Raw genomic sequence first — 60,948 nt, 5'->3', positions numbered from 1 at the left:
AAAGTTTTCATTGCTCACTGATGAGGTCCATAACTGTTTTTACACCTTCTTCTCTAAATAAGGAAGCCGCCTGTGAGGCCTCCAACTGCCCAACCAATTTGACTCCTTTGCTTTCAAGAGCCAATGAAACCCCACTCCTGCCTCCGGTCTTGGGTGACAGCATTCATCAAACCTCAGCCAGCCCGGGAGGACGGCAGGTTAGTGTTACAGCCGTGGCAGGCTTACCTTTGGCAAGCTGTTGATGTCAGAGTGATGATGTGGGGAGGGACAGCCTCTGCAGTATAAAGATGGGTCAATCAAATATAACTGAGGATGCCCACCGGAGAGCAGGATCTACAAAACATGGTCCCCACCAGTTTGAGTCCTGCTGGCCTGTCTCTGCTTCTAACCCAACTGCTATCAGGCTTTAGTTTCATGTCAGCAATCTCTATTTGCTTTCCAAAAATAAGCCTCTGCCACCATGCTGAAGGGAGAAAAACAAGAAGGGCGGTATTTTTAGGGCCATTAATTCTGACCACGTGCCCAGGAGGTGAACCGGATGGCCACTGCACAAAGACTTCTCATCACTATGTCCTGCGAAGCCAGCATTCACCGGACGTTGCCTGCTTTCGTTCTCCTGGGTTTTCTAGCTGGGATTTCTTCAACACATCCAGTTGTAAGCAGAACTAATGGCACATTGCTGGAAAGAGGATGGCAATCTCTGTTGTCCAGGTCCATTGCTGGGATGTCAGGGGAGAAGTCAGATGTGAACTGGGAGAGTGACTATTTGCTAGGAATCAAGAGGCAGCGGAGGCTTTACTGCAACGTGGGCATCGGGTTTCACCTTCAAATCCTCCCAGACGGAAGGATAAGCGGAGTTCACAATGAAAACCAATACAGTGAGTTGCATCCAGAAATGAAATAGAATAGATGTCACTTAATTGCTGTGAACTCTCGTAATTACCCTTCATAGAATGCAAATGTTATTACTTGATATTATTAATCTGTGCTACATCTGTTGCCTTTTAAAAGTCTCTGGGATCAATAAACATTAGAACCCTCCAGGCTGAAACATGTTAGAAATGCTTAGACAAAATTAGATACAACTTATTTTTACTCTGCTTTACTGCACAGATGAGAAAAGACAAACCAGGTTGAAAACTGTCTCTCTGCTGCATTTGCTCACTCCTCATTTGCCTTTTGAATTCTGGAGGTTGTCGCTGAGCTTAGAGTGCCAAAGCATGGTTTTTGAATCCTAGCCGACTACTACTTTTGGGACACTCAGTCACGGAAGGGGCTTGCTGTTCCTGGTTTGCTTGTTCTTATGGGTGCTGTTCTGTTACCATAAGATTAAAGAAAAGCATTAGCCCTATGGTTCTGAATTTCCTGCAGAGGGCAGTTGCTAAAATCTTTTGCAGCTAAGATATCGTGGGGGACTTCAAAATGCAAGCCATACTTCTCTAAAGCTCAATAACAACACTCTGTAATTATAGCATTTTAGATAAAAATAATTTACTTATTAGAAAGCCCAAGAGTTTGACAGATCAAGAGAGTTTGATAGAGTGAAAGGATTATACAGCATGTGACTACAATTCCAGAATAATTATTTTAAAATCCTACAGCATGTAGGAAAAAACAAGATCTTCTCTCTGTATTTCTATCTTGCTGGACTAGGGAGGTAACTCTAATAAAGCAAATATGACAAGTTCATTAGGGTTTTAAAATAAATAAATTGTACCTGAATTGCTTTTGATTAGCTCTAAATTCTGTGATAACACTTCTATTGAACTTCTTATTTTTTAGGTCTCTTTGAAATATCCACTGTAGAGAGAGGTGTTGTTAGCCTGTTTGGTGTGAAAAGTGCTCTCTTCATTGCAATGAACAACAAGGGGAAGTTATATGGAACAGTGAGTACAAGTGCAAATAGTTTTTCAAGGCTTAAACAAAGGCTGCAAAGGTTTGTTTTTTTTTTTTTCCTCCTGGAAATCTCTGATTACAAGCAGAGAAAATAGCCTTTCAATTACAGGGATCCTGCCCAGGCTGGTGTCATCAGTGTTATTTAACGCAACAAGCAGCATGGCTGTTAGAGGTCTGTTATTTTAAAGCTTTCCAATAAGATTGTACCAGGAGCACCCTAGGAAAATGAATGTATTCTGCAAATAGTACAGATTAATTAGATGGCTTCTTCTAAGGCCTCAGCACTGCAAACACGTTCTAGTAGGGCTGAACCCAGTTGACTCCCTTTTGCATTGCATTGTATGTAAAGCAAAAGGGTGTGCTCTACAAAACCCCCTAGGAGGGAAAGCATGTGTGTGTGTGTGTATGTGATTGCATGCGTATGTATGTGAGTACAGGTGTGTGTAGGAGAGGTACAATTAGAGCTATCTATACTAGCTACCATTAGTAACATCATGACCACATGCCTCCCCCTACCGAAACCAACCACACCATGAAGAATAAATAGGAAGTCTACCCTACAGAGTCAACATATGCGCCGGGGGTTATTTTAATGACCAATTTTGTGAGATCAGTCCCAGAGGGTGAGAAAACAGTAAGAGCTATTAACAATGGTATGCAAGTCATACTGAAACACCATCACCATCATCCTCACCTAAAAAGTGCTAGCTATGCCATCTAAATGCAATTTAATCTCTGAGGTTTGAGCAAGGCATGTCCAGTCTCAACATTCAGCAGAAAAAGTGCTTGTTAGGAAGCGTGTTTGAAAGAGGCTGGCTCTGGGCAATAGGCAAAAGCAGTCCCTCTCGAAGTAATGAATGGCACTGATTGCATTCATCTCTGTTGTCAAGAAACAACAAAGTCATTTTCTTTGAAACAGCTGTAATTTCAACAAAGCCTTTCAGCTGCTTAATAAAATACCAAATGTTGTGAAGGACCCATAGCCATTACTAATCTGACTGATTCCTTCTCACACAGATAATGACAGTGGGACATTTTAAGGTTCCACTCCAGGAATATTCTTACAATCATGTCTGATTTCAAGCACCTAAACAGTGCTGCAAGCCCAACTGCTTTGCTTGACTAGGTCTTTCTAAAGAAATGCAGGGTCTGACTTCAGAGCTCCCTTTGATTTTTTCCCCCAGTTTCAATCCACTCTTGTTTATTTTCAAAAGTATTTTTAAAAGCTGTAAGAGATGTGCATTTTCCCTCGCACAGTGCAGTGCCCGAAGTTAAAGTCTTACAAGATTTGAATGGTGTTATTACACAGATGTCCAAATAGAACAGCACTGGTCATGTCTCATGTGCCAGACATTTGATGTTGGGGAATCGTTCTGTTTTCTCTTTTAATTTCCTTGCTGCTCTTCATTTGTCTCCTGCTTGTCCTTGCACCTCTTCTCCCAGATAACTCCCTCTCCTTGGATTTACGTGATGTGACATAAATTAAAATAAAACTGTTTTCCCAGCTTAGAACCTTCTGCATATCTCACTAGCAGTCAAATATAATATCACTAATGATTTAACAACAGAAAAGATTTAGTGCTAATCTGAGGTCTTATTCAAATGCCTTATTCCAGCAAATACTTGTCCCTGGACATTGTTGTTTGTAAGAGAACTGAAGGTTTTGACAGCCAGCATATCATTCTTTTATAAATTACAGGGCCTCTTGCAGAAGGGAGGTGTGAAATAAAGCTACATCATTTGGGCGAAAGGGCATGACGCTGACAGAAATTATTGCTTGCAAATAAAATGAAGAAATCCATGATTTATGACAAATTAACTTGATCTGTCACAGGAAGTACACAGTCCATTATCTGGACAGGTGGCATCTGAGTTCATCTGACACCAAATTAGCACTGAGGAGGGAGATTTATTGTTGGATGCCGTCACTGCGGCACCACCTGTTGTGCACTACAACAAGTTCTTCTGTAAAAATGCTAGTAAGAAAAATGACTTGAGTCTTCATGAAATATTTATTTTACCTGCTTTGTTCTTCCCCCACCCCTTCCTATTCTTTAGGCTGTTTTCCAAGATGAGTGCAAATTCAAAGAAACCTTGCTGCCCAATAACTACAATGCATATGAATCAAATGCTTACAGTGGTGCTTACATAGCACTCAGCAAACATGGGAGAGTGAAGAGAGGAAACAAGGTTTCTCCTGCTATGACTGTGACCCACTTCTTACCGAGAATATGAACATGAGCAAAGCAGAAGATTAAATCCCAGGAAAAACTGTTTCATTTTGCACACGGGAATAATCTCCCAGGTAAAGTATTTATACTGTTCATTGAAAAAAAATCTATATATGTATGTGTATATTTGGATAAAAATATTTGTACTAGATTCATCACATAGCATATGTACTACGATGCTGCTTCTCTTCTACTCTGTACAAATTTTACATGGCTGTGTGCCTCCTTTGGTGCTGAACAGAGAAAAGTGCAAGCTGGAGTGCAAAGGAAGTATTTGGAAGACATAGAATGGCTGTGGGTAATCATCTAATCAATCACAGTTTATTTACTAAATAATATCAATTACCTCAGATAATAACCTTTTATAGTGAGCCGTTTACATATCATGGGCCAAATCATCAGATGACTTTGCTTCACCACAGCTACAGGCAGTTCACTCCATCTGAATATCTGCCTGCACCTCCCTTTCTACACACCGTGTCCTGTCTTGCAAAGTCCTCAATCTATTTTGATCATTAGGGTGCCAATTCCACAACTGTTTCTACACACGCAAACTGTCTACCCTCAGAGCCCCTCTGTCTCTGAAGGGATTCTCCAGGGTCTCCTCACATGGACTTGTTGGCAAAATGAAGACCTACAATCAATTTCCCTTAGGAAGGGCCACAGGATAAATCACAGATGGGTCCCAAATGCAAAATATATTTGGAGCTGAGGATTTTGAATGGCATTTTGTGAGCTTAGTTTAGACTCACCTCAAATATAGATGTGTACATCTTTAATATAAATACGTGTCTATATATAGACATGGGATGTGTGAGTGTGTATCTGTGTAATTACATACATCTAATGAATCAATCATCCCAGTCTCTAGATGCCCAGGTGCCTTTATATGCATACACACATAAAAGAACATAAATACTTAAAGGCACTGTATTTCATTTAGGCTGAACCTTGTTAATCTCTAAGAACTAGAACTGGTCTGCAGGATGCATTTTATAAAATGTAAGAAATTCATGAAAGCTTCCAGCAAAGGGTGATTTTAGAAAACTTCTCTGTTTTGAATTTTCTTCTATTTACTCCTTTACATATATTTTGTTCTTCTCTATCATACCTCACTGAGGTATGAAGGACAGAGGAAGAAGGAGGTTATATAAGCATGCCTTCCTGGGTTGGGACAGAGAAATTTGTGCCATAATTCCAATTTCTGTCACTTGCAAAACATCAGTTTCAAAGACAACACGGCAAGCTGTATGAAATACTCTCCAAAGCTCTCCTAGAAGCCATACAAATGGCGCATAACTTTGCCTTACTATTTTGACAACCTTTTTCCAGATCACCAATGAAGCTACATTCTCTGTGCCTCTGAAAAAGTATTTTAAGAGGCCCTAAGTCAATAGTCACTATAAACGTCAGTTACCAGAAGCCTTGGGATTCCAGCATTGATGGCGTGCTCCTAAATTTGAAACTAGATTCAATGCAATGTCAGAGCATGAGCATTTTCAGCATAGATGGACCATGCTGCTGCAGAAGTGAACATCTGAGTGCAAGATAATCTCCCACGTCCAGCCAAAATGTGGCTATGTACAGCCTTGACATGCCATTCTATTTGCAGGGGGTGTCTATTCATGATGAATTTGAGCCTTCTGACATGCATGAAAAACACTGTCAGGGCCAGATCCTCAGTTGGAGTAAACCAGCCTAGTAAGACTACCAGTTTATAGCTGCAGAAGATTTGGCCCAAAGACCTCACCTACAAGGATGTATCTACAGCCACGCTTTCTGAAAAATTGTCAAGACAATTGTTTTGTGAACAAGATACAGTTTTCCAGCTCCTTTTGTGTGACTTATACTTGAATTTATTTTGCTCAAATGTAAGTGGTGATCACAGTGTAAATGAAGACTAAAAAGAATAGAATACTGCTTCCAGTACATGAACAGGACGCTTTGGATATGGTGAAGGAAAGGAGTTACTCTTCATTTTCTGATCTTGCAGTATGTAGAGAGAAGCCAAGTTGGCACGCTTTGTTCATCCACAATGTGTGCAGCAGTTTGCTTTGGACAAATGTGCATTTTAAGAGAAAAAGCAGGATGCTTTGAGTGGGGAGAGTGGGTCAGAGAAAAGTTTGGAGGATATCAGACAGTTACGTTGACCTAGGGTCCCTAGAGGTACAGATAGAAAGACTACAGCTGTGCTGAAATACATAGCTGGCAACCTGTATCCTTGTGTTATATTCCTAATTGTCTTTGAAATTAAGTTTGAAGAAGGATGGAAGAGTACGTGGATGTAGAAGAAATCATAGTTTGAATGCTGACACACAAGTTTGTTTCTGATTACAGCTTAAACCAGTGTCCTTAGGATAGGATGAAGTCTGTTCCCTCTTAAACCAGTGCATTCTAGAGTAATTTGCGGTTGCCAGTACTGATAAATAATGGGATAGCTGGCATAAAAGGTGAGAATCAGACTCACTGACTCCATTTTGCACATACTGGTCAACAGCAAGAACAAATGGTAGACCGGGTCACAAGAAGTCTGTTTGGACGTAGCCTGCTGGGCTGAGCTTGTTCTTAAGAACTGCAGACCCTTGCGGATGCGGTTTTGGTGGGTGTTTGGAAAGCCCCACCAGTCACTCTGCTGAGTTACTCCTTACACCACTGCTTTTTCCTTGTTACATATCAGTGTCAGCCAGATCAACATTGAAGTCAACCCTGAAATCAAAAAAGGTCTCCCAGTGCCAGGAATCCTGACTAATATGAGGGTGAATCACGTCATTGTCAGATGTGACAATGAAAGATGCCATTGTCAGGAGTGATAACTGTGGCAGGAAACCCCTCCAGCACAAATAGTGCAGTACTGAACTGTTGTGGAAGTTTAGACTAGTTGGATATGATACTTTGGCTGAGGTGCTTCTTAAGTGAATGCATGGCTACTTTCAAGAGAGGAGTTAAGGCACGTGTTGACGCATTGCTGCGGGTATGCAAGCAGTCTAGGGGCAGCTCACGGTAGCAGAATGCACTGTGGCAGTGTTCAAGAAGTTATGCAACTTGCCTGGGAAATGGCCTGATCCTGTTCTGCCTCATGCTTGATCAGCTAAATTCCACCTGCTCCTGCTCAGGCCCTTATTACCTGCAGGGGAGGGGGATTTAGGAAGACCACCACTCATTTTACACAACCCAGGATAAATTTGTTGAGTTGGCACAGAGGTAAAAAAAACCCAAAACAAACCACTTGTAAGCTGAATGTACATGATACAGAGGCTATGGAGAGAATATGGGCATAGTCTGGCAAACTCTCAAACAACGCTTTCTTCAAAAGAATAGTCCCATGGATATGTGACTACATAAAGAAAACTCATGACAGTAAAGGAGTTTCCCAAATCAGGGCCAAATCAGGAACCTATTATTAACAATTCTTGCAGTGGTCCTTTTCAAGGCATATTTCATCTCAGTGTGCATTAACACAGAGTCATGAAATGGGCTACAAGCTTTGAAAGCATTGCTGTGAATGCCCCACACCAGCCTGTCTTACCCATATTTTCCACATGGGATTCTCCTGTGGAGTTGATACCTATTTTCAAGGTTTCTTCTTCCATAGGCAAATCCCATAATAATTTAAGACCTAATCCACCTCTGTTAGAAAACAGTCTTGACTGGAACTGAATCATGTTCTTAAATAATCTGATTTTCCCCAAACATGCAGAGATGCAGACACACACACAGTGGAAAAGCAGAGTAATTTTTGTATACCTCACTAACTATTTCAATTCCAAGATTTTATTTTGCACAGTAAAATGGTGCCAAAGTTCTCACGTTATTTTTTTTTTCACTAAAATATACCTCATATTCTGACTCCATATGGACTCACAATTGAGACTGTAAATTTGCAAGAAACACAAAACTGTCCAATCGTTTGTGAAATTGCTTCTATTTTTATATGTATGTGCTGCGCACAATAGTTTAATGTATTCATAAAATAAACTTTTATACATTTTTGGTAGTGTTTTGACTCCAAATCCCTCTTAACATTTGTTTTTTTCCTTGCTTCAGAGCTGCTCTATTACCCCCCCCCCCAAGTTTTTATTCATCTCTAGAACCAGAGGATGTATTGGTGCACTTAAAATTGTGGTAGACTTTTGTGTTCTTCAGACTTCTTGCCTGGGAAGTCCTAAGAGAGTTGTGCTTGTTGTAGAGAACCTGGGAGTTTCACAGAAGAGAAGGAAAATAAAAGTGCAATGTGGTTAAAGATGAGCTGTCATAGTTACCTGTCTGAATTCCAATGCTTTTTATCTGGGGAGGTTCTAGTGCCGCTCTCCTGTTGCTAAGTGCTCTTCAGTGTGTAACTGGCCATGCATATCCCTTACTTCATTAAATAAGAAAGGCTTTTTTTTTTTAAATGGCATTTTCTTCTTGCCTGGGACTTGGGACAGCAGCTTCCTGCAGCCATCTCTGAAGGGTTTTGCCTTACTATGCCTCAAATTTGGGTATTTTGGAAACACTGCTACATTTCAGTGATTTGGTAAGTTTTGCTCTCCCTTTCTCCACTCCCACGTTGTCATTTAATTAGTCCTTCAGTTAGTTAAATGATTACAGACCTCTCCCAGCCTGGGGACACGGACTAAGGTATTAGAAACCAATAGCTGGGAGTGTGCCACCTGCTTTTTGGTTCAAGTGCACTGTTTAATCCATACCAGCATGGTATCGCAGAGCAGACAAGTCTCCAAAGCCCTGATTGCTGGCAGCCCTTCTCAGGAGCGTAAGAACATCAGCAGCACCATGCTGGCTAAATGCCATTCTCTGCATTTGTGTTTCAGCTGCCTATGTTCCCCCATAATAACTCCCTTTGCTTACAAGTCATAGTAAACCCTTGCATGTCATTGCCTTGCGTATGTGCCACATTTCCTCTGAGAGAGGACTACGTTTCACTGGTGGGTTAAGAAATGCTTCTCTCTGCTATAGAAGTGCCTTGTTTACAGCTTCGAAGGCCAGTCACTGGAGGTGGAATTGGGAACGGGAGAAGAGACACAGCCCACAGGCAGTGACTGGAAACAACAGGACAAACTGGCAGCTGATGTAAACCAACCTAGCCCCAGCAAAACTGAAACAGAAATGATCTGGTGAGGAGTCATCTGCAGAGGCTAGGAAAAGGCTACACATGGCCAGCTCACAAGACACCCCCTCAGACACAGGCTAGTTTCTTCTCCCTGTATCACTGTTTGCACTTTGAAAGGTGATGCTGGCCAGACACACCTCAGTGGGTGCCCAGGTGCCCTGGGAGGCACAGATGGTTCCCATGCTCCCTTCCCACTCTGTGCTCTCAGCTCAAGGGATGAAAAATCTTCAGGTAATTTGGGGGACAAGAGATGGTGGCTAAGCCCCATACCTCTATGAAGAGCAGGAAAAAATTTTGGCTGAACTTTGCTCGGTTTACATAATTTTCTCCTTCCTCCCAGGTAATTTGAAACTTAATGATGTACCTGTTCCTACAGGTACACCTGCAACACTGTAACCTTATCCTTCTCCTCACCACTTCAGCTTGGGTTCCTGCCTCAGCAACTCTCCACTGCTCGCCCTGGACAAGCTGTAGGATGCTTGTCAGGGAAGGAGAAGCTTTAACAGACAAGGGCAAATGCAGTTTAAACAAAAAAATTAGTCAAATGGATTAAAAAGGCACCTGTCCTAGCTCCCTGCACTAATCCTATTCCTCTAGTCTCTTCTTTCCTCCCAAGTCTTTTTGTCTGACCTGTCACTGAAAATATAACCGCTCCTCTGAAAAGTCTCTCCCTGCACCCAGAGCAGAGCAGGAGTATCCCAGCATGTCCCTTCTCTCCCCCCTCCCCCCCAGTCATGCTGCCTTCTGTGTCCCCTGGCCTGAAGCCATTGGCAGAGACCCATAATCTGTCCACTTACTCAGGCTCTGGCTTCTCTGATGACCCACCATCTATATGAGGCAGCAGGTGGTGTTTTCATTAGCTTGATGAGGCTGGGTTGTCAATAGCTCCTGATAGACATGCCAGCCCTGAGCTGGCTGGAGGTTACAGCGTGAGGAGCACAGGTGAAAGCGGGCAGCACTACACCTTCCTGAAGCCAGCAAAAACTGTCCAGAAATGGTAGAAAGATGGAGGGGGTGGGGGGGAAGTAAATATGAAAGAGCAGGAAACACTTTCTGCTCAAAGAAAGTTAAGGGCTAAACAGGTATTGCCCTGGGAACATCCTGGTCATGGAATCAGATATTTGGATGGGAAAGGACTGCTGGAGGGCTTGAATCTAACCTCTGTCTCAATGCAGGATCAACTTCAAAGCTAGGGGAGGTCATATCAGGAAGAATCCCCTCTACCCACGCCCTCCAACAGCCCCTGTGATGGCCTCATGATTCATTAAGCTCTGGATGAAACTCTGGATAGCAACTTAAAAGGGGTCAATCACAGACAGATGTCTCAAGGGGCCACCAGCGCAGCTCGTGCTTTGCTGGAAGGCAGTCTAAGAGCTGATGGCATCTTCCTGTCAGGCCTCAATACAAGTCACATCTGTCCTGCACACTGAGCGGAAAATGTTTTTCCTACTGGAACACACCCCTACCAACACAAATGGCTGCAGAAATCATCTGAAGGATTCAATCTCCTGAAGGGAAAGGAAAATAAGAAAAAAAAAAAAAGGCTTTCAGACAATTCACAGATGCAAGGCTACCTTAGTTATAGGTACACGAGATTTGGGGGAAGACCCAACTACATGAATTGCGTGGCTTCAGTGCAACGCCAGATCACTTTCATGGAAAAGGGCGGCAGCAGTGCTATTCCGAAATCTGAATGCCACCTAATGCTTGCGGTACTAGGGACAGGTAGAAAGAGTCTGACCTCCTGAGGCTGATTACTGCAATTTTTTATTGGCTGTTATTATTATTGCCCTCTGGTGGCTATTTTGTTATTTAGCAACTAGATGTCAGAGACCAGGCATGGGTTCTGTACCACGGGCCTGGGCACAAGGGGGAAAGGAGGCTACTACCTCATGGCTGTGATTGGATATAGGCTTCAGGTCCCCCAGCGTGTTAGTGTCTGTTGCACCCTTATACAGGAAAGTCACAATTTGAACTGGGAAGCCACAGAACACGGTATTTGTGTTTCAGGTGTCTTCTTGATGAGCAACTTTTCATAACACTAGGCAGGTAAATGGATCATGAAAACTACTTTGCTTTTACTCCAAATTTTCCAACTTGAAGATTTGTCAAGGTTTTTGCAAACATAAAACCTGAGCCTAGGCATCAAAGGCAGTGCCACACAGAACGCCTTAAAGGACACAGATATGGACCTGTTGGAGCAGGTCCAGAGGAGGGCCACAAAAATAATCAGAGGGCTGGAACACCTCTTCTATGAGGAAAGACTGAGAGATATGGGGTTTTTCAGCCTTGAGAAGAAAAGGCGCCAGGGAGGCCTTGTTGCAACCTTCCAGTACTTAAAGGGGACTTACAAGAAAGATGGGGACAGACTTTTTAGTAGGGCCTGTAGCAATAGGACAAAGGGTAATGGTTTTAAACTAAAGACTAGATACAAAGAAGAAGGTTTTTTTACAATGAAGGTGGTGAAACACTGGCACAGGTTGCCCAGAGAGGTGGTAGATGCCCCATCCCTGGAAACATTCAAGGCCAGGCTGGACGGGGCTCTGAGCAACCTGATCTAGTTGAAGATGTTCCTGCTCATTGCAGGGGGGTTGGACTAGGTGACCTTTAAAGGTCCCTTCCAACCCAAACCATTCTGTGATTCTGTGACATAAAATGGCAAGGCTCATTGAATCTCCCTGCTATTCCTCATGACACCTGTGGCAGGAAATACTGTTCAGCCGCATGGAGCACCTTGAGTGGGAAAGCAGGAAGCAGCAGCATTTTCCAAATTACACTGAAGACAGCAATTTTAAAGCATGCTAAGGAATCCCTTTTTTTTCCCTGTTACCTCACTGAGCCCATTATTACAAATAGTGCTGTGGGACCGTAAGTGATCACAAATGATACAGTCTCCAGTTCATCAACTACCGGAGATGCTCTTTGCAGGCCCAGGAGCCCCGGGGAAGGTGCTGGTGCTGTGACTGCCAGGGGGCTGTGTGCCACCTGCACAAACAATAACTCGGGGGAAAAAGAAATACAGAAAAAGAAAAAAAATTACAAAAAACAGGAGGGGTCACTCACACTTAGAAACAAGCATATTGTTAAGAAATTCGCTGAACAGAGATTTACCTCACCAGCAAAAGCTAGAGCATCATACAAATGCTATAGCCGCTTCTCCATTGACTACTGAGCCAGCACAGTTTTTCTAGAAGTGCAGCAGGTACTGTAGTACAGTTCCATGAAAAAATGTAGCCAGAGGTTTCCTGAAAGGAAAAAAATAGGCTTTCAATTCAGTAAAAAAAAACCCAAAAACTTTCAGATAAGTTGTTTACTTTCCTTAGAACATGCAAACAGGTACATCAGAAAAGTGAATAACTGAAAACATTTTGATTTTCAGAAGTTTTCACCCATTTCTTTTAGATCAAGAAAGTTTATGGCAGAAAATATCAAATTTTATTTAACAGGTCCTTATTGTCTGTGTTGTAGGAAAAGAAAAGTACCCTCCCTAGTTCAAACGATAGATATGTGAGACATCCTAGTGTTAATACATTTTTCTTTCTTTTAAAAGTGAATCTACTGGGAAGTAACTGGTTGACACAGTCTGGGACCAAAGGGCTGGCCTGTACATTATGTAGGTAAATGTGACCTGACATTTATGCTGCTATAAGGAAGGTAGGAAGCAGGTTCAGGCTTGCCCAGTGTATTTAAGCCCCCAGTCCAGTCTCTATGATTTTCTGCGCAGGATCCCAGCGCTGATCCTAGGAGTGGGAGAAGGGGTTGGGGTGCAATGCTGAAATCTCACGGGGACCTGAAGACCTAGTTACCTCCTGGTCCTTTTCTCCTTACTGAAACTTGGTGTTGCACGGCAGAGACCGGATCGGGGACTTCACAGGGTCTCCAGCAGCTCTGGAAAGCCTGTCTTTTAGGAACCGTGAGGAGAAGCCACAGCAAAGGTGAGAGCTGGGCCCAGTTTCTCACAGGTCAGGAAAATGCCGCACAAGCAAAGGGATTGCCTGACCCTGTTGTAATTCAGCCAGCTAATCTCAGCCTTGCAGAACGCCAGGCCAACAGCCTGACCAAGGGTGCTTCTGGGCCCCCGTCTTGTTTAAACCAGCCTGGATGGGGCCAGAGCCACATGAGGACATCGGGTGCCGTGACCCTCCTCGTCGAGCTGTGGGCCTGCCCCTCTGCCCCCTGCCCGGCCATCGCGGGAGAGCTGCTGGCCACAGGAACCCCCGGCCCCCCGAGAGCGAGCTCAGGCCTTCCCAAGCCCCGAGGCAAGCGCCATGGAGCTGCTCTCTGACCGCAGGGGACCTGGGCCCTCCGGGCCCTCCCAAGGGACCAGCCTGCCCCGGGGCTCTGGCATCCCCACAGCGCCAAGCCCTCAAGCGGCGCCATTTTCTCCCTCAGGCCCAGCCAGCCCCTGGGGCCGATCGGGGGCAGGCAGCCCAAACCCCACCACCAGCCCCCAGCCCTAAGTCGCTCCTGCCACCTCCCTTTCCACTTTGCTATTTCTGTCCTGGGTCTGCACCCCATAAAATCCCACTAGTGCCCCACAGCAATGTGTTCCCTCGAGGGGTCCCAGACCAGTGCGAGGACATGCCTGGCTGGGCAGAGAGGCTGCTGCCAGAGCCCTGAGGGCACTAATTGGCCTTAATGGCCCTGACCAGCCTCACCTGGGACCTCCTAGACTGCGATACATCATCATCATCATCACTCTGGAGATGAACAGCACGTTTGTCCGGAAATTGGCAGTATTAGGGAGAGGTTAACATGAATTTTCATAATTCTGTACAATCTTTCTGGTTCTGGAACTGGAGGAGAAAGACAGCTCTGGGAAAAGGTTCGCGCTGGGGTTCTGTAACTGGGGAGGCAGCAGGGAACATTGTACAAGGTGCTGGACTAGCATTTGGGAGTCCCAGGCTCAGTTCTTAGCTCTGCCACAGGATTCCTGTGTGACCGTGGACAAAATGCACTGAAGTTCTCTGCGCTGTCTCTTGTATGCAGGGGACACTGCAAAACCGATGATGTAGAAAACTGTTAACCATACCTGCTGGATTGGGACAATTCTGATAAATGGGGAGTGGACAAATACCTCAGCAATGTATTTTCTGTATCCTAATAATAATCACTACTTTTTGTTGTCCTTTATGTAGAGACACTGCAGCCAGATTTGCCCCCTCCTCTTCTCCAGGCTGAACGAACCCTGCTCCAACAGCCTTTCCTTGTATATCCCGTGCTGCAGTCTGCACACATCTTAGTGACCCTTCTCTGGACTTGCTCCAGCTTGTTAACAACTCTCTTGCAACGTGGAGCTCAAAACTAGACATGGTGTCAGATGTGGCCTCACAAAAGGGAGATAAAGACTTCCTTCCATCTGTTGGCTGTGCTTTTGCTAATGCAACCCAATATGCCATTGTTTTTTTAATGGTTGCATTGATAGTCTTTCTTACACTAAGGAGTCTCAGAGGGCAAGGAGTGGCAAAGGCAGAGAGTCTATAACCCGGGGATTCCCCCTCCAGCCTCTCAAGGGAACTGCCAGACATTCATTTAAGACAGTTTTGTGTAAGTGCATGACAATGGGGTGAGGCTGTTGTCTGGATTTCATGAAGTGATTTGCAAACAAATTAAAATGTTGTGAAACAATCCGGTCCCTATGGAGCTCAGCAATGCTTAATTCTATTCCCACTGTTGCTAAGGAAAGCAGAGGATATTCAGCATCTTTGACAGACATTTGCAGGCCATGATCTAAAGGTGTCTCTGTGACTTCAGAGTGCTGGTCAGTATTGGCCGTGTAACTTAAGATATGTTCATAAAAGGAAAAAAACAGCCCCAAATCTCTTTTGCATTCTGATTTTTTTGGTTTTACTTTTGGCATTTGCTGAAGCCACCCTGCTCTGCATCAGTTTAAGTAATGGAGGACAGAATTAGGTCCTGGACATTTAACTAGAGATAACTTTGTTCCTTGGAAAAATGACCCAACTGCAAGCTCTTGTGCCTCACATTTGGAATCACAAGTGACGCAGCAGAAGCCAAGAGGACATTTGGTTTCTTTGTCAGAATGCAAGAGGAAAGGAGGAAGTAAGAATCTCTTCCAGCTGTCGGGTAACTGAGAGGGAGACTGAGGCTAAGGCAAACAATGTGGGAATCTTTAGGTTTAATATATATAATGCAAATTGGAATTACAGTTAACTGCAGTGACCAATCCTGGCTGATGAAATAGCTGTCACTGGACAAAAATCCTAAAACCAAACAACCAAGTATGCAGCCACAAGCGGAGATTTCTTTTTTCTCTCCAGCCAAGCTCTGCATCCAGCTCAACCCAAAAGCATGTTTATTTTGGAAGCTGTAGTCTGCTGAAAAGTGTTTGGCCAAAATCCAAGGGGCCAATAAGTCCAAATGAGCTGAACAAGCTGTGTCCTTGGATCATGAAATGTGAACATATTATTCAATCCTAGATTGCGTGCATTCATATTATTGTTGGTAATTTTTTGTTACAGGGTGTGGACCAAAATGCCTTGATCAGACTAAATTTCTGTCCCCTAAATTAACTGTTTACAATTCACAATTTTATTGTGTGCTTATGATTTCATGGACCAGAGCTCACAGCACTAGAATAGCTCCTCCAAGGACAATGTGACCATACCAACTTATATCAAATGAGCAATTAGTAGCGATAGCGCATAAACCAACAGAGTTGTTTGCAATTATATTTGTTTCAGGGCTGTCCAGAGAAGAGCATCTATTTTTTTCTTAAATATTTCTTATGAGAACTGATCCATCCTGAGTCATTCAAGGTGATTGGAGCCTGTTTTTTTTTTCTTGGAGTTACTTTTTCTGTGACCTGGGCCCAGGGCTCACCGGGCCAACACAAATCTTCCACTTTACTGAAGAGGCAATAGATCTGCTGCAAAAACATAAGGAAGGTAGTTATGATAACTAGCATAGGTGCCATTCAGTGAGATCATCATCTTTTTCAATAGCACTTTAACTACCTCATTATCCAGTGAGGGACAAGCCAGCTTACGTTTACCACAGGGTCAAAACACAAGCAGTTACTGCAAAGTAGTGGACACATGACAAATCCTTACCCTGCCTTGACTCTTGGCAATGCTTACACACAGCAAGGCTTTCAGATCTCAGGCTGAGCTGATGAGAACAGCAAGCAGCACAAGCAACTTCTTTGACTCTAACTTCATGATCTTGCCTAGTTTGATCCACAGTCCCTTAGTGAAAATGTTAAGTACTTTAATATAATCATGTAGTTAACCTTATGCAAAAGCACTAAATCCCAGTGCTAGGCTAACAGCAATGCTGGGAAATAGGAGACTTTAGATAAAACAAAGAATTTTCCCAAAATAAAACAGTCAGTCAGCCTACTTATAGCCACCTCGCAGTGTACTGCAATAGGAGATGGATGCATGAACTGATTTTCTTGTTGAGGCTGTATATCTGGATCCTCAGTATTCCTAAGGACCTAGAAGCAAGCACACCAGAAGAAAGAACACACTTTTTTACACAAGACACACTACCTGGGTAGGCAGGTCAGCAGAAGTGGATATGCCAATGACAGGCAAACTGTACCACAGGGCAGATTTCAGAATCTAGACAGATAAGCTGCAGCCCTTCCATGCCAGCTCTCCAGAAAACAACATTTTGCAAAGGCAATGACTAGAGTGATAGAAAATGTGGGAAAGGGAAGGGGGCATGTATGGGTGCCACATTCTGTAAATCTTGAGCAAATCTGTAGCCATTGTGTTGCAGATTTTAAAGGTGAACTTGCAGATTTCAGTAGAAGACAGGATAATATCACATAGGATTTATTTTTTACACCCCTATAACAATCAACATGCAGGTCTACAACCCACTTGGGTGACTGTCAAATTTCTTCTGTATGAAATTTCTTACCTATGTTTGCATTCTGTGTAACCTCAGTTTACGTTGAGCTGGCCATCAGCTGTCATGAAGGTGTTAACTTGAATTCACCTCCATTCTCTCCCCAGAAGTGGAGACTGAGGGATGAATGAACCATGGAGCAAGGAGTCTTGAAGCAACACTAGTGTCAAAGAGACATAGTCATGTTCAGGCTAGGCAGGGGGACTAACCAGCCTCTGGCATGTAAGAAGGTCCATTAGGGCTATGGAAAGGATAATAAAGAACATTTTTTTAATTAAAAAAGTGTTAGGTTGCATTTCTAAGTTAAAAAACAAAAAGTCAGCCAGCAAATCTTTGTTTTTAGAAAACTGAGCAGTTTGACAAGAGTCCAAAACTTCAATGAAGACAACGAAACCAGCCTGCCTGTCTTCTTTGAAAGAGAATGCATTTCCCAACCAGCCCTGGCATGACACTAGCTTGTGCCAGCTGTGAAAATGGCCAAAGATCAGTAGGGCCCAGGTGCAGGATCAGTGTCCCAGCAGCCGATGAACCTGTGCATCCAGGTCGCAACATGTCACTCAAGTTCCTCCTTGCCAGCAGCGTGACGGGCTGAGAAAACAACATGAAGAACTGTCGTGTCTGCAATACACAATGAAATATTGTAGCTGCAAATCTACCTGAAGAGCCATTCTGTGAAATTCTGGAAAATTCTGGAAAACTTGAATCAGGGGCAGAGTTCAAGACATATCTTTGCCAGATTTCCATTCAATGTAATAAATCCTTGTCTATGTGCTCCAGGTGCCCCTGTCACAGAAACACCTCAACAAACAGACCCCAGATTCTGAGCAAAGCTGAGCTAACACAGTTTTAGGTGAAAAAATGAAGTCACTGTTACTTAACGTGCCCTGCCCTTTACAAAGTTTGATCTCCATGTTGCTTTAAAGGAGTCCAGAATCATATATTAGTCTTGCAGTAGCTTAGGAAATCTTTCTACTTTCCTTGCATTGGAAGTACTAGGTCAAGAACAATGCTTGGTTCAGTCATGGGCTTCTTAATTTACTGTTTAGGTTTTCGCGTTGAAAAATTACTCCAAAAACTTATAGAACCAATGTTTCTCACATCAAATTTTAGTTTCAAAGAGATCCCACTAAAAAATAAGTCTCAGAGCTAAAGAGCAACACATGCAACTGTACTGAAGCAATTCTAACCATATCAGTCACATGGTATGTTATTATTGTCCCACGGCAAAAGAGCCCTTGGCTGATGATGAGGTTCTCTGCATATTTTGTCTTTTGACAGTTTCACTGCATTCCCCACTCCCTCTTTGCATTTTCCTTTCTTCATTTCTTTAATCTAAGTTTTTTTATCTCTTCTTCCAGGAGACAGAACCGAGTGAAACATGTGAACCCAAGAGACTGGAGTAAGTTTAAAACTAGGTTAGAACAAAGTTTATCATCTATTCTCATCTTCTCTCTAACAAGGGGAAATTATCCTATTAGTTTATCGGAAACTGTCCATGGATGCAGTGGCATACATTACCATGCCCATTGTCACAGAATCAGAGAAAGATTTAGGTGGGAAGGGGCCCCTGGAGGTTTCTAGTCCAAGCTGAGATAACAGCAGCACCAAGTCCCAAGCTAGATCAGCTCACTCAGGACCTTGCCCACTCAAGTTTTGAATATCTCCAAGGCTGTGGGCTACAGCTTCTCTGGGCATCTGCTTGATCACTCTCAGGGGAAGAATTTTTAACTTCTCTCCAACCAAAATTTCCTTTGCAACTTGTGACCATAGCATATTTTACCCTAAATTACTGATACTTACTCTCAGTCTTAATGAATTTTAATGTACAGCTTTTGTACAGAAAGTGTACATTACAGAGGGCTGTTAGAGCAGGCTGTTTGAAATAAAGCACTATCCATGGAGAAGGCTGGGAACCAATTCGTTCACTTTTTTCCTTTTTTTTTTTTCTAACTAAGGTAAAAAGTATGTTGCATGTTCTGCTCCTGCTTTATTAGTTTTAATGCCTCCTTTTTTCAGTGCCATTCATTAATCTAATGTCACTCTGTTTGGTTTGCAAACACTACTCAGAATTACTTTATAGTTGCATTTCAAATCTCTTTGTCAGAATCTTTTGTAATACCAGTGTATCTTTTAGATCTTGCAAGGCTGTTCTTTGTTTCTTCATGTGTGAAATCAAACTGATGCTAGAGAGGGTCATTTTTAAAATGTCATCTTTCCTTCAGAAAAAAATTCAGAACTTGCATAATCACTAAAACTCAGGTGCAAAGCTGTGGAGGTAGACGGGTGAGATTAGACTGCCTAGACATTGTCTTCACTTATGTCTAGATCAAATATCATTGCTGTAAAGTTGAAAACCTAAGGGTTGTGGAGGGCATACTGAATTTTTCCTCTAGAAAACAGATTTGGAAACATAAAATAAGAAAACTATCACTTAAAAAAAAGTGTCTCTTAAGACTTTTGCTTCTGCTTATAAGGCTGCCATCTCCATCCCTCCTAGCCCCCTGTGTAAGGGCATGCACTTCTCAAGAGTATACTCATATTGCAACTGAGAAACCAAATGTCCTTCAAAGACTGCATGTTTTACAACATTGGACTCCAACCTAAGGGCCACCAACCCCCCCACATTTTTACAAGAGACAAGGAGTTCACACATCTAAAGAAGTATCTATAAACATGAGTTCTCTACTTTCAGTGTGTTGACATGCAGGAGAAAAAAATATTCCTTGACCAGTTCAATAGCAACTCTATTTCAGAAGCATTTGACTATGAGGGTTTGGATTCAATATAGCGGCCATAATCAAACATCAAACGTGATAAGAGCATCAAGAAATTTAAGCTCCCTTCAACCCTAAGCACCCAAATGCTTCTCTTTCAAGTCTGAAAAACAGCACAGGAAAAGAAGGCTTCCCCAAGGGTACATTTTTATTTACACTGACTGTGTTTCCAGTACTAAGAAGAACTGAAGTGAAAGACACCAGAGCCGCTGTCGGCAAAATGCTTCACAAACGGCTAAGCGCCAGCCTTTAGAGTGTAACCAAAAGGAGTCTTTCAGAGGCTGCTTTTTATTTTTTTGCTCCTGTCCCCTGCAGCTGAAAGGGAAGATATTATAGTTATCTTACTGTTGGTTTTGTGGTTTGTTTTTTTTTTAAAAAAAAGGAACACCTTATTGATTCTTCGCCTACCCAATGTTATTGCCTACAAAGACACTTCAGCTGCTGGTTCAGCTGCTCTTCACCCCTGCAGACACCTGCCAGGGCTCTGCCACCCCAGGAGCTGCACCCCAACCCGTGGCAAACCCAGCCGGCAAAAGATGCCTGGCACAGGTTTAACATCCTTCTCTCAGGTCTGACAGGTTAAAGAGCATTTGGCTATACAGCATCAGGGAATATAGGAAACAATGGAGGAGTATCCAGGGAAGAAAGAAGGGTCGTGCAGCGAAACAAGGGATGGACAAGTGCTGTGGGTTCTTACTGTTGCACGTGTAGATTTTATTTTATAGAGGGTGGACTGAAGTGAATCAAGGTGTTCAGGGTGGGATCTGAGCAGCAAGAGCAACAATCAAAGGACGCTCAGAGAAAACATGCAGAGATCTCTGTGTGAGAGCTCAGACTGAGTTGGGCTGTCTAGTTTTGAGGAGAAAGAACACCTGACAGCTGATACAAGTATGTGTGTAGGAGCAGAATTAACTTGAAACTCTTTCACTCTTATGGTACCTTAGATGAAATTACAAGTTGCACACCAAGAGATGAAATTATGTGTTTTTAAATATATATACATATTTTAAGCCACAGATTATCAGAAGAACTTGATACCACAAGGCACTGAGAAAGGGCATTTGGTTCAACCACCTGCATCACTCAAGCAGATTACCTCAGAGTTTGCTCATATACAGAGAGCAGCAGCTACCACAGACAAACGTGAGAAAAGGTCTGTCTTAGTGCCCTCTTCCTTCACTTTCCTTGTGTACCCCCTCACACCTATACCTCTGACCTTGACCACTTGCCCCCCACTTACTCCTGTGCTGGGACCCACCCTCAGATCCCCACCAACTTTTCTCATTTGTCTTGCCCTAGGGCAAGGGCATCCTCTCATCTACCTACCACCAAGCATATGAGATGATCTATGGTGTTGGTTGTGTCCAGGTGCTGACCTGAGCTGCAGGAGAAGCAGGTCCCCACATGTGCAAGGGGCTTCCCATCCCCAGAGGAATGGGTGCCACAACCCGGGAGATGCCGTTTCAATAAACTAGAAGCATCTCTTTGGAAATGGAGGGTATCAGCAGCTTTCATCACAGATTGTAACCATACTCTATTCCACAATACCTAAGAAAATTCAGACCCTTTAAAATGACAGAAACACTCTCTGTTCAGAAAACACAACCTTTTAGGGACTGGTTCTGCTTTGGCTGGGAGCTCTGCCAAGGATTTCAGCTGGAGGAGGAATGAGGCCCTTCAGTTCAGTTAGTTAGGGCAAAACAACACAAACAGCATCACAAATGCCCATCTGGGACATTTACAGGCAGGGAAGTCTGTTTTCTTACCTACCTCCTCCTCGGAATACAGTGAAATATTGGGGCTTTCTCTTTCTGCCTGTCTTTCTTGCACTAAATTTTGAAAGCTCACAGTCTCTAAAGCCACTGGTAAAAAGATGCCCCCCCATTTTGGACTTGTGAACCAGAGCTGAAAGCTTATGCTAGTCTTCTGTCTGACTGGAAAGAAAAGTGCCAAGAAGAAAAGACAGGCACTTCTCGAGAAGACCATACATCCCGCATCCTGTAGAGAAAGGCATCGAGGAAGCTGCTCTGGCAATATCACTGTCTGGGCTGCCTGTGCAGGTGACTTAGCACTTCTGAAACTGGAAATGGATTTCAGAAATGTCTACTACATAAAGAAAGGGTGAGGGGGAAAAAATAGAAGACCCAAACCAACATATTTGGCATGCACGTTGCAGAAACTGCTGGTACACGCTGCGGTCCCAGACCCAGTGGGCTGTGCTTACCTCATTTGTTTCACGTAGGTGAACCTAGCCAGGATGTTTTCTTTAGTCGTGGGCAGTGTGACAAGAATGGGACATCCAAATAAGGTCACTCAGGATGTGTTTAACAACACCGGGTAAAGTCTGTGGCAAAGGCTCATGCACACACATACACACAGAGCATCCACTGTACATACCGTTGACTTAGTGCGTCATTATTCCTAGAATAACTTCTGGAGAGGCACTCCACCCTTGTATTTCTAACACTGAAGATGTGATTGTCCCGGAGCCAGTTATTACAGTGATTTTAAGGAAGGGGAGGCAGAGGGAAGGGACCCTGATTTCTCTGACCTCTTTGAAGAGATGCAGTGCAAAGAAAATTGTTAAAAGCAGAGGTAGTTTCAAATCTGTCAACCCAAACTCCCTTGTGATCTTTGAAACAGCAGAGAGCAAGAGGCTTCCTGAGGCCATCCCAGATACCCAGATAGCACAGAGTTCTGCAAAAGGACAAGACATACACCTGTTTAAATATAAGTCAATATGCTTTATTAAGCAACAGTGTTACAGGTGCTTCTACGTGATGAAAGGTAGTCCAGCACTGTGAGGGTACGTGCATTTTTACTCGTAGGAGGGTCCTGGAAGGCAACCCCATTATACTGAGTAGGAAACACCTTTTTTAACCTGAAAATTTATGATGGTGCATAAAGCACTTTCAAGGGCTCTGCAAAAGGTAACAGAGCAAACAACTTGTAGTAACTTACATTTGTTGTAAAAAAGCTTGCCTTTCTCTTATAAGTCCTCTGCAGTTGACTGAAGTGATAAGCAATAAAAGAAAGGAGTTACTTTGCTAGCAGTGGGACAAGGGATGACATAGAGTTGCTGAGATCAGGGTTTTACAGATTTGAAGCAGTAAGTTTTGATCAAAAAATGACCTAAGGCTGAAACTCAAAGCAGTCAAAATGGGGGAAAGTCAGATCCCAGGCTGCTCCCATGACCCTAACTCAGTTCCTTCTGTGTACAGTTTTCAGTATAATTTGCAGTTAAAGGATCATATTTAAATAAATTACAAACCTTTCCACTGAACATTTGCTTCGTTCAGCACAGAAAGTTATGATGTTCGTTTACAGATATTCAGTGTTTTGTGTCCCATTTGCTGTGTGTCCTGGGCTAGCGTGCCTAGCACATGCCGTACCAGCGAGGCACGAGCATCACAGGCATTACAGTTGAGGCACCTGGCCCAGCCGAGCGCCCAGACTAACTGGCTCAGCCAGACCTGTGCTGCCCCTGAAGCAAGTAGCAAGGAGGCAGTGGGAGCAGGCCTGGGGTGAAGGCATGGCAGAGAGAGGGAGGGGAATGAGACCCACTAAGGGGCAGAGCATCAATGATTTTCTCCAATAAATTTCAGCAAGCAAGCTGGCGCCTGTCTTCTCCATCTTTTCCTTTCAAGCTTGCTCTGAAGTGGGAATTTCCTCACTTTACCTCAGTGCTTCCTGACAGCCACCATGGGTGGTACCTCTGGGCTGTCTCGCAGCTGCCTTTGCAGGATGCTTCCAAGGAAAGCCCTTGCCACCGTGGCACCTGACACTGGCTGTGTAGCATCCCTGCAACGGGAAGTGGGAAATGTGGCAAAGTGGCCATCCTGACCATAGAAACATCTGTGTTCAGCCCTGAGGAATAGGTCAGACCTGCCCGCTCCTCACAGGAGGGACTAACCTATTTTCATATTTGAACAAAACTTAGTACTACCTGAATTATCCATTTGGACTAAGGTAGCAGTTAAAGAACAGCAGTGCTGAGTTTGCTGAAATGTTTTTGGTCTTCAAATTCAGTTCCATTGTTTTCTTTCTTCTAAAACCAGCAAAATCTGTAAGACTCTGCAGCTAATCCTTTACTGAGAACTGAGAAAAGCTGTCTCGATTCGTCAAACATCTCAGAACATATAGAGATCTAAAAAAGCAATATTGACATATGCGGTAAAAGTTGCAGAAATATTGTTATTACTGATGCAACAGCATAATGATACATGAGAAGAAAGGTTGTCATCACTTCTAGGAGACTAACAGACACAGCTGAAGAAGTAAACAAGCTTTCATATACCTGGTTACTTCATCAACAGCTGAATGGGTAGGAGAAGGTAAGTGGCATACCAACAGAAAAAATAAATGGATCAGCCTGAAATACAAAAGAAGTGGACTGTTAAAGAAACCACATGCAGTGGGCATTTATAGGTTTAAAAAAAACAAAAAAAGTCTATGAAAAGGCAAAATTTGCATTATCATCCTCACAAGCAGAGACTTAAATGAATTTGCTTTAGCCCAGCAGTTTAAACAGAACTCAGCAAAGTCTGGAGTTTTGCTTACCCTATGGGAAACTTCTGAAAATGCCAAACAATTTAAGCATGTGAAAGTAGTCTTTGCTTTCTTGACATATAAAAAAATGAAACAGCTGCTCACAATTGGCATGTGCTAAAATGGGGTTTGAATAAATTTTTCAAACATGAGAGAAGAGTTTCTCTGCAGTTAAGACACAGGAGAGAGATCAGATCAGTGCATAATGGCAAGCACAGAAGAATGTAATGATGAATATGAAATATCAAACCAGAAAAACTGCATTCACAAAAGAATCTCAAAAGATTCCAAAAGGATACACTATCCTATAAGTGCCTCTCACAGAAACTTTTGCAACTGCTTCTGAGGTATACATATCCACATTTCCATGGTAGTCCAATGAAAGGGAGCAAGAGAAAAACAAAGCAAACAAACAACAACAAAAAAACCCCAAACATTTCTTTTAGTACCAGAGTGAAAAATACTGGTGGATAATTTCAACAACAAATAGATATATTGCTTTAAAAAAAAGAAATAATAACCCTTCTTTCCTTCCAAGCTATCTTTTGAATTAAAGCATTTCAGATGTTATAACCAGTAAAACATCTGTAGCCTAGGTTGCCTCTCAGTGAAGACAGCTTTGTCAGTCTACTCAGTTTAAGATATGACCCTTATACACTTTGGCTAAAAAATGCTGTCATTTACACAGGTGTATATACAGTGACGCAAGTCTCTAGATTTACACAGGTGTGACAGAAGAATTTGGCAGAGTTTTGCTAATTTTAAACAATAAAAAAAATCAGATCAGCTTTTGCAGTTGGTTACAGTTGTATCAATCCATAATATGTTTGGTGCTGATGGCATTGCTCCACAGCTTGTTAATGAAACTAAGAATTTTGCATACTGTGTCCAACTAGAGACTGTAACTGAACCTAAGACTGCTACAATTACAGTCCTCAGGCTTCTTTAAAAAAAAACCTATTAATTTATTGTTTGGTACTCTTTTCAGTTTTGTATTAATTTTTGAAAGAAACCTTGACACAGTCTAGTTTTATAACTTGTTATTCCTATCATCATCATTGTTTTACCCATATACAGAGTGTCTCTCCCATTAGTACAGCAATTTCATACAATAAATGAAACCATATTTTTTTAAATCAGAAAATCTGTTTGTAAAGACGCAGAACATTGGCAGGACAACTGAAAAGCAGGTATTGTATCTTGGAACATTTTTTACCATCGCTGTCCATGTATTACTTTTCAGCTTGGTCGTGTCCCTTTGTAGTTCTTCCAAGCTTGCTTGCTGTACCTGGAGTAATAAAAATGTGCCAATATGAGTGATTTCAGGTTTGATCCAGATCCTAGATCTACTGGCCATGCTAACCCATTTGACTTTGTAAAAGACTGCCAGCCAGATGTGCAATGCAGGGAGAAACATGCAATTTATAAGTGTTTTACAGGTAATTTTCAGTTGTTTGGCCAACTTTGAATTATTTATGTGACTCAAAACAGGAGAAATAAAAGGGACAGCTTATTTGAAGTGGGTTCTGCTCATATCGAATTTCCTTTGCTTAAATGGAGCAACAAATACCAGCCCAACAGGCTCACTGCTAAACTTACACCATAGCAAAGGGGGAATCAGGGCCAGGACAACCTAATATCACCTTTTGATACATTTGCAAAAAAATTTAGCAGTATTTGATGTTTCCACTAAATCAGAATGTAGTCTGGAAACTGAGAGGGGAGGTGGGAATCTGAATAAACATATCTGAAAAAAAAAGATAATTCAGGTCTGAAGGGTCATTCCCTTCAGCAAAAGTAAAGTGCAGTGGATTGCTCTTCCTGGATCTAACGGTAGGGGCGTGGGAAGCTTTCAGATGTCACAGGGTTGTAGATAACATTTGAACATATGATTAGCTTTCGTGAGCTGTCTTTAGAAACCTTACATTTTTCCCCCCCGCACCTTAGCCAGAGATCCTTCCCTTGAGGTTTCGGGACACTTAAAATGTTGCTTTGACAAAAATCAAGGATGTGGAGAAGTTTTTCCTGTGTGATGTCACTTTGCTGCTCTTTATAAGCCTCTGCAGAAAAGAAGGGAACCTGTCTGAGGATTCACACTCCAGACACAGGCGACCAAGGGCAAGCGAGAAGCGCAGAGGCGTATCAAGTTGCAGATACCGGCCAACGGCTAGGAGCAGCGAGCCATGCCACCGAGCAGTCCCTACAGCTGCCTGGGGTACCTGCTGCTGGTACTCTGTAGCCTGAAGGCTACTCTCGCCTTTCCCAACTCCTCTCCGCTGCTGAATCCCAGCTGGGGGAACGGAGATCACCTGACGCACCTCTACACAGATACGGAGAGGAACAGCTTTCATCTCCAAATCAACGCTGATGGCTATGTTGATGGTGTTCCTCACCAAACCATTTACAGTAAGTAGCTTACTATGGACCCTCAGTCTTCATGGGAGCAGGGGAGGGAGAACAAGACTTTTGCTTTCTCACTACCTATAGAAAATCTCCTTCTCTCGTTAGGCAGGCAGACAGAGGCGTGTAGCTACAGGATGGAAAATATACATAATTATAAACCTCCTTTTGTTTAACAAATAAAATTGCCCCAAAGAAATCTGGTGGATGGGGAATTTCATTCTTTGCCTAAGAGAAGTAAAGTCCTATGGTTCCTGTAATACTCTGCAAGCAAAAACTACCTGAATTCACTTCATGATTTTACCTGCAGCTTCTTGTGGAAGTTCCTATCAGAGGTTGGTGATGACATCCCCCAAATAGCTACTTCCCATTGCAGTGACAGTATTACCAAAGGAAGTGCACTGAGGGAACTCACCACAGAAGTGGTGGAAAACTGATAGCACCCATAAAATCTTTATTTTGGGGTAGAGAGCTGATAACTACTAAAATTAACTCTAATGTGCGTAGAACACGGGTATGCAAAGGTCGGTTAAAAAGGGGGAAACTACAAAAGGCCAGACTGTCACAAAAAAAGTGCTAAGCCTTTGGGGTTCATGAAAAGTAACTATTCCCTACTGTAACTAAAAGGTTCTCAAATTGTCTTATCATAGTTTGTTTTCATGGAAAACTAAGGTATTCTTCCTCCTTTTCTGAATACCTGGCCCAAACACTATACTTAGTAGAAAAATGGGAGTTTTTTAAGACTTAGGATTCTTTCATAGCATTTCAAAAGTACTTTCTTTTAGCAGCACTCAAATCACAAATAGCTAGGCATTATAAAGTCGTGTTTATTATTATTGCTGCATAGTGTCTTCTTCATACACTCAATTAAAAATGTAAGCATGTGTAATGATGTTTTTACATAAGCATATAAGGAGGAAAGGATGTTTTTAAAAGTTGTAATTTAATAGAGGAGAAAAAAGGATGACGTTCTGCTTTTTTTTTTTTAGGAATTACTAATGAAATACTTGCAGGAATTCTTGTACTGTCCTGTTGTTATTCTTCCTGTGTATTTAAAGGTGTTATAAAACTCATTTTAGGTATGTTGGCCAAGAACCAGTGTGATGTTTTAGAGAACAACAGACAGCAAAGTATTATGTTTTTCCCATAGCTGCCATGAAGCAAATATACACCAGTATTTGGGATGGTGGAGCAGGAAGGGTGGAAATCAGACAACGAAAGGGGTCATGAAAGGGATGGTGACTGAATCTCTGCCAGGTCACCACTGAGATGCCAGATAAATGCACCAGGGCTGCAATAACCCCTGCTGGGTAGGACCTGAGGGTTATGGCAGGCCCTGAGTCAAACATAAGTCAACAGCACGCTCACTTTGAGAGGAAGGCAAACCACCTACTGTGGTCAGTGGATCAAGGAAAGTTGTTATTCCCACTTTACTCAGCACTGGTGAAACTGCTCTTGGAGCGCTATAGCAACCCCAGGTCAAGATGGATGTGGGGAAACTGGAGCTGCTCTGGCAGAGGGTTTTCAGGATGGTCAGGGCCTGGAGCATGACTTATCAGGAAAATTGAGGGAGCTGGGCTTGTTTAGTATAGCAAAAAGGAGGTTAAGGGTAGTCTAATACCACAGGGCAGTCACCGAGATGAGGAAGACAAACTCCCCCTGGTAGTGGCTGATGACAGAACTAAGGGCAATGTCCCCAGCCTGTGGTTTGGGACTTCAGAGGGGATGATAGGGAAAAGAGTTGTCTTTGGGACATTAGTGCAGCACTGGAACAGGGCGCCTGGAGATGTGGTGGCATCCTGGGAGCTTCCCAAAACTCAGACAGACAAAGCCAGGGCTAAGCTGATTGTGGGTGGGCAATAGTCCCAGCTCACGTGGGAGGTTGGTGCAAATCCCCAGAGGACACTTCCAGCCAGAGCAGCTGTGGATCTGTAAGGCAACGGTGCAGTGTCGAACTGGGTCTTGGATTTGACATCTCTGCTTTTCTAAACAGGTGCCCTAATGATCAAGTCCGAGGGTGCTGGCTCAGTAATAATCACAGGTGTGAAGAGTGGACGCTACCTATGCATGGACATGAGAGGAAACATTTTTGGTTTGGTGAGTGACCTTTGCTAAGACTCAAGACTGAAAGGCAGGTGCAGTCTGCTACCGTGGTGCCTGTTTCCTCACCTAGGGCAAATCTGTACAACTACAGCAGAGGATGCAGATTTAAGTGAGCTGGGGACCTGCCACTTAGGTTAAACTTTCCTCTCTTCTTTGATTGTATTGAGTTGTAGAGCTGACAAAAATCATCTGAGTTCCTGCTTGGGTAAACGAGGGCAGAATGAGATCCGGTGATGGACCAGTCTGAATTCCTACTGTAGCATAGAGCCATGGGCTGGGAGTAGCGCAAGCAATGCAGCCCTCTAAAAGAAAACAATGTTATCATTATAATACCTTTGCTGAAAACATGGGCATGCATCTCAGATCTACATTTGACTAAGCCTAAGTTGTCTTGAGTCACAGAGCTGGCAGATCAGAAAAACACCTGCTGCAAGATCTCCTCCCTCTTTCCGTCTTTAATCGGCACTTGTCATTCACTAAGTCCCTCTGCTCACAGGTGTCATTTTTTTTTTTCCCTAAGCATTACTTCAGTCAAGAGGACTGTGTGTTCAACCACAGGACGCTGGAAAATGGCTATGATGTGTACCAATCTCCCAAACACAACTTCCTGGTTAGCTTAGGCAGAGTTAAACAAGCTTTCTTCCCTGGTATGAATCCACCACCATACTCCCAGTTTTTGTCCAGGAGAAATGAAATCCCTTTGTTTCGATTCAACACACCTGAGCCCCACAGAAATACTAGAAGTGCAGATATCGATCCAATGGATCCTCACCAGATCCTGGTCCCACAGAGAAAGATCTCCGCATTCGGATCTCAGTTGCAGCAGCAAGCAGACTTTTCCCACGTGCCCAGAGAACCCATGCGAATCAACCAGAACGACGTGGTCAACCCAGATGACCCACACGCTATGATGGATGCCAGGAGGTACGCAAGTCCTCGCTTTTATATTACAAGATAACTGTGGCCCTGCCACTTGCAAATTGAAGACATGGGCAAATATCATAGGCAAAAGGAACTGTCTAGCACACTCAGTCTGAATGTCAAAATGGCTAATCAGAAACCTGAAAGACATTGGGGAAAAAATCCTTAATTTCAAATTTTGTACTTACAGATGACAGTTTACTGAAAAAACAAGTTGGACATTTTCCAGTTGGGCTCTGTTTTACTGGAAAGAAGATACATTTTTGAAAAGAATAATACAATCCAAATGTTTTAGGCTCTGAATCACCTGAAGTATGCCTCAGTGAAAAAAAGAATGCACTTGAATAAAATGAGAAACTGGTGTTACATTACTGGTGTAACTGGGAAGAGACCTGGAGCATCTGAGATTCCAACAGAGACAGGGAATCCTCTTACTAGCACCATCCTTGGCTGCGCAAGCACAGCAGACAAACCGACCAATGGTGTGTTATATTATTATATAAAAATTACTGTATATGTTTTTAGCTGTTAAGTTGGAGCTTCAGTCTCTTTTCACGCCCATATGAGTCTAAAAGTGACCATTCTGGTGTCATAGGAACAACACACATGGAAAATTGGAGTAACTGATAGGAGAACAGGACAGGATCAAATGGTCTTGGGTAGAAAGAGTCATTTCTGACACTTACTGAATCCAAGCTGAGGTTTGGGATAAAAAGAGGAGAGTCTCACTGTCTCTCAAGTGCTTCTCTGTCACGCTTCTATATTCACTAAATTCTAGCATCAAAATATAGAAATATAATGTACAGACATTCATTAGTTTTGCGTAGTTCCAACCCTGAGAGAAGTACCAGGATCACGAATAATCAATAGTGTGTTTAACAGGATGGTTTGTTTTGCACACTGCTGAACTATACAGGGAAAAAAAAAAATGCAAAAAATTATGACTTACAGGTGTCAAACTATTAATAGCTCATGAAGACTCCCATCTAATGAGTCAAAATTAGGTTTGTATTTAGAAAAGGAGAATCTAAGTTTAGCATCCATGTTTCTATTTAGTTCTGAGCAGGTATCAGATGCTTTATACTTGTAAGAGGGAAATTACTTTAATATTAACCAGGAGATCTCTAATGTTGACAAAACCTTTTCCCTAGATTGGTATATGTTATGGGTAAGTTTACTTACCAGAATCTAACCTCCATCTATACATCTGAAGTTTACAAATCTTTAGTTAAAAGCAATATCTGCAGAGCAGAGCTTTTTATTGTAATTTAGGTGTCAAATTGCTAGCTGGTAGAATTCAGTATAGCTTGATTGGTTTTAATGGAGCTATATTCATTTCCACAAGGACTCTGAAAATTGTGTACATACTTGGCTATTTTCCTCCCTTATTTCTTTTCATTTTGATCCAATCTTCCTGTAATCTTAAATCTGTGTGGTTTTGAAAGTTATTCTTGATGTAGTCTGCAGAAATCAATAGCAAGGTACTGATGAGCTGCACAAAAATCCAGTGAGGTAGATACTTGAGAAGAGGTTTTTATTTTGGTGTGTGTGCATTTTCTGCACATCAAGATGCAGGTTCTACTGTTTTGTTTATTTAGTATATTTAACAGACTGACAACAGGCTGAAAATGGTACATTTGTCCCAGGTATGCTCATAGCAATAATGCAGAAGACATTAGGCTAGATTCTGGTCCTGTTCTTTTTTCTGTCTCGTGAAGCAATTCACTGAAGCCACTGGAGTTACAGCAGTGTAACAAAATCAGAATAAGGCCCCCTGTGTTTCTTGCTTTCATTGAAATTGTTCTGGATTTAGTGCAGGGTCTGTCCTGCCGACAGCATTTTTAAAAAATCTCTTTTTTTCCCCCTATATATGTATATATACAAGCTATCTCTTTATCTACAACATCCAAGTTGTTACGTTAGAAAACTCATAGGCCCTGATTCTGCTGTTCGAAGAGTTTTCCTGCGTGGAGTGATTCCAAATTCACATAAGTTCTTAGGAGCACAGGACAAGCCAAATTATTAGGTTTAGACCAAGAGTTCTGTCTCATAATTTGTTGGTTTCCGTCCTCTAAACTCATCATGGTTTTTATTAGTTTTGAAAGGAAAGGAGTGATTCTAGCAGATCTAGGAGAATCGCAGGGCAGGTGGATAGCTGTGTATTTTCTTGCTTATTCAAAATACAGCAAGACTTTTTACCTTGCTGTCTATACAGTGGAGAGGTGTGATTTTATTTATATGTTCTAGTTTAGTAATTTTACTTGAACCCCATACCATTCTTCTTGGCTTTTTCTCCTTGAGAACTCTGGAGTGCAAATACACGAGCAAAGTTTTCATTTTGCATAAATCGTTGTAAGCTCCACAGAGCTCTCTAGGACTCCAAGTTAATGGACCTCCAAAAGTTTGAATCATGAAAATTTCTGTCTCAACCCATATCAAACTTTGATGACAAATGTCGGTGGGGTTAAATCTCTAGACCATCTCTATATTCATACCTTAGAACAATGTAAGAAGGGTTGCTCACTCCATCAGTAGCCAGGGGATTTAGACCCTAAGCTAAGAGTGAACACACAGTGGATTTTGCATCAAAAAACATTTTTGTAACTATAGAGAACTGTATCGAAACGTCAAAAGAAATAATTCTTCAAAGGAGATGCTGGCAATCACCAGCTAGTAAGAAAGCATTACTTATTTATATTGCAATATTTATTTATTTATTTGAGTGGGCCTTAAGTCCCACATAATATTTATAAATATTTATAACAATGTATTACAGAGACTGTTTCCTTTTATAAATGTACCAATAAACTTTTCCTTCTCTCCAAATTGTGGATTCTGCATCGTCTGTTCAAGCTCCCCATTCCAGAAGGACTTGAGTGAACAAACGGTACTAGCTGTGTCTGCAAATTTTTGTCTCCCACTATCCCCTGTGATTTTCAGCATCATAGGTTGCAGCTTCCTGGGTGTTTCATGCACCAAACCCACGAAAGTTCTGTCAAAGATGATGAGAAAAACAAAGTCTTAGTACGTCTAGACTGACCGTGAAGGCATTGTCGCCTCTACTGGGAAACTTCTGCAACCCAAAAGCAATGGAAAACCACTGCTCTAGCCATTCAGTCCTGCTAGGAAATATGTGTGATCCTGGCTCCAAAACCTTAGGGTAAAAGATACTTGGTACATTACCATTACTGCTCACTTACTGCTGCTCATACAAAATATTCTAACTCCATTCCTAGGGCTATGCTAAGGCTCTGTTTTGCAGCAGATGGGTCACAGGTTGAATAAATTGCAGATACCATCCTCATAGTTCTTTCCTGCAATTGTCCCCAGGCCACCCAAGACCCAGCAGAGAGCTGCAAAATGGCAAGTGCCCATAGGTCTGATAGAGTATCTCCTCACCGTGCTTCCCCTCACCACAGATACCCTGTGGAGCCCTGTCGTAGTCAGTAGCATCATTTGCATCTGCTATGGTGCCAATACCAAGAGAAACATCATATTACCACTAGTTACCACAGTACTGTTGCACTTTGTGGGCAAGAGAACAGTGGTCTTCAGTGGGAGGGTGGTCAGGTAGGTGGGGAACTCTCCTCTCTTCTCCAAGATCCCTTTCTCCTCCCATTACTAAAGTTTAGGTCCATGGATTTCAAAGCAGGAAGAAGCACAGCAGGAATGGGCAACAGTATTGAAGCATATGGGAAACTTAATAGATGCCAAGGTATCATTAAAAAATCAGCTGGTATCTTTTAGTCTCCCCCACACTTGAAATCTCAGTACTGCCTTGGGACTGTTCAAACTCAGTCACAGTAAGCTGCGCACAGCAAAATAAGAAGAAAGCATGCTGCAGGGCAACTGTGGCCCCAGAAACCACCTCTGCCACCTCTCTCTTTCCAAGAGCGGGGCAAACACGAAGGTTTGTTCAGTTGTTGTCTCTCCTTGTCCAGCAAGCTTGCTCTGTTGGGAACTGAAACTGCAACTGGATCTTAAAGCAAGGAAAAAATGCCGAGAAAGAGGAACAATCCAAAGACTATAATTTTATGGATCATGAGGTGTTATTAGAAATAATTTCTGAGACCATTTTCTCCATGGAGTAACCCAAATAAAACACCAAGCAAGTGCAAGGTACCTCAGCACAGCACTGAAGGGGACAGAATGGATGATAATGGTAAAGGACAATCAATGAAATCCAGACTGCCTGTTGCTAGTGTCCTTCCAAAAGCAGACACCTCCTAAAAAAAGCACTTGAACCCCATCTCTAGGCCAAACAAATTCTAGGAAATGCAACTGAAAAGTGAAGCGACTTTTTTTCTAGAAGTGTCTGTAAATGGTGACATTAAAGGACAGTATTTGAACAGCAGTGTGAATGGAGACTCTTGAAAGACATCTCAAAAGGTTTAACTGGTTGTTGTCTATTTATTTACTAGACACAGAAAGCTTTATCATCTAACTCTTTAAGCCCACATTGCAACAAAGGACCAGCAGAAAGCTGGACTGTATGTAAACTAGTCCGTGTATGTATGTACACACCTGAAACATTTTTTTGTAAAGATACTTTTCAATTTTCATTTTTCAGGTAAAACCAAATTAAAGAGTCAGCAGAATCAGGTGCGTTGGCCTTCTTACGGGTAACATGTGCTTGCAAAGTGAGGGGAGCAAAACAACCACAGAGAGCATTTCTCACAACGGAGAACAAAGTGCCAGGTAGACATCACCCATCTGTGTTTCATCCCTGTTTCTTTTGCCTGGGTGGGGTTTTGGAATTACAGTAGCTTGATGCCTTGATGTAACATTCTACCTTCCCTCCAGAGATCCTCACACTGCCTTTGGCCAGTCCTCTCTCCTTCCAGGGCTGCTGAAGGGGCTGCAAGGACAAGGGGCAGAGGAGACTGAGCTGGCCACTTCGAGAGCCCCCAGCTATTCTTTCTGTTGCTAGATTTTATCTCATTGCAAACTGTGTAATTTTACAAATTGCTCTTCAGTAATAATCCTGTAATCTTGTTTGACAATAGTACCAGGCAGCAGTGGTGCCCAAAGCCCAGAACAAAAAGGCTTTTGCGAAACACCCAGCAGCCCCCGCGTTTTCCTGTGGCATGGGCTAGGCTGTTGGTGGACTTGCCAGCACAAGCTCAAAGGTTGTTAGTGCTTTGGGCATAACAGGGAAGCACTAAGTTCCTTCTAGCACCAGCCACACCTGCCGAGTGTAACACAGGCTCATGCAACCACCGATTCTGCTCTCCAGTCTGCTGCGCAGGGTCTTGCTAGGCTCTTTTCATCACTCACCATCGTTTTTCCCTACCCTTGCCTTCATCCCTTAGCTTGACTTAACAGGGATTCACCCTCTTTTTATATTTCTTATCTGATTCTGTGCTTTTTAGAAGATCACAGACATTCAGAGAAAGTCCATGGCTAGGAGAGAAAGGGGTTCATATGGAGGATTTGTGCTGAAGTTAAAAGACAAAAAACGTTTCTGCACCCCTTTCACCCAAACACTCATGTTTTTCACAAGGATGAATGAAGTTTTATTTTTATGAGTCGTGTGCTTGCAAAAGAAGCATGAAAAAACAGAGTAGGGTGCTAGTCACACACAGGTCTCAGGCACTACCAGGAAATGAAGATTATGAGTCATATTTGGCTACTCAAAGAAAGAAGAGAACCCTTAAGTTTTTTTACCTGGACTTGTTGTTGTAACAGAGGAAGACAGGACACGAAGGGTCACACCTGGTCCAGACTCCTGTTCCTGAGAGTGACCAGTACCAGGCAACTGAAAGGATGGTCCCAATAATGATAATGTAGCACCTGTTTTTTCGAGCCTTGTGACAGTGTTTTAGATGCTAAAGCATGATGATTCACGCATCTTTCAGCACTCTTGCACTTCCTTTTAATCTTTATTCCTTTAATTCTGTAAAACTTCATTAACCTACCATGCATCCCATTCTACTCTGCGTTCTGTTAAATGCCTGATCTGGATAATATCTTACAGAAATCTGAGTATTTTGTTCAATAACTTAGTTGAGGGCTATGTGGTTTTGCTGAAGCACACTGTGGACAGCAGGTTGAATAAGACCACAAACCCATTCCAGAACTCTGAGCAAATCCTCATCCCTCAAAATCCTTCACTGTGTTTGAACAACATCTGGTGCGTAAGCCAGGAGTCTATTTGCTGAGGCTAAGGCACAATCCTAGATACAGCCCAAATGTTTTCAGAAGGGAGAAGAACTGATTTTAAGACTCAAGAAGTAGTAAGATTGGCAAGTTAACTAAATTTAACCTCCATTTCTATGATTTTTTTGGTGTTTTACTGAGCTTGAAATCCTTCTGTAAAGTAGCTCTCCCCTTCTCCAACCCTACTCTGAGCATTTGAATGAGATGGAGGACTTGTACCGTTCATCTGCCCAAGGGTGAACTTCATTCCTGTCTGTCAGCTTTCAGGGTAAGCAACATGCTTAGGAAGGCACAGTTTAGAAACAGCAACATTCCTAAGTGAAATACTGCCTACTCGTTCCTCCCAGAACTAACCATGCATTAAACACCAACTCCTGGATAAGACGAAATCTTTTACAAAATGCTGTTGGTGTTTATCTGAAAAACTCAAGGGTTTTGATTTATTTAACCCGGGTCATCGTTTCCCATTTTCAAGATAGTTACATTTCCCAGCTCCTCCTTGAAAGTGGCAAGAATTACACCTCACGTTGCAGGTGAAATCTCATCAGTGCGAGTACAATGGCATTACTGACTCCTTACCTTGACCAGACACCTTTCAGGATCAGGCTCGTCCTTCTAAATGCAATACCACCAACTACCCATAGTAAGTCAGAGGTTGACATTAGCCCAGGTTATTCTCCTCCTTTGTTGTTTTCAACAGTTATCTTCCAGCTTGTAGAGGATGTTCTTGTCATTGGTATTGAAGTGCCTGAGCTCGCAGTCTGTAGTAGGTGGTTTCATGCCACGTCTTTAATTTCACTCCTCAAATTCATCATTTCTTCCTCTGCATGATATTCTGACAGTATTCTGTTACATCATAACATCAGTGATGTAGTTATTGACGATGCTTCCTCAGTAACATTTCCACATTCCTGTATTTTTATTCAAAGTCATTACAAAAAAATTGCCCCATGAGGAACTTAAATATTAACTTTACTCCAGCTCAGTACTTGACCTTGGACATTACTACTTACTCATATGCCCATAAATTGCTTGCATACCTACCTCACCTTTTTTTTTTTCTAGTAACATTTATCTTTTCCAGTTGAGCTGATGGTTTCCATCGTGGCACTGTGTCAAGCCTTCAATTAAAATTCACCTAGATCATATTCCATCATTTTTCCCTTGCCTAGACATCAGTTATTTCATCAAAAAACTATCAGTCTAGTCTAGTGTGAACTACTTATGGTAAAACCTCATTTAATTATATTCCAGGTTTCATTTACTTCTCTTGTCTGTAATTACATTCTCTTTCAGAATTTGTTCTAAAGCCCTGAATGTTATTAAGGTTAAACCAACAGTTCTGTAAGATTACTTTGTCCTCTGTTCTCAAATAAAAAATATTTTATTTCCTATTCTCTAGTCATATGGTTCCACACCCAACTTGACAGATCTATTTAAAATAGTTGCTTACGGATGTGTAATTTTAGATGTGCTTTCAGAATTCTGGGATAAAGATTAGTCATTTCCCCTGACAGGAGCATATTAAATTCTTTAATTCTTGGCTTTAAATGTGGTATTTTCCCTACCCTCATTCCCATTATCCATCCTCTTTTACCCTTGTGTTCAATACTGCTATAAATGAAATAATGCATTTTGGGGATGTAATTTAAGACTATCTAATCTCTACTCCATCAACACACTGCAACATTTCTGTTACTCCTTTCCTTGTGCTCTATTTTGATATATATCTCAAGATGGTTTTGCTACTTGTTTTAATTTATTTTGTAAATTCTCATCATTTCATATCTAAGATACAATATTCTATATGATACCACCTTCTTTCTACTCTTTATAGGCTCTCTTCCCAGAATCAGTAATTTGTTCTGAGATGAGTGTCAATCTAATTGGGCCTAGAGACCCTCCCTGTAATGTTGGCATGTTTGGGATGTAACTTCCAGATAATTTTTACATCTCTGATTTAAACAAGCAAAGCTTTCCCCCCCTTTCTTCCATATTAAGCCCATTTAAGGCTCTTAAGTATAGCTGACCTTATTAACTAATTTTGTGATTCTTAAGTATAGCTGACCTTAACTACTTTTGTGATTCCTAAGTATAGCTGACCTTATTAAACTAATTTTATGATTCTATTCTTAAGCATAGCTGACCTTATTAAACTAATTCTGTGGTTCTTGCCCTTCTGAAATAAAACTTTCTTTTTTGCCTCAACTTTTAACTTAAGTAAACTCACTTTTCAATAGCTAGCTCTTCCAAAATATATTCATGACTTATCACAGCCAAGTCTAGTGCATCACCCCTCCTCAGTTCAGCAATGGCTTGATCAACCAACTGGACGTCAGAGGGAGAGAATATCACATCCAATCATGCCCCAGAAGGGGTTCTGCCTGGAGCTCAAGTGCATTCCTTTAGTGACCAGTAATTGCCTATTCAGGATTTGTGTTTTTGTCCTGGTATCCTCCTGTGCCCATATTCTCAAGGCCTCTGCTATTGTTCTGATTGTGCTCTCAGGGGCCCCACTACGCGCTTCTGGTGTTCAGGTAGGACATTTGCAGACTCACACGGGGCTCCCTGCATGCCAGGAAATCCCAGAGATGTTTGCAAGTGACACTAGAGCTGTCTCAGCACAGGAGACCTGCCTGAACAGCGTTGGATTTACTGTGCACAAACAGACCATCCACACAATGGGTTTGGCATATCTGCGCATGTCAGGGAAACAGCTCACATACTGTGCAGTTGATTTGTGCTCATGCAGCTGCCATTTGCCTAGGATTACTATATATCCAAAAACCTTAGGCTCATGACCAAAGGCCTCACAAGAGGGACACATCTGGGGAAAATCTGACATATTTTAGGCATGTGGGCTGTGGATCTGAGGCAGTCTCATGAAATACCAAAAACTTGGATAGAGAATGCATCTGATCTGAATTCTGTACTTAAAAAAAAAAAAAAAAAAAAAAAAAGTGGGGGGGGGGACCCCAACTCCTCCTATTGCAAAGACAGGACTGCATCTGGAAAACAAACCCACCAGAGAACTGTGGGAATGGAGCAAATATCTTGAAAAAGGGCCGATACTTTAGAGGAAGGAAACTGTGATACTCCCAGCGCACTCTGCCAAAGTGCATGCCTGGTGACTGCTAGACATTTAGCAGACCTGCCAGGAGATGATGTTGGTGGAGCCAAAACTGAGGAACAAGTGTGCTACCCTGCAGGGAACTTTGAACTCCTCTTTGTCTCTCCTGTCTCACCTTTTCCAAATCAAGCGCAGCCTGGTAAAGCACTGCTTAAACATGAACAACAACTTTATCAAAGGAGGTCACAACTCCCCTACCTTTTGAAGCATTGCTTTTTTGCAAGCAGAATACCACTGGACTCTTCATCAGAAGAAAACATTAGCTTAGGAAGGAGCGGACTGAATTTCCTCTTGACCTCGGTGATCTCCACAGTCACCTTTTCTTCCCCTATTGCTCAGCTGAAAAAGCCTGCCAAGACAGCTTTTATTTTAACCTTCACCAGTTTAAAAGATCATGTTAAAGTACGCATTTGTCCTCTCAGATCTGACTACAGGCCATTATGTGGGCAAGCTGAGATGTTTCTAACATTTATTTCAGCACTATTTTCCTACAAAGGTATTCAAAAAGAATGTACCTTTTTCTTATCACTTGAAATTCTTATCATCCTGGTAATGTGTTTAACAGCTTGATCTGCTTTCACAGCCTCATCTTGGCAGCTACTGCTGAAAATCCACCCTGTAGTTAAGGCCTTGTCTCCTGCTGCTAATTAGAGACTGGCATTTCACAAGGACAAAACATTCATTGCCCACTACTGAGTAATCCCTCAAATATTTATGTTCTGTTACTATTCCTAACAGAACCATCTATAACTGCAGCTCTCTTTTCCCATGATCCCAATAAACTGTAAGGAATTACTGTACAAATGTACACGAGTCACTTTATTAAAAGAGCAGGAAGAAGATTTAATCTCAGTGTCGATTCAAAGACTTAAAAAGGCCAGTACTATACACAGACTTAAAGAAAAAAGGCTTACGATTAACTTCAGAAGCTTCCAAAATCACTGATTTGCTTTTTAATGCACAGAGATGCTTACATCTGAAATTAAAAGTGTAACTTTATTAGGGCAGGCTATACAATCACCTAGGCCAGTATCCTGTCTCCAGCAATGCCAAATGCAGATACATGGACAAAGAATACAATAGGGGAACTGCCAAACACACTTGACTGCTTATACTCCCCCTACCACTGGCAGATGTGTTTGCACTAATTTAGTGTGTTTTACAAAGCTTAATTAGGAGATTCTGGCTCTCAAGTTTTTCACTGAAAAATACTTCATTAACATAGGAGCAGTTTAGGAAACTTGAATGGTTTCGCCCTTTGATATTTTTCACCGTTAGACACTATTGTACCTTCTGCTTGCCCTATGTAAGAGCGAACACAAGATAAAAGAATTTGTTAACAATAACTAAACGAAAACAATCATAAAGACAGGTTTCTTAGGATGGGTCTAAATTTTAACCACCTACAAATACATCAAAAGGAGGTAAAGCACATTATAGAGGAAGAGTCAAAAATCCCTATGGGAAGAGTATTACCCAAGAAGTGGCAAAGCATTTAACAAATAAGTAGATGTTACCATAAGACATCTACCTCACAGCAAGAGCAAAATGTTAATTAACCTGTTTGAGGGTAGGCAAGAAAGAAAAAGAAGCCTTTTAAACTAAGGGAAGCGCACAAATCCATAGTGTGTTTTGAAATATTTGACAAAAGTTACTGACTTAGGGAGGAAAACATGTTAGGTCTCCACTAGTTCTCTAGCTGATGAAGGATGCACACCTCCAACTTGGTTACTCTGGCTCCAAGAAGTATTAATGGAATGACTGACCAAATTCAGGACATGGTAATTACAGGAAAGTTCAAGCTATTTAAAGCACCAACAGGATAGTCTCCTGCTACATAACTAGCCTTCCTGAAATAAACAGGCACTACCAGGGACAGGCAAATTAAGAATGAACTCCCCTCCCACCCTCTGCCATTAATTCTGTTAGTAGTCATAATTAAAACTTTTCTACCTTCTTTGGCTGTGATCATCAATTTAGTATTCCAGAGCCCTCTAGGAAGATGCATTTCACAAGAAGCTCGAGGAGTCTGTGCAAATTTTTCTTTCCTGTGTACACAACTTATTTCCTTTAGTGTATTAAGAATGAATTCTTTTATCTGTGAAAAAGAGCTATGGACACTTTTAAACAAGTCTTGAGCAGTTCCTCAAGCTACCACTGTCATCTCTGTGCTTTTGATTTGAAACAGGCCCTTTTTAATGTCACAAAAACGAACTTACTGTTTGGGTGGTAATTGTGCATAATGTCACTAATGGTTAGCCAACCAAGGTTTTTTCCAGTTGGCTGGCTTTCTCAGAAAAAAATTTTACTCATTTTCTAAATATTTTATTGTCACTATTTGAATTCAGAAATTTTTATTTCTGAGTAACACTGAAACACTTTCCTTAAGAATACCTGTTTTGAACAAAGGCTGCTTACAGAAAATTGAAACTTGAAATAGAGCCATTTTGACCAAAGCTTGTTCTTATGTTATTGAGATATCTTAAGTTTCCCAGGATTCTATATTATGAAGTTTTCATGTTTGCTGGAAAACCCCTAGCCACAAAACTTTGCCCAGATAACACCTGTACATTTATGAACTGCCTCATATGGAGAAAGAGGAGCCATAATGAAGCAGCTTTCCTCTGTTTCTGTAAAGAAATGAAAGGAAGCCAGCTGATCAGTAAGTAACAAGTTTAGCCTATTGATGCAGAAGTTCAGTACAAAACTCTAATTTAAATTTGGTAACCCAACTTAAGGGTGTCCAGTCATTCACATTATAGAATGTGTCAGAAGTTGAATCCTTGCTGACACCAGTTACTAGTATCCTTTTTTTTTTTTTTTTTTAAACACATCAGGTAAGCCGCTTTCCTGTCCATGGAGGAGTTTTCAGACACAGCAGCAGATGGTTTCACAGGTATTTGCTAGATAAACAAGCCTCACTGCAAGTAAACAGCCTTAGGTTCATTTCCAGCTTCTGGAGAACGCTACCTCAGAAGCGTACCTCCAGTCACCGCAGGGCTGAACACTTCCTGCTTCACCCTCTGCATTTTTGCAGTACCAGCACTGGGCGAACAGCACAGAGAACGGAAGCAGATCCCTGTTCTGTGTGCAGGTAGGAATCAAGAGAACTTCCCTACTGAATGACAGCCACGCGAATAGAAAAAGCAAAGTCACTACAGCCAGATTAAGTAATTCTGTTGCTGTTTTTCAGTAGGGCCACAGTTAAGTTCCTCCTCAAAATTCAAGTTGCTGCTTCAAGGCAAAGAAGCCAAGTAGTTTAAAGCACACAGGACAGAATATTTTTAAAAATTACAAAAAAATACAACTTCAGTCAAACAGTTAATTTTGTACAGTTGCAAGCAATTTAACTATGTCCTTAACATTTTAACATCAGTGGTTCTTCCAGGTAAGTCAGGATAGCACTGATCCATCAGCCCTAAAAAGGGCTCTTTTTCACAGCAAAAGACCAGCCTGGGGTTTTTCAGAAAAAAAAAAAAAAAAAAAAAAAAAAAAAGGAAGTTATATGATCTGAACAAAGCTTCACAGAGTAATATTAACACAGATTTTTACCTCAAAAGAAATACAAACAAAATGGAGCTCTATTCAGGAGCCTTTAATTTTTTTTTTTATTTATTTTTTTTAAACAGGCTTAAAATATGCAAATGAAGAAAAAGTATGTGGATATTATAAATAACATAAATCAGATAAGCTTTTACAGTAACACTACAAACACCCCAGTGAGGAAGGAATGCAGTACTAACAGCAACTATAAGCAATCATAAAGCAATCAAACTTGCCTAATTCTAGGCAAAAATATTCGTCCATCAAGTGTACAGTTGCAACTGACAACAGGATTCTAGTTGGGTACAACTCACCCTATTGATAAGGTTCCTTTTCAGAAGAGAGGCCATTATTTCAGCTATGTGAACATGAGGTTCCTCATCCTGCTTACAGTTAGAAATAAATACGTTATGTTTGTGTACTGTACTCTTTAACAGAGGTCTGAACAACACTAACAGTTTCTTACAAAACATTCCTGCGAGGTAGGTATATCATCATCCCTGTTTTACAAATGGAAAAGAGATTTGCCCAGAGTCTCACAGCTATTTAGTACCAGAGCCAGGAACACCTCCCCTGACACTGTACCAAACCTTTTCCACTAGGCAATGCTCCTTTTTAGGTTATACTATTGCATTCAAAAAAGTTATTTTAAGACAACATATATGTTTAATATTACAATATAGCATTTTGTAATAAAACAAGAATACAGTATAGCTCGTCTTTGAGGTACCATCCCTCTCCCCTCCCCAACTCTTTTACCTGTAGATAGCCAAAATAACTATGGACTAATGAAAAGAAGTTTTTAAAAATATGCACTCTAGGAGCAGATATGCAAGTGACTGAAGTATGTTTCTGTTCATAAAGAACATTTGTGTTATTTCTCTAGTGCCAACTTACATCGGGCCCTAGGACCATGCAAATTGTGTTATTTTAAGATGGTAAGCAGTTGCCTGTCTTCAGTTTTGCAGTTTAGTGTCAATAACTCCAGTCAATCTCGGTAATTACTACAGATACCTTTCCCAAGCTTAGTATAATGGTGACCTAAAACCACTTCCCCCTACAAAGACTCTTAAAACACTTTTGGAGCTACACATTCAGCTCCCACATCCACTAAGTGAGAGTCTTGATTAAGACAAACACATGTGATTTCAGGTTTTAACAAATTTCCATTTTCAAGTTTTATAATGAAGTGACTAACTCCTGTATTGGGACTGACAGAAGACAACTGAGACTTTGTTAAATTTGTTGGTAAAGTACAGTTGAGATCTGAAACAAAATAACCGATCCAGTTCCTCATGTAGGCTCCATGACTCACCACTAATATATTGGCATCTAATATTTTAGAAGTTCCACCGCTACCAGAGCTAAGTTCTGCTTCGCTACAGTGGTTTGTCCAAGGGAAAACTAACTCTTCTTCAGCTGTTCCTGAGCTTCTGCTTGCTGCACCATGCATGTCTTGCTCCTTCTGTTCCAATTCAACAGCTAGCTGACACAGAAATTCAAAAAAATCCCTTGCACGTTCTCTTACCTAAAGAGAAAGGTCAGAAGAGTACGTTGAGAAGAATGCAAGACACTTCAGCTTTCAGAAATCTGATATAACTACTCAAATTAAAAGACAAACATTTATCACAGACAAGTCTCAGAAATCAATGCTAAGTTACTGAACACTGTAAAAACTCCTCTGCCCTCCAAAGCCAAGGTTGAGAGTAATTGCCATCATCCTTCTGCAAACAAGAGCTTCATGAGGAGTCAATCTCAAAATCAATATTTTAGTTCTAAAGAGATTCCCTGCTTGGCAGCCACTGTAATCAGGTCAAGCAGTGTTTTTAGCTTAGAAAATATCTACCTTCAGTTGGGCTAAGCTCTCAATAAGATGTTCCTAAGTATGCAATAGCTGCATCTGCACTGATAGAATGGCCTAGAAAGTAGGGCACAAATAAATAAATACCATACTTCATCCAGTGTTTCTCCTCCAGAAGGCGTGAATGAAGGACATTGCTCTCCAGCAGTCTTTGCCATAGCCTTGAGGTCAGTCAAAGGCCTTCCTTCTGCAACACCGTATTTCTGTAAGAGGCAAGTTACAAAGAGTGGGTTTAGCAAGATAGATCAAGTCTCCAGTACCGCTTCCAATGCAAACATCTCTTAACAGCTTTGTTTTCTTGGATTCTCAAGTGTAACGTGCAGGCTTAACTACCTTTTACATTTTATTCCAATATTGGGGGAGGAGGTATCTTTCTATCTGCTATTTAAGTTACAGCATAGATATATGCTGGGTAGAGAAATACATTAAGAGCAGCATCTCATTTAAAGTACTAACATTCAAAACAGTACCTTCAGCCTGATCTTTGCCTCGAGATTTTTTCCTACATTCTTGACACTCATTCTTAGCATACAAAATTCAAGTGTCTTTGTAACTGAGGTTACACTGCAAACACCTCTGTATGTAGCTGTTCATACAAGGATAAACCCCATCTACTTTTCATTTGCAGAAAGACTACAGGGAACTACTTTTCACAAGTAAGAAACGAGTAATTTCTCTACAGACCTCTGAAATCTCCACAACAGAGGAGTCCATTTTAAAATCAGAATTTTTGAAAAAGACAAAAAAAAGATGAAAAAACACAAGTACTCTACCTATTAGAAATACATAATAAAGCCTCCCCCCATTTTTTCAGGACATACATTACTCCTGTGGACAGTGTTTTCAGAAAACAAGGCGGCAAAAAACCAAGGCAGCAAAAAACCAACCTTAAAAACATATGCTAATGGACTCAGAGAACATGCAATTAACTATCTTCAATGACATAGTTATTCCTGAGACCTCCAAAAGCAAGGCCCGTACAAGTAACAGTAGTAAGAACCCACATATACCAGGTAGTTATTCTGGATCACTAGAAGTCACGTTATCAAACATAGTATTTATCACCTGTAATGTATTTTACAGGAGAGATACACTTGGATGTGCATTACCATTTTTGACCTTGAAGATCTTTCCAAGGCACATCTCTAACAATGGTAAAACAGATTAAACCTCCTCCCTCTCAAGATTAATACTTCACTGCCACTAACAGATGAAAAATGCATTCAAATGGAAAGCTTTGGTCTTTCCTTGGAACATCTAAAAACAGTGAAAACGCTGCAGTTATGATGAGTATTTTGAGAAAGTAAGAGCTGATGCTATACTGTCAAATACTCAGTTACACGCATTACAGAAATCCAGATGTTGATTACTAGGATACAGACACGTACTCATTACTGAGGCTTTTTTGACTTCTATGTCACTACCCACTTGCTGTGGATATGCAATTAGCTGCCATAATAACTAATTTATTACAGTCTTCAGAATTTAAATGTACTGAAACACATTTACTTCAGCCTCTCAATCCCTTCTCTAAAGCAAAATATCGGCAATTTAAGAACACTAAGACAGACGTGAAGAAATAAGTGCTCTGAAACAACTGAAAATTAAATCCTAATCTTAAAGATTTTTCCAGACTTAGAGAATAATACTTTCTTAATAGGATCAATAACATATGTTCTTTTAAAGGACTTTGCTTCTTTTCATACAATTCAAACTTAATTCCAGTTATCCAGAGTAGTGACTTACAACCTGTGGCTCGCAGACACTGTACTGGCATTTCTATACATCCATACAAACGCCATGAAAGGGTAAAAAAAAAGTAACAGAGACTTAAGATTATTCTTTCTAAAATTCAGTATCATGACCCATAATATTTTAAAAAAACATCAGGTGGTAAAGCAACTAAAGAAGATGGGGAGGCATTTAACTTGCTGGTTTCAGGGGAAGAACTGGAATTTCTGACCGAAAAAGAAGATCCATATAGGAAATGCTACAATTGTGTTCTGTTCCTTAAACACTTACTTGCCTGCAGGCAATATGCCATCCCACTTTTGGTTTTGTAGCATTTCCTTATTTAAAATTCAGCTGACACTCTCAGTGTAGCATCTGAAGGGTGATTCATATTAGCAGAAACAGCCAGCATCCAAGTTTATTCTGATCAGACATACTTAAAAACAGACAAGAGGTACAATTATGCCTGTTATCAGGCAGAGAGCCTAATCAGGAAATCAAACTGTTCCATGGGCAGCAGAAAGCTTTTCAGTAGTCTTTGTGCAAATGAAAAGGTACAAACTCCTAAAAAGACAACATCGAGTTGTGCCATCAGGCTTGAGCAGGTAGGCAGAGGGAGCATCTTTAACACTTTACACATGGGGTTACCAAACAGAGCTAAGCTTTTTATTACATTTAAGATAAGTAAGGTAAGATTTACATGTAGAGGGAATTAAATCATTAGAGCATCACGGTTACAGCACTAATCACTAAATTTTGGCTTTGCTTCACAATTCTGCAGTCAGGCAAACAATTTATAGTACCTGATGTGAAGAGTTGACTCTTCAGTGATTAAAACCACATCACATAGTGCTCTCCACTGTTAAATCTACCATTTAATAAGCCAAGATATCCATCAGCAGTAAGTTACATTTTCAAATGGGTCAGTGTTCAATATTAAAACAAGCTCTTTTGGCACTTACTCTCTCTCGAAGTCTTGCATCATACTTGATTTCCAAATCTTTGCAAAACTTATTTTTTCCTAGAATTGTGGCAGCAGTCTAAAAGGTGAATATACAGTCATGTCAATGGGCTGTTTTCTCATGGGACAGCTAGACCATCTTACAACACCACAGCCAATGTGAATCACATTAGTAGTGCCCAACCACCCAAACAAACAAGATAAATCTTTTTCAGCTAGTAGTGTCTGTCAGAATTGGATATATGGCCTGAAGCTGAAGACACTTAGCACCCATGAAAGGTGGGCAGCAAGATGCACAGCAGCAGCAGGATTTACCGATTTACCGAGATAAAAGCCACATCTTCTCTTGACTATACTGCTACTCACAAAGCAATCATGCCAACTACATTCTTTATATGTAGTACCTGAGTCAGACTCACAAGCAGTACGTTCCTAAAAACTGATCAGTTAAACTGACTGCGAAAAACATAGCATCTAAAAATTAAATTACTTTCTGGCAAGTGCACCTCAGAAATCAAATACTCTTGAAGCAGTTAAGAGGCAGGAGGGTGTTTGCTGCCAACATACTGAAGTGTCAACCTCGATGTTACGAGGGAGAAATGCACTGGATGATATACTTGGGGAAAAAAAATAATCTAGCTTATTGTATTCACCTGCCTTTTGATAGCATGGCCAAGAGACAGAGAAAATCCAAAGGGTTTAGTTTGCTTTTAACAATAGTCTGCATGTCTTGAGTTTTGTGCTATGTATCTTTTTTTCCTTCCAAGGAAGCACGTGATTTTGGGGGTGCAAGGGAGAGCAAGACAACTGATCAAGAGGAAATTCTGATACCACTTTGGAAAAAGTATTGCCTAATACAGGTTCTGGCGTGTTGTGTATTATACAGCTGTCTGGCTGCCACAGCCAGCAATGGGAACTAAAGGACCGCTAACTTGCTCCTGTTCTTATATGCATCAAAGTGTGAAGGCTGTACTGGATTCACATACAGTCGTGACTGGTAATATCAGCTGGGAATTCCTGTGCAAATGTCCACATCCAAAGTGACATTCAAACAACTCATTTTGAAAAGGCTCCCTGGATTTTGGCAAATAATAAGCAGCCTTGTTGTACTAACAAGACTTTATGATCTATTAAATGTATTGCTTAGGAAAGGCTTTATGTTGCAATTTTAAATATCTGTCATAGAATAATGTCAAAATTCAGATAGGGTTGAATCAATTTCCTTGTATATATAAATAGTACAGTTAATTGAATGATTACATCCTGAAATTTCTCCAGGACCAAGATCTTGTTCAGTACATAGAATAGACAACATTCACCTACTCAGCACTAACTCATACTCTGAACTGTAAATATTAACATAGAATCATAAAGTCATTTAGGTTGGAAAAGACCCTTAAGATCATTGAGTCCAACTGTTCACCTAACACTGCCAAGTCCACCACTAAACCAGGTCCCTAAGCATCACGTCTACACAGCTTTTAAATACCTGCAGGGCTGGTGACTCATTTACCGTGCTGAAACCAAAATCTGCTCTGAAGAAGAGATTAACTTCATCGCACCTTTCCTATACCATCCATTACTAGAATACCAGCATGTTTCAGAAACGTTCCTGAATCTTCACAGTACCACAGTGAGAGAAGCGATATTAGCCCCACTTTACACATGGAAAAGCCTCAAAGATTTCCTCTCATCCTTCTCAGGCCCCAGCCTGTCTCAGTTCTGAACCTACCTTCACTGCTGCAGAGCTCTTGTCCCAATGGAATGAGCGTCTCACAGTAGGCCCCATATTCCCCTGCAGACTTTGGTGTTATGCTCTGTTAAGCTTACAAGTCTTAGGGAGTTATGCTTCACACCACAGCCCAGTCTGCCCAACTAGTCTTTTTTTATTTTCACATTGCTGGTCCGCCTGCTCTCCTCTACACTGCTAATTTCCAGACCCTGCCTCCTAGGCTTATTCTCTCAAACAGGCTTCCCTGCAAAGCCTCTCTCCGCATTTCCTATACCTGCTCACTTTGCATCTCCTGTAGCTCTCGGGATTCCTGCCCAGCTAGTACAACTCTCTGCACACATCCCTGTTTTCTCCTATCCTGCTCAGGCTTGAATGTTCAGCTGTCAGCCATGGGCGGTAGCCAGAGGACCCCATACCACTCCTGGTTGCAGTAACCAGTACACACCCTGACACAGCTGATGCAGGAGACATTGCAAGGAAAACTAAACTTCATCACTAACAGTTTCATTAAAAACCTTCCCCCCCCGCCCTCTTTTGCAAGAAAACTTGTACATTCCTTTCATACCTGAGCTATGAAGTGACAGCGTAGTAAAGGACACTTCTTCATAGATTTGCAGCTGCCAAAAAAGGGAGTTCCAAGCAAATGGAAACTGCAGCTTTACACATCTTTGGAAAAGCTCCCGCAAAGTCTGGATAGCTTGTCAAACAAATGGCAAAACACATTTCCTTTATGCAAAGGACAAATTCAGGTCTGTCTTCTACATTATGAGAGTGCAAACGCTTCTCATGGAAAAGGCTGTCTCCAACATAAAGAAAAAAATTACCAACCTCACTCTCAAGCAGCTGAGCATTCAGAAACAATTACTGTAAGGCAGGCACATAGCACAGACAGTCTTATGAACATTACGAAGCACTATTAATGTTTTTAAATATAATCACTGCCATTCACACACTTAAAGGAAGTGACTTGTCAGGCAGTTATTATGTATTTTAAAAATACCTAATTATTACACTCCTCCCTCCCTGTCTCTCTAGTTTGTTTTCTGCCTAAGTTGTGCTGCTACAGCAGTTTATGGGACAGTGCTGCAAAACTGATGAGCAATGTTGATCGTGTATGTTTTAAGGAAAAAAAAAAGGGGATTTACGCTAGATTTTGTTGATCTGGTTTACAGCAAGGCTTCACAGACTTTTGTAGCAGGACAACAGAGCAAAAAAGCAAACTACCAGAGCGCTATTAAGAATCGCTTAGTAGTTTCAATCACATGAAGCCTACACGTCTCCTGAAATCACAGCATCAGTAACAGAAGAGAGAATTAAGGACAGAGCTTCCACAGGAGATATGACCTTCCTAGAGCAGCTGATCTACGCCTCTACCTTTAAAAGTTCTGTTTCCCTAATTTTTTGAGTATTTCATAATCCTGCACACAAAATCACAGGTAATCCCACCCAGTAATTAACATTTTTTCCTCTTTAATGAACCTATTAAAATAATGCATCGAGGCGAGAGGTGCGTTATTATGTTCCTGCCAAAATCCAACCTCTCTGCACATCTAATGATCCTTGTACTGACTTTACAGCAAAACTTGATCTTGCCTATATTGGTCTGCATTCCTCAGAAAAACACAGCATACAGCCACAATGCATAAGACAGTACAACAGTATCACAGCCAATTTGTTTTGTTTCTTCAAAGAAAAACTGACTTCAGTCTGTGTTACCCCTAAGTCCCGATTACTTCTTTAGCAAGAACCTATGCACATATAAAATAACAGCAAATCCATAAGAACAACACTGCATGACATCCTGCAAAGCAAGCTGGCCTTCATCGCTTCCTAACTGAGCTGTTCTCATTGAAATTTCCTTACTCGTAGAGGCCTTCTTGAATTCTACACAACTTAAACTGCACTTCTAAGACCATCAAAATAGCTTTTGGCTCTCCATCACTGTATTACTTTTGCATCATCAATAGCAAATAAATACCAAATTCTGAAGCTAATATTTACATTCAGTTGTCTCAAGAAGCACTTGCCTGCTTTGCTCGAAGGAGGTCACTTGAAAAGACATGAGTAAACTTCACATTACTGAGAAATAAACCAGCAGCATCTGCTTGTCTGAAACCAGTTGCAGAGAGCGGTTCATCCACTCCTTGACCTACAGAATAAAAACCCATGAACATTAAGACATGCATATGTTAGATCATTTAGCAGCTGAGCAAGCACAGCAGCAATAAAGAATCTGCTGAGTCATAATATGAAAAGTACGAAAAAAGGGAGTACAGGCTAGGAAGACAGAAGGATCATTATCGATTATATTTATATTACTGTATACATATGACAAACTTAAACGTAAAACAGAGGCCTATGTTTTCTAAACGCAAGTAGTCATTTCAAATCACTTGTTCTTTTTAGAATGGTCACTAGTAGGCTTCCTGCAAGAGGAATCTCAACAGAAACTGAAGCTCTGTAAACAGATCTGTTGATTGTAAATAAGAAAAAGGACAATACAATTGAGATAAAGTTGTTGATACTAAACTACATATACGGAAAAAAACCCATGCACATCAGGAGAGTCAAGTCCTGACAAATATGAAATGCCTGCTCCTCCCCATCCCCTAACGTTGACAATGCCTTGAAGAAATGAGGCAACAAGAAGGGATTGTGTGTAATGCAGAAAGCAGCGCACACTCTTTGCCAAAGACACAGTTTCACAAGAATTTTACAGCTGATGTAAACACAATCTGTTGTGGTCTCTTCCTCTCCCCTACTCCACCTCGCACATTGACACTAACGCCTCATGCAGCTGCATGGCGAGCGTGTTGACGGAACAAACCTAGCTGAAAAGCAGCTACCCTTCCAAAAATTATTTTCAGCCAGAGTAGTCTGTGAAACCAGGTGGTCACAGAGCTCTAGGACAGCACAGAGAGAACCAGCACTTTGGTAATCCAACTTGAATGAAATAGGTGTGCTCCTGCCACAGCTCAGAGAGTCTGCAGGAGAACCAAGAACTGTGGCAGAGGGACAAACCTGTAACAAATTGCTATGTCCACGCTTGTATCACCTATTTTACTTTTGTAGGAAGTCAAAGCAGAGAGTGTGCAGTTCTCATCAGATCCAGAACAATGACAATAGCAATTTTCACCAAGCAAATGCGCAACCATTTATATGCTTCCAACAGCAAAAGACAGGACACCAGAAGTCCGGAACTTGAGTTCCGAGCACCTCATCTGTAATTCAGCCATGTGAGACCTCAGACTCCACCATGCTGGTATAGGTCTTACACCTCTCAAAACACAAGGCAATGTTCACTTTCTACACTGGAGAGGGGAGAGGAATCTACTACATGTCATTTGACACAGAGAGCTAGGAATTTAAAAGACATCATTAGTACTTTTAAGAACATAAAGCAGGGGAATATACTTTATTCACTTTATCATAAGCACAAAGCCATGTTGCAAGAACTGTAAACTGCAATGTCAAAACAGAGGTAGGAAAATCTGGAAGCATGATTCTTCCTCACAGCACATCACACTGTATAAAGGTTATTTATTCAGAGTACCACCCCACTAGGTTCCTTGTAGTGGTGAGCCTCGGTTTTCCTACAACAGACATCCAAGCAGCTCAGCGTTTTCAGTTCTGGGTGTACAAGTCAGCAGTCACTAAGGAGAAGTCTGGTTTTAAATGTTGTGTCTAAAGACTGCCTTCCTAGAAAGAGCTGGGATTGAATAATCCAAGCATTTAAACAATCTTTACTTTTCATTCTTTCTTGCTTAAATGTAGGCTTTTTTTGCAAGTGACAGATTACCTTCCTAAGGCAATAGCCTCCTTTACAACATGATCTTTATCCATCCTTCTGCAGCTCCTTACCAACTCCATCGTACAAGTGTGCACCTTGCTGGTTCTTCACCAGAGCTGCAGCTCTCACTTTTCAACTGAGCCCCAGAAGCCCTTTTCCCAGGCTTCATACTACTGAGATTTAACACAGTGCTATGGGACACTCTGGCATCCTTAGTAACAGGTGCTGCTATTGCTTTATTTGATTACAGGTAATTTTTTTTCCCCTGTTTAGAAAAAGGAGCTATCCTAACACTCCCATTGATACCAGAAATGCATCACCATTTGTTGATATTCTGTGGAGACCAACTTAGAATCTTCGTAGTTCTGTAAAGCTTTCAAGCTAACATCCTGGCTTACAAATAAAGACTCTTAAGGTTTACAATATTATTCTGTAACAATACTTAACATTTCAGCAGCTGGTTACAGGATTTCACATTTTCCAGGGAAGAATAATTTTCCATCTCTAACAAGCGAGCAGAATAACTGATACTAACCTTGCAATATCTTGTCTTTGTTGTATCTTGTTTCTCCACTGAAAGAGATTATAAACAAAAAACAATTAACTCACAATAATTTTACTGAATGTTCAAAAACACTGTTATATTAGATACCAACAGGAGACAGCAGAGTCTGAATATGAAAAATGAAGATAGAGTACAGCACAGCTTCTTTTCAAAAAGATGTACCTGAAGACTTCACAATAAAAAAAAAACCAAACCATTTTCAAGTAGTCAGCCCCAATCACTCCATCAATATTTACTAAGACAAACCTACCTGAGACAAAATGAAGGGAAGTAATTTCTTAAATTTATCATAAATGCAGCATAATTTTATCTACTACAATTACACCTCCATGCTGGAGCAAGGGAAGTTGCAGGAAGACTCTGGAGCCCTGTTACAAAAAGCCTGTGCTAGTCAATTGGACCTCTTCACCTTGAAAGGAAGCCAATTCAAGAGATTATCAAAGATAGCAGCAGAGCAGGCTGTACTCCTTGAAGAAGCAGAGCATAAGAACCCAGAACTGTAGAAAAACTAGCAGAATGAACATCACCTTCTTTAGGAATTGGAATATTCTACCTTGAAAACCATAACTGACAGTATTTCGAGAGAAGAGCAACTAAACCCATGTGCTGATTTATTTAGTAGGGAAAATCTAAGAACTAAACTTGACACGAACAAAGTTAAGCATGCTGACTTTGAGACTCCTCACCTGACCGAAATGTCACATGCTTAAGTTTTTGCAGTACTAAGGCCAAGTGTGCTGCTTGGCTTTTATACAGAGAGCTATCAACACTGCTGTGCAGAAGTCCTCAAGGTGAGCCCCAAATAAGTAACTAATCACAGAAGGCCAGTACTTTTAAGACAAAACACTGTATTTTAGTACACTTTAAATTCTTCCCTGCACAGGGGGCAGCAATTTAATTCTTCAGGCTCACCCCATGTCCTGACAGCTACTTCCAGCCTCCTGAGGAAAATGCAGCAGGCTGGATGGAGTCCATCCTGCTGGTCATCGATTGGGGTACAGGTGGGGGAAGAGCAGAATGTGCAGTTTTCCAAGTAGCACAAAGACAAGCACAATGTACGCAAGCACAGTCTGTGGGATGAATTCCCAACCATTTGCTGGTAATGAACTGGGATCTTTCTGAAGTGACTGCAAGAGTCCCACCTGAAGATTTCAAGTTCAACAAATTGTTTCAGGCTCACGTTTTCTAGCAGATGTAAAAGTTAGGCTGCAACTACAGCACCAAGTCAGCAGATCCAGGTCTTTAAGAGAACGTAAGAGTAACTCTTAACAGGAGGAAAATCAGGGGAAAAAAAAAAGTCATTGCTCCAGCTGCACTGATCAAGTATTAAACTGTATTATGCTAAAGGGGAAAAAAGTTTAGCTTTTGTAAAAATTAAACAGTTAACTACTTTTTAAGTACTTTAGGTACTACTAATACCTGTCAATTGCAGGAAGCTGGATCTACTTAGCCTAGTTAACGACAAATCTTTCTCAATATCCACCGTAGCTTGAAAGAAAACCTCACCCTAACAACTTTAACTAAGTCACAAACGCCAGTGCTTTAACATTTAACAGCAGAAACGTTAAACGAGCTCTTTGCCCCACCAGAGAGCTTCTGGCAGGAGAAAGGTCTTACGAGCCCTCACCCAAGAGCTCACAAATAGCGCTTACTAGTGTTACGTCTCACTCCGTACTTCCGTCAGTGCCGAACTGTATCGGTTTGCTCACATACCTAACCGGACTCGGCCACACCAGAGGCCAGCCTACGGTAACCGGACAGCCGCGCCGGCTCAGGCGGCAGCGAGACCCCCGGGGCGCACAGCGCGGTCCCCTCCCGCCCCCCTCCGCCTCCCCCAAGGGCCAGCCCGGCGCTCCCCCCGCCCGCGGGCTCCCTCACGGCGCACCCGCCACGCCACGCCACGCCACGCCGGACGGACTGACGGACTGACAGGAGCCGTTACCCCTGAGGGAGCCGCGCGCGCCTAACGGACAGCCCCGGGAGGGGGGGGGGGGGGGCGGAACTCCGCTGACGGCACCGGCGAGGCGGGGGGGGGGGGGGGAGGCGGGCAGCGGGGAGACGGGGGAAGGGCAAGGCCCGGCACCGGCGGGGGGGTGCCGCGGTACTCACTGCCGGACGAGGGTCAGACCGAAGCGAACCATGGCGCGGCCGCCCAGCCTCCCGCCCGCCCGCACTGCGGCGCCCCGGCCGCCCAGCGTACGCCGGTGACGTCACGGCCCCGCCCCGGCGCGCGGCGGCGGGAGAAGGCGGGGCGGGGCGGTTTCCCCGTGCGGGGGGCGGGGAACTGCTCGGGGGGGTCTGTCTCGTGCGTGTGGAGGTTGTCGCTGTGGTGGATTGGCGGGAAATTCAGGTCCGGTGTGTTTCACACACAACGCTCCCAGCCCCCCCCCCCCCCCCCCCCCCAAAAAAAAGCGCGGTTTTTTAAGGTCTCAAGGCACACGTTGGGAACAAGTCCTGTGAGGAGCGGCTGAGGGAACTGGGGTCGTTTAGGCTGGAGAAAAGGAGGCTGAGGGGAGACCTTATCGCTCTCTACAACTACCTGAAGGGAGGTTGCAGCAAGGTGGGTGTCAGTCTCTTTTCCCAAGTAACAAGTGATAGGATGACAGGAAATGGCCTCAAGTTGTGCCAGGGAAGGTTTAGGTTGGATATCGGGAAAAGTTTTTTCACTGAAAGGGTTATCAAGCATTGGAACAGGCTGCCCAGGGAGGTGGTTGAGTCACCATCCCTGGAAGTATTTAAAAGCCGTGTAGATGTGGTGCTTAGGGACATGGTTTAGCGGTGGACTTGGTAGTGCTAACGGCTGGACTCGATGATCTTAAAGGTCTTTTCCAACCTAAATGGTTCTATGTTCTTAACTTACAATTATAATCAGATGGCTTTCACCTTAAAACTCTAGTTTTCACATAATCTCATGATTCTATGACCGGAGACTTGAGTAAGTTTACCACATTGCGGAAGACATAATATTTGATGACATTCAGTCTTGTTAGGTCAACTAAATTAAGTAAGAACACTGATCGGTAACAGGACTTTGCTCAGAGTAATATCAATAGTTGAATAAATTACACTAATTATGAGTCAATTAAAAGTCTTGGAAGGCAAATCACACCCCTGAGTAATCATCAGCAAAGATGGGAGCTGTTTTGAAGCAACTGTTTCAGAGGCAAAGCAGCGTGTGCTGTAGGCATCCACAACCAGTGGGGGCCATGCTGGCCCTGCACAGCAGAAGTCCAGAACCTCCATATATTTTCTGATAAATGGCACTGATTGTCATCTTCTTCATCAGGTCCTACTTACCCAAATCATTTCAGCTTCTGGGATCTAGATGGGAGATGGGTGGAATACTGTTTTGGGTTCCATAGTCCTGGGATGGGTGAGCTTCGTATTAAGACTGTTGCAGATTGATTTGTTGGACAGAGGCCACATTTTGCTCCGCAGCCACCATCGTACTTGGGAAATAACAGAGACACAAGTTAGGGGCAGTTGGGGGGAGCGAGAAAAACAAACCTACCACCTACACGCTCTCTATATCACAGTGATGTTTTCAAACTCAGGAGTAAAGCTGACATCTGAGCTAGATAAAATAAATCCGCTCTCCTCTTTTGCCTGGCAGTGTTCTTCCTGGGCCAGCTGACAGCACTTGTGGGAAGATACAAGACACATCTGCATTTTGTAGTTCACACTCTTGTTGCCTATGCATTACTTGCTGGGTGAGTAAGGGGATTCTTCCTTCAGTTGCTAGGATTTGACGTTCAGACTCTTACTTTCCCTAGTGAAAGTGAAAAAGAAAAGAAAAAAAAAAAGTCTTACAAAAGTAGAAATTTATTTTGCTGTTCCTTCCCCACTTCCTGTTTTTGCAGATTCAGGAAAAAACACATGTAAATCTCGGCAGGCTGCAAGGATACGGCATAGAAGATGTTTTCTTCAACACAGAAATACAACATTCACCTCAGGAAAGGTCCTGCTGGCCAGAAATGCTAAGGATTCAAAATGATTGATATTTTAGGAAATTAACCATAAAAATTTGGTCAAATCATCACTGTGTTATTGATGTAGAATACAATAACAGGTAATACATATTTTATGGTTGCAAAAGGCAAGGAAAGAAATGGGAAAGTCACTTAAGGGTGAACAAAAATATCCAAGGAGATATAATTGTACACAGGAACTGAGAAAATAGCATTTAAAATTAATATTTTAATCATTTTGCTAATGGTGATTTCTAATAGGCAATGAGAGCAATGACCCCACTGCTATTATTAAATAATAGCATTATGAAATTACTGCTGGTAAAATGGACAAAGTAACAGAAGTGACTGCAAATCACCCTTTTCCCCTTAGAAAGCTGAAGTTTTATGAATTACAGACATTCTGATTAACCAAAATATTAGTTGGTCAGATAGCTGAGTGTATATCCTTTAGGATTTCACAACCAGATGGAATAAATGTTATCTAAAAATCAGAGAAATTCTTCTGGGTTGCCCAGAGGTCTGACCTAACTTTGAAACTGGTTTGTGCTTTAACACCAGACACATTCTACATGAAGACGAAAACATAAATTGTTTCATTTGATAGCAGTTTAAAACAGATGCTAAATTAAATATTTAATGCAACAGCGGGTCTGTTTCATTCCCTGTTTATCTTCCTTTGGCAGTGTGGCATCATAACCTTGTATTTCTGCAGTGCCTCTCCTCCACAGCTTTCAGAACTGACATTTTCAAAGGGTGAGACTAGCGACACGTCTAGCCTCTAGAGCCAGTGCCAAATGACTCAGCTCTGACCTATTTCTATTGTATCACCATTAAAAACAACCGTGTTTTGCTACAATGATAAGACCCCAGCTGTGTTTCAAGCATGTTTTAGAAGGACAAGGAACAAATACGAGCCAACACTGTTAGTGTGTCTATATTCCTCTAAGTGCGTGTTTTGATACAGGTCCCTTTGCAAAAGTGACAGCCCTTCAGGCAAAGTTTTAAAGGGACTTTGAAGTCACAGAGTTTGGATGTCTGAGAAAACAGCTCAAAAGGCCTGCAGCTTCTGACTTACAGCCTTGTGGTTTGGCTACTAGATCATCTTTCCCTTTTCCATTGTTTAGTCCTCTTACCTTTGCTCCTGTCTTCTTCATCTTCATAGCATGTGCACATTTTTTCCTGAGCGTTAACATTCTGATTTTTCATTTCCTCCTCCTCAGTAATTTCTCTCATCTGCCGTAGCACATCATGTCAGTCTGTGTTCATAAGCCTATTTTTTTAAACTGACCCATTGAAACAAAGTGTTTATAAAGCACAACTGCTAACACAAGCACTATTCCTCATCAGATTAGGAATATTGATGTAGATGTCCTCATCAGATGAGGAATAGTATTTTGAGGAAGTCATCTTAGGAAGGAAAAGCCTTTGTGGAGCTGGAAATTAAACATTTTTGAATGAGAAAATTTTATTCTAATAAAAATTAAACTCAAATCTAATAAATTCATCATGATATGGATCGCATATCACGAACATCAGACAATATCATCAATCCAGGGCAGGTTATCTAGTCTCCATGAAACAGCAGTTGGCAATTAGGAACACAAAACTGGAATCATCAGCTGGACTATATTCCCTGCAGCCCACTTGTCATTCAGGATCTGACCTTGCTTCCTGCTCTTACAAGTACACCAGCCCAGCAGAAACCTAGGATGAATTTATTCAGTTTTTTTCCTCCCCCACTCCTCTCCCTATGTAATATGCCTCTAAAGGACGTGCTGGCGTGAAGAAATTCATAACTTGGTCAAATCCAAGCACAGAGATTATGCTGTGTCCGGTTATCGAGTTGAACGGGCTGGAGAACACGGTTGTGCAATACCTTTGCGGCAACTACATCAATTGCCTTCATGGAAAAGTAACTTTAGGAAAGTGTTCAATTATTTTTAAGATGGTTTTCAGGGTGATATGCCAGCTGCAAACAGGAGCAGAGCCAGCCCCTTGTGACTGTCCGGCTGAACGGAAAACCTTCCCTGCTCCTGCAACGGCGCTTCGGACCGATTTGGCCAAACCCCCTATGTGTAAAAGTTCAAGTCGTGGCTGCAGGCTTCCTGGCTGATGAAGGCATTCAGGTGAGCTGTGGGAGAAGTGAGAAGGTTCAGTTAAACATTTTACTTTCCGAGAGGTCAGGAAACCCCAGGCAGCTCCTGGAGGAGCTCCAGGAGTAGCTGCAGCTGTAGGAATTACATTACCGTCATCTAGCGGTCCTCCTGCAGTCTGCACCCTCGGGTTTTACAGTCCAATTTTAGTCAGTTCCCATTCAACAAGCTTTGCGTTTCGCTTAGATTACATATTTAATCTTTTGTTCTGGTGCTGCTAGCCATCAAGCAGAATCACATCCAAATTTTATGTGTTTCTGTTGCAAAGTTCTATAACATTAGGCCAAACCTTAATACCTAAACTTGGGAAGATAAATACTGTCAGGGCACTCAGAAAGATCAATACTTTGTCACGTGTAAGAAGCAAACCCAAAGAAATTGAAATAAAAAACTTGGAGAAGCAAAGAGGTTGAACATGAGGAAGCTGGAAAAATTGAGAGAAATTTTTATTTGGGTGTGCTGGGTAACAATCCTGAATTCATTCCTCATCCTCCAGTCGGTTATGTCCCACTCGCAGTTTTGTTCAACTTCTGAAAACCCTAGTCATCAGAAAGGTCAATCTAATGCTCTTCAGGGATGCTTGCTAGTCTCCTGCCAGATGAACCAGAGTTTTTACTCTAAGAAGCATTACCAAGTAATCTGAGGAGCCGCAGTCCCAAACGCAGCCAGTCTGCTGACCTTTCTCTCTCTCCTTCACTGCTCTGTCCTAATTCTTCTTGTACTTTCTGCATGTTACATTTTGGAAGAGCTCAAATAACATCCCAGTTTATTTTTAGAGAAAACTCAATAACAAGACAGAGCTATCACCACATCATTTCCACAGAAGGACAGACGTTTAAGGAGACAGACATTTTCCCCTTTTTATTTTCCTTTTCTTTTCTTACTGTGCTTTCCATCAGCTCCTTTATCTCTCTCCACCAGGTTGCAGCAGAACTCAGGGCAGCCCCTCATGCCAGACATACTGCATACGGAGCTCATACCTCAGCTTTACTCACCTGAACTTGTAAGCCTAACAGGTCTTGATTTAATGAATCCTCTACCGAGGGATGCCCTTCCCCACAGTGCACCTGAAGCCCATGCTGAGCACTGGCCTGACGTTTCCCCTGACAAGTATCCGTACTGAGACCCCCACCAGTTTCACTGTTGTCCCCTGGCAGCATCAGCAGTAACATCAGCTGCCACACACTCCTACTGGTATAAAAATATTGTGGTACCTGTGCCCCTGTGGCTGCACACAGCTGAAATACAAATCACTTTTGGGAACCCTTTTAAATAAGTCATTATATTAAGAAAAATGACAGAGTGTTTGTGTGCGGGTAAATATTTCAAGGAGGTACAAAGTAAACATGGTACAGCTAGCTTTCTCCAAAGATCTAAAGGGATCCCCGAAGTCTTTTTAAAATAAACTTTCCCTTAATTGGGAGAAACGATTCAGTGTGCTGTGGGGAGCAAAGAAGTAGAGCATAGCCTGTTTCCCTTTGTGCCAGCTGGCTG

At 41.9% G+C, this 60,948-nt stretch overlaps 3 protein-coding genes across 5 annotated transcripts; 2 read left to right on the top strand and 1 right to left on the bottom strand.

The window, feature by feature from the left end:
- The first annotated feature begins 231 nt into the window (after positions 1-231).
- FGF6 (fibroblast growth factor 6) lies at positions 232-4,610 on the top strand. Its single transcript, XM_052790310.1, has 3 exons — positions 232-878; positions 1,783-1,886; positions 3,955-4,610. Exons 1-3 carry the CDS (start codon positions 539-541, stop codon positions 4,129-4,131), a joined length of 621 nt encoding a protein of 206 aa, XP_052646270.1. The 5' UTR covers positions 232-538; the 3' UTR covers positions 4,132-4,610.
- Positions 4,611-26,354: 21,744 nt separating this feature from the next.
- On the top strand, positions 26,355-32,673 carry FGF23 (fibroblast growth factor 23). The gene is made up of 3 exons (XM_052790905.1): positions 26,355-26,840; positions 28,828-28,931; positions 29,458-32,673. Exons 1-3 carry the CDS (start codon positions 26,618-26,620, stop codon positions 29,893-29,895), a joined length of 765 nt encoding a protein of 254 aa, XP_052646865.1. The 5' UTR covers positions 26,355-26,617; the 3' UTR covers positions 29,896-32,673.
- Positions 32,674-42,727: 10,054 nt separating this feature from the next.
- On the bottom strand, positions 42,728-55,509 carry TIGAR (TP53 induced glycolysis regulatory phosphatase). 3 transcript variants are annotated; one of them, XM_052790324.1, is made up of 6 exons: positions 55,440-55,509; positions 53,301-53,338; positions 51,003-51,124; positions 47,245-47,322; positions 44,644-44,754; positions 42,728-44,218 (listed from the first exon to the last, which is right to left on the bottom strand). In XM_052790324.1, exons 1-6 carry the CDS (start codon positions 55,469-55,471, stop codon positions 43,760-43,762), a joined length of 840 nt encoding a protein of 279 aa, XP_052646284.1. In that variant the 5' UTR covers positions 55,472-55,509; the 3' UTR covers positions 42,728-43,759. The 3 variants fall into 3 exon arrangements, with proteins under 3 accessions (XP_052646284.1, XP_052646285.1, XP_052646286.1); XM_052790325.1 differs by lacking the exon at positions 47,245-47,322; XM_052790326.1 differs by lacking the exons at positions 51,003-51,124; positions 53,301-53,338; positions 55,440-55,509 and adding an exon at positions 49,541-50,953.
- Between the last annotated feature and the right edge of the window lie 5,439 nt (positions 55,510-60,948).

The sequence above is a fragment of the Harpia harpyja genome, chromosome 6 (assembly GCF_026419915.1).
Source record: "Harpia harpyja isolate bHarHar1 chromosome 6, bHarHar1 primary haplotype, whole genome shotgun sequence".
Classification (NCBI taxonomy): Eukaryota; Metazoa; Chordata; class Aves; order Accipitriformes; family Accipitridae; genus Harpia; species Harpia harpyja.
This window is presented reverse-complemented; position numbering and strand designations above follow the sequence as displayed.

Bases quoted from the DNA above. Each gene is read 5' to 3' on its own strand.
- TIGAR (XM_052790324.1), bottom strand. From the start codon at position 55,471: ATGGTTCGCTTCGGTCTGACCCTCGTCCGGCA. The intron at 53,339-55,439 runs GTGAGTACCGCG...AATCTCTTTCAG, and splicing joins GGTCTGACCCTCGTCCGGCA to TGGAGAAACAAGATACAACA. The intron at 51,125-53,300 runs GTTAGTATCAGT...TTTATTCTGTAG, and splicing joins CAAAGACAAGATATTGCAAG to GTCAAGGAGTGGATGAACCG.
- FGF6 (XM_052790310.1), top strand. From the start codon at position 539: ATGGCCACTGCACAAAGACTTCTCATCACTATGTCCTGCGAAGCCAGC. The intron at 879-1,782 runs GTGAGTTGCATC...CTTATTTTTTAG, and splicing joins TCACAATGAAAACCAATACA to GTCTCTTTGAAATATCCACT. The intron at 1,887-3,954 runs GTGAGTACAAGT...CCTATTCTTTAG, and splicing joins AGGGGAAGTTATATGGAACA to GCTGTTTTCCAAGATGAGTG.
- FGF23 (XM_052790905.1), top strand. From the start codon at position 26,618: ATGCCACCGAGCAGTCCCTACAGCTGCCTGGGGTACCTGCTGCTGGTA. The intron at 26,841-28,827 runs GTAAGTAGCTTA...TTTTCTAAACAG, and splicing joins TCCTCACCAAACCATTTACA to GTGCCCTAATGATCAAGTCC. The intron at 28,932-29,457 runs GTGAGTGACCTT...TTTTTCCCTAAG, and splicing joins GAGGAAACATTTTTGGTTTG to CATTACTTCAGTCAAGAGGA.